General features: G+C 31.3%; 2 protein-coding genes and 1 long non-coding RNA gene across 4 annotated transcripts in view; all 3 read right to left on the bottom strand.

Moving 5' to 3' along the window:
- The window catches only part of LOC127700285 (uncharacterized), an 11,389-nt gene extending 7,248 nt beyond the window's left edge, over positions 1–4,141 (bottom strand). Inside the window, exons 1-2 of the long non-coding RNA XR_007981520.1 lie at positions 4,043–4,141; positions 485–542 (exon numbers count right to left, since the gene is read on the bottom strand). This is a non-coding gene — a long non-coding RNA (uncharacterized LOC127700285). The remainder of the gene's footprint in view (positions 1–484; positions 543–4,042) is intronic.
- Positions 4,142–15,684: 11,543 nt separating this feature from the next.
- On the bottom strand, positions 15,685–43,576 carry LOC127700279 (uncharacterized). Of its 2 annotated transcripts, XM_052203699.1 has the most exons (13): positions 43,450–43,576; positions 39,370–39,543; positions 37,238–37,336; positions 35,665–36,091; positions 34,561–34,638; positions 31,676–31,810; positions 29,430–29,548; positions 27,958–28,114; positions 25,032–25,178; positions 21,763–21,883; positions 18,846–18,958; positions 17,789–17,930; positions 15,685–17,164 (listed from the first exon to the last, which is right to left on the bottom strand). In XM_052203699.1, the coding sequence occupies exons 1-12, from the start codon at positions 43,500–43,502 to the stop codon at positions 17,790–17,792; spliced, it is 1,764 nt and encodes a 587-aa protein (XP_052059659.1). In that variant the 5' UTR covers positions 43,503–43,576; the 3' UTR covers positions 15,685–17,164; position 17,789. The 2 variants fall into 2 exon arrangements, with proteins under 2 accessions (XP_052059659.1, XP_052059661.1); XM_052203701.1 differs by lacking the exon at positions 31,676–31,810.
- Positions 43,577–46,755: 3,179 nt separating this feature from the next.
- Positions 46,756–48,543, bottom strand: LOC127702466 (zinc finger protein ZFP2-like). The gene has a single exon (XM_052206675.1). It carries the CDS (start codon positions 48,522–48,524, stop codon positions 46,797–46,799), a length of 1,728 nt encoding a protein of 575 aa, XP_052062635.1. The 5' UTR covers positions 48,525–48,543; the 3' UTR covers positions 46,756–46,796.
- Between the last annotated feature and the right edge of the window lie 23,546 nt (positions 48,544–72,089).

Genomic DNA, 72,089 nt, shown 5'->3' with positions numbered 1-72,089 from the left:
GATAAAATTGGTAATACAGTTTTCGTTGGTATCTAAACGTTTATAGAACAATTATCGTGTACTTATGGTTTGACATAGATCCTTTTTTGACGGAAAATGATATTACTGCAATGTTTTTTATTTATTTCAAGCGAATGGTGGAATTAAGGTCTGCGTTTTTTTCTTTCTTTATTTGTTTTGTTTTTATAAGGAGTTAAAATAATGAAAATGTTCATAAAAGAATACGTGGGTATATGTCGCAGATACAGTAAGCGAACGATAAAAAATAACCAAAAGATATCTAAATGTCAACATATGCATGATCAACCATTGTGAATGGATTTACGTGTTCTCAATCAACCAACGCTGAGGTAACATTATGTTACAATGACTATAAAATACATGAACGACATGTAAAGTTAAAGCTGGAAAAATTACGATATTTCAACACCCACTGATCTCAAACTAAACATGTTGCTATACAACGGCGTAAGCAGATACGTACCTGGAATCACCATCAATAACACAACCTGCACATGAATGGACATGCCTATAACGATACTCTGCAAAGTTAAAAGGGAAAAATCTTTGAGCATAACTGATCATGATAACAGTAAAACATAAACATATTTACCATCAAGTTTTTGATATTAAATAAAATAATCTTGCTATATTGGCTATTGCACTACTGAAGAAAGATTTTTTTCTTTTTTGTTTTACAGAAAGAATTAAAATAATCCAAGAAAAAATAAACAACAGAAACTAAGAAAAAAAAAATTCGTTAAGGGTTCCGCAGAACTGTGTGTCTCGCCTGCGTTTGCTGCTGTCAGTGTAAAAAAGTAATGTTGACTAAAAATTGAGTCCATTATCAGTCAAATGCATAATTTAAAAGCAAAAATAAAACTTTGTCTTTAGATGACATTTTTTATCTAGAAGATTAGCCTCTGTCCGAGTTTCATCACAATCAATGAAGGCTTACAAATTTATCATGTCAAAACAGTTTACAATGTAATCCTAAATTGTCTGTAATTGTTAAGAGCAAAAATAGTCCATCTGAGTAAAATACTGAAAATGAAAAAAATATACATTTTCTAAATTTTGCTTCAGATATTATCTCTTAAACATACAAAAGCTTCTGTCAAAATTTCATACAATTCTATGAAGGTTAAACAAAGTAATTGATGTGTAACAAACTTTAATACCAGACTGTATAGATTACTTGTTAACTGCAAACAAGTTCATTTCTCATTCAAATACGGAAAATGAAATTAATATTTTCATAATTTGGTTCTGGATGCTACCTTTTGGTCATAAAAAAGCTTCTTTCCAAATTTCATCAAATTCCATAAAGGTTTGACAAAGTAATTGATGTCTAAAAAAACTTTAACAGACTGAACCTATTTGACGACGCCGACGACGGAATCTAAGTTAGCTATGTTTGTGAAACGGTTGATTTTCTTCAACGTTTTGGCTTCATCAAATCAAAATGAATGCCTTTCGAACACGTACTATAGGTCCGCTTCGAAGTACAAAAGTTCTAAATTTTCTTTTAGAATCGAAATAATTCTATCATGCTATGCTATATGCTCATTTGAACATGGGTAGACATTATATTTGTCAACAGTTTACACCTCGCTAACGCTCGATGTAAAGATATTGACAAATATAATGCCTATCCATGGTTTGGTTTGCTTAACGTCCAGTGGCAAATGTATTCCATGCATACTATGGACGAGAACAAATTAACAATTAATCCAATTCGTAGGTTCTTTAAAGTTGGTTTGCGGGATGACGAGCATGAAATTTAGACTGTTACAAAAAGGATATGCTAGATAGGGACAGAAATGCTGCCTAGCTGAATACGTTATAAATGGTGTCTTTATAGCTGTCAATTTTATTTCTCTACGAAATGTGTTTGCCATTTATCGAAATACTGTGAACCTAAACAAATGAATTGTCTGACTTTAGAAATTCTACCGGACATATTGTGATGGGAGATACTCCTTACAAACAGATTAAAGCTGCGAAGTAGTTTATACAAATTGGAATTAGAAATGTCTCTTTTTACAAAATTTTGCTTCAGATATTATCTCTTAAACATAAAACAGCTTCTGCCAAAGTTTCAAACAATTCTATGAAGGTTAGACAAAGAAATTGATGTGTAACAAACTTTAATACCAGACTGTATAGAGTACTTGTTAACTGCAAAAAAATAAGTTCATTTCTCATTCAAATACGGAAAAATGAATATAAATATTTTCATAATTTGGTTCTGGATGCTACCTTTTGGTCATAAAAAAGCTTCTTTCCAAATTTCATAAAATTGCATAAAGGTTTGACAAAGTAATTGATGTCTAAAAAGACTTTAACAGACTGAACCTAAATGTTGACGACGCCGACGACGGAATCTAAGTTAGCTATGTATCGTGAAACGGTTGCTTTTCTTTAACGTTTTGGCTTCATCATATCAAAATGTATGCCTTTCGAACACATACTATAGGTCCGCTTCGAAGTACAAAAGTTCTAAATTTTCCTTTTAGAATCGAAATAATTCTATCATGCCATGCTATATGCTCATTTGAACATGGGTAGACATTATATTTGTCAACAGTTTACACCTCGCTAACGCTCGATGTAAAGATATTGACAAATATAATGCCTATCCATGGTTTGGTTTGCTTAACGTCCAGTGGCAAATGTATTCCATGCATACTATGGACGAGAACAAATTAACAATTAATCCAATTCGTAGGTTCTTTAAAGTTGGTTTGCGGGATGACGAGCATGAAATTTAGACTGTTACAGAAAGGATATACTAGATAGGGACAGAAATGCTGCCTAGCTGAATACGTTATAACTGGTGTCTTTATAGCTGTCAATTTTATTTCTCTACGAAATGTGTTTGCCATTTATCGAAATACTGTGAACCTAAACAAATGAATTAATTGTCTGACTTTAGAAATTCTACCGGACAAATCGTGTGGGGAGATACTCCTTACAAACAGATTTAAGCTGCGAAGTAGTTTATACAAATTGGAATTAGAAATGTCTCTTTTTCAAAATTTTGCTTCATATATTATCTCTTAAACATACAAAAGCTTCTGTCAAAGTTTCGTGCAATTCTATGGAGGTTAAACAAAGTAAATGATGTATAACAAACTTTAATACCAGACTGTATAGAGTACTTGTTAACTGCAAATAAATAATTTCTTTTGTCATTCAAATACGGAAAAATGAAAATAAATATTTTCATAATTTGGTTCTGAATGCTACCTTTTGGTCATAAAATTGCATAAAGGTTTGACAAAGTAATTGATGTCTCAAAAAAACTTTAACAGACTGAACCTAAATGTTGACGACGCCGACGACGGAATCTAAGTTAGCTATGTATCGTGAAACGGTTGATTTTCTTTAACGTTTTGGCTTCATCAAATCAAAATGTATGCCTTTCGAACACGTACTATAGGTCCGCTTGGAAGTACAAAAGTTCGAAATTTTCCTTTTAGAATCGAAATAGTTCTATCATGCCATACTCTATGCTCCTTTGAACATGGGTAGACATTATATTTGTCGCTAACGCTCAGTGTAAAGATATTGACAAATATAATGCCTATCCATGGTCTCGTATTCGGTATAAAGATATTTACAAATATAATGCTTACCCATGTTAAAACGAGCATAGAGCATGGCATAAAAGAATTTTTTTTCTTAATTAAAATCTACATTTCTCCTACATTTTTCTTGTCGAAATAATTCTCAACGCAATATCCAAGCTATTTCGTAAACAACGGTGCTCGATAAATCAAATTATGAATAACAATTTTCAAGTTAGAGAAAGAATTGTTTTTTCTTAATTCCCATAGAAGAAAATACGAACATACAAACAAATACAACAAAAAAAAACAAATTGAAGAAGCGAAAACAAAAACAATTAAGAAAACTCTGAATTCTGAAACTATTAATTTACCTGATGTTGGTATAATCTCGCCGTTTTGGAAACAAAACAGAAATATGAGACCAAATGAAAAAAAATGTTTAAAATGCAATTGGTACATGTACTTACAATAATTCAATTTGAAACTATATTTCAGAAACCAACAGATCCTGCATGCTATCCGCTTCAATTGCCAAACCTAAGAATGCATCCGGTTCTAATCTATCATGGGGTATATTGATTAACGTTTATGGCAACTGTAATAGCAATTTCATGGCTTTCAATGTGCAAAAATGTTTTTGAGATAAAGGTTGATGACTGTAAACATAAATTCTACATGAAGTCACCTTGTGATTAAAATGGTCTTGATGAAGTGGAAAATCAATGGTGATTTCCATGCAGGATGTTGGAAAGTACATCTAGAAAAATTAAACTAATTACATCAAGGTCTGAGAAGCCGATGTCAAAGTAAAAAATTAATGCAATTAAGAGGTGTTTGATAACTTGTATAATGTAAAATTACTGCCATCTCTGGGAAATTGTTTTAGTCAAGGATTTATTAACTCTGCGTGGGATGAAGGGGAGGGGCTTCTATATACTTCTTTATTGGGATGCGCTGAAACGTACCTACATTTACGCTTAAATACACGTGAACTAAAATTGTTGGACAAAAAAAAATTAAAAACTCAATGAATGAAATAACAAGAGTGCTGGCGCTGAAATGTCTCGCCTGCTTTACTTGATTGAATTTATGCCGAATGTCTAAAATATGAATGTTTTACTACAAGTATCGAATAAACTTAACATTGATGATCCATGAAAATGAGGTCAAGGTCAGATGAACCATGACAAACAGACATGCACAACTTACAATCATTCCATACACCAAATATAGAGGTCATATTTCTTAAAGTACCCGATAAACTGACAAAAAACACGAAAACTTAACCTGTTAGCATTGACCAATGAAACATGAAAATGAGGTCAGGGTCATATGAACCCTACCAGAGTACAATCTTTTCATACCCCTATAGAGGCCCTATTGCTCATAGTATCTGAGAAATAGACCTAAACATTGTCAATGAAACATGAAGATGAGGTCAGGGTCATATGAACCCTACCAGTCAGACATGTACATCTTACAATCTTTCCATACACTAAATATGATTGACCTTTTGCTTATAGTATCTGATAATCTGACAAAACATTGACCAACGAACTATGAAAATAAGGTCAAGGTCAGATGAAACCTACCAGACAGACATGTACACCTTACACTCATTCCATACACAAAATATAATGGCACTATTGTTCATAGTATGTTAGAAATAGACAAAACCACAAAAAAACATTGTCCAATGAGAGGTCAAGGTCAGATGAAACCTGCCAGTCGGACATGTGCACCCAACACTCATTCCACACACCATATATGGGCATTTTTCAATAAAAACGTGATTTCTTGTCCCAGCCACTTTTAAAAAAATGTGTTTGATCTTTACAAGTAATTTTTGTGTGCAGTTGATACATTGAATTAGATTTAACATTTGTAAGCAAAGAAACATACTATTTTTAGAGGGACTAATAAGATATTGATTCCTGAATGGTTCAAAATAACCAAAATGACATGTCCCTAGACCTCCTGTTCAACATTCATACTCTAAAATATTGTAAAAAAAGGTAGAAATAAATGTTATTTTTACTTAATATAAGTTCTTTAATTATTCAAAAGTATGTTTAGAGCCAACATATTTTATCAAACAGTTTTTGACAAAGGATTTTTAATTTTAGAAGGTGTGTCCCTTGACATTCCTGACAAAATGTCCACTACGAAACGAAGTCATTTAATTTTGCTAATAAACAGTTTTATAAAATCAATGTTTGCAAGAGATATAAACATTAGGGTCTTACAAAAGAAGTGATGCTTTTATAACGGGAGTTAAATTGTTGGCAAAAAAAAATTGAGCACATCAAATGGACCAGAGTGATACCGTATTTTTGTTAATGTCCACTATACGAAACGGGTCAAATCTCCTTCAGTATCTGGTTTTAAAGTTATGAAAAAAATATCAGTGTACAGCTTAGTACGTGCTTTGATGAATAGAATCATTCTTGTTACTATTGCAGTATAGGGATTGTGGGGAAAAAAAATAAAACATGTGAATATGTCCACTACGAAACGGTCACCTACGAAACAAGTATGGGAGAAAAACGTTTCGTAGTGGACACTACCACTACCATGCAGTCGTTTTTTACTCTTTTTTCAATTATATTCGTGCAAAAACAATTAACAAGGGTTAGTTTAATGTAATTTTCAGTATGTTTTTATCAACATAGAATAGGGTTGATGTCAACTACGAAACTTTTTGTCCACTACGAAACGGTTTTGTCAACTACGAAACTCATCAAAATTTCCACTACGTAACATGAGTTGTACCTTCATATGTGAAGTACTGTCTAATCTTTATCGATAAAAAATGGTTCTCCAATTCAGAAAAAATGAGATCTTTCTAGTATATAAAGTAAAACAAACTGGAATGTCTGTAGGAGACATTAAAATGCAATAAGATGTGCGTTTAGAAGCAGTTTCGTAGTGGACAAATGTCCCCTACGAAACAGTACATAAATTATGAAAATAATATCATTTTAAAGAGTATTTAAGATTGCACTTTTTATTTATAAACAGGACTATAATAGAGGTATTCAAAATAAATCTTGAAATCAAATTTTGGACAAGTTGATTTTCCATTTTTTTAGGTCTGAAATTCACACTTTTATTGAAAAACGCCCATATAATGGCCCTTTTATTTATGGCATCTTAAAAATAGACATAAGACGAAAGATAGACATACACCTTCAACCAATTAACATAGCAAATATTGTTGACCTTTCATGTGTAGTTACTGAAGATCAGACTGGCCTAATCCTAAAAGGTTAACTTATTTGCAATTGATAAGGCCATCATCCCTATACTGTTGAAGATATAAGAACTAAGTCTCACTGACCGAAATTTCGTCACAGGTAAGATTTATTGTCCAATTTAGAAACTGACTATGGGACAAACAGATAAAGGACAGACAGACAGCTGTAGTGCATTATGCTCCAATGATGAAGTGGAAAATCAATGTTGATTTTCATGTAGGATGTTGGAAAGTACATCTAGATAAATCAAACTAATTACATCAAGGTCTGAGAAGCCGTAGTCAAAGTAAAATTTAATGCAATTAAGTAGTTTGATAACTTGTTAGCAAATAGAAAATTCTGGGAAATGTTTTTAGTAAAAAAAAACTCATTAAAGATACCAAGGCTTTTAATTGTTTACGCCAGACACGATTTTCATCTACAAAAGACTCATCAGTGACGCTCAAATAAAAAAAGTTAAAGGCCAAATAAAGTATGAAATTGAAGAGCATTGAAGATGCAAAATTCTGAAAGGTTTTGCGAAATAAAACTAAGGTAATCTATTCCTGGGTAGAAAATCTGTAGTATTTCGGTCAATTCAAAGTTTTGTAAACAGTTAATTCATAAATGTTGCAATAAAAATGATTTATTCACTATATACACTTTCAAGTTATCAGGATGCGTTAAAAATTTGTGACTCCTTTTGAAAAATATGCAAACTCTTAGACTTACTGTCTGCATGGACTTCCCGACATTTATGTTCAAACACATACATGCAAATTATTAAACGAAAATTTTATGAACCAAAATGAAATATAAACCAAATAGTACACATTTTTATTCAATGAACTGTGATTGTTGAAATAACTGATACTAATAACTTTTAATATGTTCTGATCAATAAATGAATATACATGTCATGTTTTTTTATTTGTGTTTGCTTAATGCCCAGTGGCAACTATTTCCTGCATATTCAAACCAAATAAAAAATAATTCGAACAGGTAGGTTTTTTTCATTTTAGCATTCCATACTACAACAGAGATGTAATTTTTTTAGTACGAGTTTTACTGTAGATGGAGAAATTCCAAAAATACCTATTCCTGAAGACTTTACAGGAAACAGATTAAGGATGTTTGCTACTCTATTTCAAAATAACATGCTTTTTAAAAGACTGTTATAAATTGATAGTATATAAATGATGGAACTAAAAAAGCAGAAAAAAATGAAGGGTCCGTGTGCTTGTTTTCGAGATATAAGCCATTGAAAATTTGGCGGGAATTGATTCTCTCTAGAATTTTCATACCTTTAACATTGGCATCTTTTTCTTTCAAAAACAATGAAAAAATAACAAGGATTCTATAAGATTTTCAAATATGGCTTTTTAAACTATATGTAATAAAATTATGAAAAGAAATGGGTTAGTGGGCAAAATTTTAAATGGCACTACATGGATAAAACCAGAGGATTCCAAATATCTGGCAAAAAATCTAAAACAAAAGGAGCGAACATCTTTAAAATCAACCTGATTAAAATTCTGATCCATATTAACTCGCCAGCTCATATATCATGTGCGTATAACGAAGTCAGAGAACTATATTTTAATTAGATTGAGATTAAAATATGTTAACATCTTGTTTCCGGATCCTATTAATTATTCAATTATATCAATATGTTTATGCCAAATTGCTATAATATTTAACTTGTATTTACTAAATAAAATATGACATTAAATGAAGTATGAAATCAGGTAAATGTCATTAGATGTAAATATGACATATACCACTTTAACCAACCAATTAAAATAGCAAATGTTGATGACCCATCATATAGAGCTACCAAAGAGCATACCTTATGTCTACCTCATTTGGTCACTGGTGGAAAGTTGTCTCATTGTCAATTAAACCAAATCATCTTATTTCTTTACTAATCCTTAAAGGTTAATCTATCTGCAATTGATAAGACCATCATCACCACTGTTATAAGAATAATCACCGAGTCTCACTGACTGCAATGTTCAACACAGTTAAGTTTTATGGTCCAATATAGCAACCGACTAAGGGACAAACAGACAATGGACAGACAGACAGCTGTAGTGCATTATGCTCCAAGACTTACCTTAAAACTATAATAATATTAACAACTGAGAAACTGATATCTCTTGTAAACAAACCAATCGTAAAGGGTTCCAGAGAAGCATGTGTCTCCCCTGCAATTGTTAGTGTCAGTGTAAAAGTATAGTGTTGACTGCCAAAAACTAAGCATATTTATCAGTAAAATGTGGCGAAAAAAATCTAACTTTTTTCATCAGATGCCTTTTCTTGATCATGAGGAAGCTTCTAACCAAGTATCACAAGTTTCCATGAAAAAATATGGATGTCTTAGACTATGAACAATAACTGCAAAAAAAATAAAACTATTACATTTATAAAAAAAAACAGAAAATGAAAAGAAAAATAGTCAAAATTTTGCTCTGACAAATCTCTTGATCCTGAAAAAGCTTCTATCCAAGCTTCATAAAAATCCATGAAGTTATTGATATCTTAAAACAACTTGAAACAGAATGAGCCTTTTATTGACACCAGAATGTAAGATTGTTATGCCTTGCTTCAATGACTTTCTTCACAGGCTTGATAAAACAGCATCTCTTCAATTTGTATGCAAGTTTGATTACTTGCAGCAGAAACAATCAAACGCATCTAATGATAAATTTTAACCAAAAAGATAACAAACACACCTAATGATTTACTTTTACCACAAAGATAAAAATATTGATTTAATGGTTGTTAAAGATTCCTAATCAAAGATATATTAACCAATTATACATTGTTATCGAGCAGACAAAAAAGAATACAAAATAACATTTAATTTGATTTTTATTGGTTCTTGCATATTCACAATAATGGTGAAATGTCATGGAGTAAATCTCCATTTATAGCAATCTTACAGTAAAAATATTTGTAAAATAAGCTAAGTGCTGTTCCTTTGCTTTGGGTGTTGTGACATGCATGTATGGATTTTGTGTCATGAATTAATTCACAATTTCCTTTTGTTTCAATTGCTTTTCTGTAATTTTAAGAAAAAGAAAATGAAAACATAGAAGCAATTTGCAGACTGTTTGAAATCATTAAATATATAAGAAAATTTCAAAAGGAAAGAAAAGCATTCTTAATAATTAATTTCATATTTTCTTTCATTTTGAAACTACATCACTACCAAAGTACTTTTAAATAGTTGTTGATAATTTTGTTGTTTAAAATGGGAATAAAATCAATTCTGGGGCTTAAAATATTCATGGTTTTAGTTATTTTCCTTTCAAAATCTAAACAAAATATGTTATTCATTTAGATATAAAAAATTCTCCTAGTAGGTCCTGAAATCCAGGACAATGCTTTCTTCACAAATACATGTATTAGTATTTCATAACAGTATACTGTGGTTTCATTATTATTCGTTGGATACCAATTTTCGTGGATTTCGTGGGTACAGGTGAACTACGAAATTAAATATACAACGAAAAACAAATTTTCTATTGGCTTGTATGTAGACTTCGGTCAAACCACGAAATCAAATATCCACGAACCTGTAAGTTTTCCTTAATCCACGAAAATTGGTACCCAAGAAAATTAAATGAATCCACAGTAGGTCAATAATACATTTATAAACAAAATTGCAGGAAATACAAAGAAATACACATGTAATGTAACTGCTAATCTTTATCCTGAAGGTAACCAGAAGGTTTATAGCAACAGATAACAAGCCCTAGATATTTGTTTCAATGATGAAGTTTCATGAAAATAGGGAAATTTGAACTCACAAACTTAATAAACAAAAGCACATTTTGTTTTAGTTCAATACCCTTATTTGGATACAATTTGAACAATTTTCATGAAAATATAAAATGCACTTCGTCCCAAAATGGTTAGTAAGTTTCTTAATTTGGAAAATAACAAAAATACCTAGAAATGTACAGTTCTCTCTAAATTACAATATGGTCATTACTGTAGATTTTGTGATGTTTTTTTGTAATCTTAATTTAAATCTCAGTATCATGGTAAGAAAGTCTTTCATTTCATTCGGATTAAAACTGCCAAAATATTAATGACAGAATCTGTGTGCACAAAGTAATGTACAATTCCTTTATGAAAAAATTGTCTTCATTTTGGAAGCAATTTTGTGATCTTCACAAAAAATAAAATGCACTTCTCTGCATGTAAATATGCAAGTATGTTGGGTTTCTTTTCATTGTGACAAAAAATGTAGGTGATTTCATGCTGACAAAAAAAAGTAGAATTGAAGTCAGACAAACAATGAAACTATGGTGCTCTTAAAACTTTGATAAGTAGCTTAAATTAAGTCTATACATTACTGTAAGACCAAGTCACCCATAGAAGAATTGTCCATATTGATAGGTGGCTGTTCAAAAGTTTCATGTTTGTTCCAAAATCAAATAAACTACCCATTTTGTATTTGCTTTAACTAGCAATAGGGTATAAGAAGAATAAATTCATATATATGAGTACTTTAATTTAAGAATCAATGTCAGATTTTCAGAATTGTGAAAAATATATTACAGCACAATATAAATCAATAGGAAGCTTGTTTTTCGTTGATGTTTAAATGTCATGGTTTACGCAACTGTTAACATGAAATCTTCAAGAACTAGTATTCTGCAATAATTGTACATTCACAGAAGTATACAAATATACAGCAAAAGTTTTTTCAAGAGCTATGACATGATCATCCCCCTTTGGGTAAAACGAGGCATCAATACCTGTAAAAGAGGCCTAAGTTTTATTATAGCCATTATAATTTTTGGTAATCAGATACACATATGTGAGTGACATCATATGCTCCTAAGTGATGCTTTACAGGCCAAAAAATGAAAACCAGACCAGCATTTATCATTACTACATACATGCGAAAAAGTGAACAAAATTGAAAGATTTTGAAAAATTGTATATAAATTCTTCTACTTTAATGTAGACTTTGTCCTCTTTAATTATTACTCAAATTGAATTCTAGAATTAAGGAATTTTGATACTGATATAAAAAATAACAACATTTCTTAAATCTCATATTTTTCATTTGATAGAGTTATAGGAATATAAAGATAGGTCCTTTTACTTATTTTTGAAATATCAGATGGTAGAAAAAGAGCCTGTGCGGAAAATGTCTCCGGGTATTAAATGGATGGAGAGAATGGATGGAGAGAAATTAAAGAATTATTTTTAAATTTTCCATAACAAAGAAAAGAATATTTTTATATCTTTTTGGTTTAAAAAAGAAAAGTAATAAGATAAATTAAATAAAATTTGCCATATAAGAATTAAAAAAATATTTTTTGCCAACAGTCTATGGGAGATAACTCTTATTTATTTCAAACTAATTTCAGTCAAACTTTTACCTTTGAAAATAACAGATCTTACCAATTAATTTGCAAGTCTATAGGACATAGAACAATGTAAAGTACTATGTTTCTGTACACAATTGTCTTAATGTATTAATTGCTAAGGGAAAAACCTGAAGTGTAACATAATATCAGTAAAATGGGAAAATATTAGCAGTAAACATCCTTCATTTATTTTTGAAGCCACAGTTTTATCAACTGCTGAAGAGATATATTTGTAATATAGTTGCTGTACAAATTTTAGTAGGAATTTCAAATCATAGTTCTTGTAAATGCAACATCAAACTTTGAAAAAAGCAAACATTTCTTATTATGAACTACACAATACACAACGTTAAGCATAAGTATTCATTTAACAAATATATATTCAACTTAATAAATATGAATATGTTTATATCAATCAATTCTTTCTGTACAAGTATTGGTGATTAATGAATTTAACATATATCTTTATCTTTTATATTTTTGATATTTTAAGTTGTCAGCATAAAAACTACCAAATTTATAAATATTTTTGATTTATCGCTAAAGTTTGTTGTACAAACTGGCAACAGGGGCATTGGAATGTATTTCGTTGTTTCTGGGAAGACATTTAAATAAATAAACAAATATAATATAACACAAAGAAATCTTTTTGACTAAAAATATATGGCACTGACTATATATTCTAAAAGCCATATTCGTGCTGTATTACCAAGAAATCATGTACACATGACCTGATGTTTTTCTCTCTAGAGCCACATTCTAAACCTTTCCTTGTTTGTAGCTACTGTGCAATGACTTCAGGTGTTTTTAATAGGTAATCAACATCAAAAATTAAAAAAATAAATTTTATTTTTTGAAGTAACAATCATTACAAAAAATGTTTGTGGAAACATTTGAAAAATCAATCTGGTTAAAATACAAATCCTGTGTCCACGCTTTGCTTACAGGAATCTGACAACACTCTGTTCAATGATATTCCTGCTTACAAATTTTTGAAGATGTGAAAATGATCTCAAAAAGGTTATTTAAACAAAAAGAAAAACTGAGTGTTGTCAGATCCATGATTCAAACTTCCACATTGTATATGATGTGTACAATGAACTTTTGTATATATGAAATGTTTAGTCTAAACTTTTTTATCACAAAAACAAAACAATATCACATTGAAATACATGTATAATGTGGTAGTCTTTGTGATGGTTTCATACAGCAGTAAGTTTCACTTTGTATAAAAAAAAAAAATTCTTTAAAAGATGGTAAACTATACAGTTTTGGCATACAATCACTAAGAATGATAAGAAAAATGCAACTTTACACTGAAATAATGCCAACATTAAAATCTAATATTTGACAAAAAATATTTTTCAATTTTTTCAGTTGAAGAAACCAAAAAAAATGTTGTCTATGTATGATGATCATAATTTGGATATTATCTGATAATAAACCGCTCAAAAGAATACTTAAAACTACAAATTATATGCCAAATTAATAATTGATAATTTTAATGGTTTTGTAATAAGGATATCATATCTGTTATATCAAGCTTTAAGTTTAATTTTGGGTAACCTGCTAAAAAATAGAATATAGTGAGTGGGTTTTGTTTCTAACACATGTCTTAAGGAATGATATTTTTTTTCCATCACTATAAATTTTGACTATCAGCATTGTTCTAAATACCAAGAAGTTACAACCTCTTTATTTTGAATTATTCATCATGTGACATACAAATTTAAAAAAAAACCAACTTTATCATATTTTTGTCTTTACTGTTTTATTAGTTTTCAAAAAGAAAAAAATATGTATATTTTTTTCTGATGGTATGTACCTGTACATTCTTTTTCAATTTTAAAATAAACTTTTTGGACAGGACAGGCTGTTTCATCTATAGCAATGGGATAGATACTATCCAAGATCCTCTCATACTTTCAGTGGTATTTAATAAATTGATTTATTAAACTTCACGTTTAAATACCAGATTTATATTGGTTAAACTGGAGGAGACTTTTACTCTATCCCATGGTTCAGCAGGAGACAATTTTTTTAATATCACCCTCTCCTGTGGACCAATCAAAATCTATGATATAAAAGATAAGGAATTAAATTGATACCAATAATTTTTTTCTACCTTTAGGTCTCAGTCCTTTTCATAGGCTGTCCACATAAAAAAACCTTGCTTCACTTATAGTAAATTTTGAATTTTATATACATAAAATAAAACCTCTATAGTTTTTTAATAAATAAAGATTTTTCTTTAAATGGCTGCAATTTTAAACTACTTACAATTTGACTATGTCAAGTTAACATTTAACATTATACTAAACAAGAGAAGAAAAATGCGTAGAAATTGAAATATATAGTTTTTAAAAATATGCAATATAAATTGTTTGAACATTTTAGTATCTATGTTGCTTTAATATTATTGACATGACAATATACCATACATGTATAAACAGTATACATACAGTGATCGGGAAGGACGTGCGCCTTGCGCCAATTGCGCTTATCGACCAGAAATGGCGCATAGAGTGACAAATGTAAGCGCCCGCGTGGCGCATGATATTTTTCACTTCGTTTTGAAACGTTGAGATATCGTCAAATAGATTTCCGATCGTATATTGTGCCGCCATGTGTGCGTACACAACTGTGTAGTGTTTACTCCAATTATAGGAGCACCTATATATTTTTGGGACGTCTCGGGTGTTTTCCTATGGTAATAATAGCAACATATGGTATGACTGATTACCCAAAAAACGTAATTAACCATCATTCATGATATAATTTTTTTATAAACAACTTTAAATTTGTGGAAATTGGCTAGTACAGGCGAGAATTCTTCTCTAATTATAATCTTTTAAGTAAGCTTGCTATTATTTCAATTGAAAAATTCAAAAGCCTTTTTATGAATAGCATAGTATTTGTCTCCATAAAAGGGGCTTAACTGTCCTTGTCAATTTTTTTGGTCTTTGGCTCGTTTTGACATTTTGTAAACATGCCTTCAGCGAATTGTTGTTGTGTCTTATCAATTAACGTTCCTCTATACTGTTATTCTTGTCATCGTGATGAAGTAATAATAATACAAGTGCAGAGGAAATGCCAGAAACGTCCTCTACTACAGAACGTCTGGAATAAGTATGGTATCGACAAAGACCCAAATTTAATGTAAAAAAAACATGAACATGAACAAGGGAACAGTACCAGTTTTAACATTGTAAATAAAGGTTATCGTAAATATTCCCCGGTTTGGAAGAAGTTATTGTATATTCATTGAAATTGAAACTACAAAATCACAAGAACAATATCCATGATATTAATTAGAATCATACTTGTAAGTACAGTGAAATATACCCTTTTATATTGTAAACGAATGGCCCACTCATTTGACAACATGGCCCATTAATTCTAAAAATGGCCCATTGAATTTATTTTTGCGGGGCCCTGGGCCCATAGAGAAAAAATCCTTCCAGATCACTGTACATACTTAAATAAATAAACTCTGTAATAAATTAAATACTATATATATATATATATCATTTGAAAAATAAAGCTTAAATAAATCTGGACGGTTCAATTTGTCACAATATACTTTCAATAACAAAAAACAATATCATATGTAAAACATATATGAAATAAAAACAAATGCTGTGAATTTAGAACACTGTTGAATTTTATACATTCTCCATATACAAGTATCATATTCCAATATCAATGAGACAATTGTGTCAGTGTTCAAATAATAAACTTTGAATAATAATATACAAACCAAAAGACATAATTATATTACATCTGAACAAAAGGAAAATGGTCATAAGCACTACAATATGCATTACTTAGTAATTAATTCTCATTATATTCTGCAAAAAACTTATGTAATATAATTACACCTCATAGAAGTAAAATTAGATAATAAGTTTTCATATGCAAAGAGCTTGTCATATTCATGTTGTTTTTAAAGGGCACTTCACATAAATAACCTTCAGATTGAGTTTTAAATCTCTTTTGGCTATGTTACCATTTCTTATAAGCTCACATTTTATACAATATCATAATATCTATTTAAGTATTTTAAATTTATTGGTAAAATTCAGTGATTATTCTCAACAGATTTTAAAATTCTACAGTAGTGTATGTTTCACAGATCTTAAAAAATAAATTTTCTGCAATATTTGCATACAGGCTTCAAATTTACCAAGAAAAGTTATATTATTCTTATTACCTAAACTTTTAGCCACTTCTAATATCTGACATTTAAGTCATGACAAGTTATAAAATTGTTTTTACAATATCAAACTTATGTGAATCTTCAAAGAACAATTTACAATACAAAAATTAATTTCTGAGGCAAACAGTCTAGGGGAGATAACTCTTAATAATTTTCTACTAAAATTTCAATTTTATAAGTATAGTCAATTTTTACAAACCAAGAGATCTTAACAATTTACTACATCTTTGTGAGTATATATGTAGCAATAAAAAAAAAATAAGGTACAGTAGAACCTTCCTGAGTGACTAGTCCTTTTGCATGATGAAAAGGTCCTTCAAAATAGTTTTTTTTCTTTTAAAAAGGTTAATTTTACACATATACAAAGGTCTAAAAAAAGAAAGGTGTTTCTTTGAGCAATAGCAAAGATTTCAATTTAGTTCTAAAAAAATCACATACAAATGAGAAAGTTTTTTTGTACATGTAATAACAATAATTGATGTAAAATCTTTTTTCCTGGTTATTTCATAATATATTTTTGATCTGTCTCCCTTCCAATGATGGTCTGCCAAAATCAAACAGGAGTTTACAAATCTGAGATTCACTATGCATAATATCTTGGTGTCATGAACCCATCTACTCTTAAGTCTGAGTACATCTTCTATATGGTTGATTACAATGTGCAACATTAAATGATTTGTGACTTATGTGTACTAAAACGTAGCACCTTGACTTGACTTTATAACTATTTATTATCATCATCTACAAAGAAAAAAACAATTATTAAACAAGAAACTGTATATAAAATAATAAACATTATTTTGTAATTCTATCAAGTCACTTCTGCTATCAGGTGATAAGCACTGTGCAATTGCAATCTCAGTGTAATGTCAACTTTCGTTGGTGACTGAGTAACCTCGAATAGCAAACTCGTAGTTACTTTTTTACAAGAATTTGATGGAGTCAAATATTAAATTTTATTGAATCCTAGTTTTCATTTTTTTATAGTAATTTATTTTATTCTTGTTTGGGTTTTAGATTACTATAAAGTAAACAATGGCGGACACCATGATCCAGATCTTTGGAGACAAAAAGTTTTAGAAAACACATTATAAAAGGCTACAAATATAGATGACTTTCTAAGACTAGATGATGGAGTCTGAATTTTATTTGACAAACGCAAAGAGTCTAAAACTAGGTTCAAAATTTCCAAAGACTCATCGAAGCCTGTTGCACAGTGTAAGACCCCTACTTGAATATGCTGTCTTCTTCTTAATTCTTTTTAAACTTTGATACATTTCACATGACCAACCTATTTTATTTTTGTAAAGTTCTTGTAGTTCTGGGTATAATGGGAGTTTTTATTGTATTTTTTACATGACTTACCTCAATATTTCTGTATAGTCCTGGGTATAATAGGAGTTTTTATTGTATTTTTCACATTGTCTACTCCTCTCTCATACTCATCAACATCAGCTAAGTCTTCATCCAGTGAAGAAGTTAACTGTTGTAGTAACAGATCTACTGCCTGGAAAATATAAATTGTTCATACCTTTAAAGTATATAAATATATCTATATCTAAAATAGTTTATGATTTCTGTAGTTAAATAACAGTGCAATATAAAATTGTAAAATAATTTTCATCAGATTTAAAACAGGTTTTTCCAGATTGATTTTCGTTCCTTTTCTCAGTACCTATCTTTTCTTGCTTGTTGGAAGAAATACAGGGAGTACTTACAAATATTTGTTATCAGTTCTTAACATTTTTTATTCTGTTTAGGAATAAAGTGTTGATCTAAAATCTTGGTAGTCTCCATTGAATTGTTCACAACTTGTCTAGATTTGCAGGGAGTTAGACATGTCTTTCAAGCATTGTTAAGCTATTGTCTCACTGATGATTACCCTGAATCACTTATTATTCAAGATATTTTAAGACAACTTTGCTATAATGTGTCGTCTTACAGGAAAATCAACTCAACTGGAAAATCTAATTACAACTATGACCTAATAGAAGTAAAGAAACAAGAAATATGGGGTGAATGTTCATGAAAAACAAAATCATGAAATACTAAGAAATAACTAGTAGACCTATTATGGCTGTTCTAGTTTTGAATGCTTTTGGTAGATCTTCACTATTTAAACTTAAAGAGCTCTATTTTTACAGCCTGGTCAAGTCTGCCCTAGCATTGACTTTAATAATCTTTGATAATATTCATCCTTGACCTCTATGAAAACCAACTTATTTTCACCTAGCCATTTCTAGTGCAGCAATTTATTTTCGCAATCTCTGTTCACTATCTAAGTATTTTATAGAAAAAGAAGATCCAAGATTGACATATTTGTGACAATTCACATTCATGTATTTTTTAACTTCAAAATTACACATATATGAATGGCTCTCGAAAAATTAGTTGGTTTATAGTGTATATGTATTATACTTACTACATCAGTAGTGACTTTTTCATGTAGTTTCCTGAGTGGGTTGTTAGATGTTGTTTTTTCTCTGTGATCTTGTACAGTGTAAAATTGTTCTATTAACAAGTCTAACAATAAATCTGCAAAATAAATGAAGCAAATATAAGTTCATATACTTCTTTGGCTTTAAGAATTATAAGATTTTCCTCATTTCCGATACAAAATGGTCAATCATAGAGAAGAAAAGAAATCTGAAAAAGTAAATTTATGCTTATGTTCAATCCTTTAAAAAGTGTTTTTCTAATTCACAGTGAATTAATCTGTAAGGGTCAATTTAATATTCTAATATTCATTTTTTTTTAAATATTTATCTACAAGCTTTCTCTTTACTTCAGGTAAATTTAATTTAAACTAGACAAAGTGATGCCCCCGCACTCCACTCTGAAGTAACTGTATTATAACAAAGTCAATTTAGGACTGTCTTTAAGATATTATTGTGTCTGGGAGACATAAATGATGCCCCTACAGATGCAAAGTGCTATTTTAAAATACACAAAGTTGAGCATGGGAGCACATAGGTCTATGGTTCACTGGTAGGAGGAGTTATTCGTAAACGCTATGCACCTCTTATGCAAGTATATACTCCAAAAATGACAAAGTTCAACTATCTCCCAAAAGAGCAAATATTAATAAAAATCAAAACCCTGACCACATGCACACCTTCAATATATGTACAAACAGCCAGCAAAGTGAAAACTTCCTAGCATTCAAACTGTAGGAGGAGTAATCTGGAATAGCTATATGCCCATAATGGGACGGATGGACAGAAGGACAGAAGGACAGATGGAAGGACGGACGGACAGGGGTAAAACAATATGCCCCCAACTTTCAGTTGCAGGGGCATACAAAAAACTCTCTTTGCATAGATGTAACTTAAAGTTCAATAAAAGATGAGCCAACAATTTTCCAAGTGTCAACTCAAATAAGCCTTTAGGTGTACTTTACACACTGTCCAAGCTTAAACTATAATCAATGGATACAATAATCAACTACATCAATTAAACCAACAAAAAAACTCCCTAGTTGTAGTATCTAAGGGTTATGGGTGCAATCAACAGTTTTTTTCTATGACGTCATATTTTAAGGGACCATGTCTAAGTGACCCTTAGTGGTGGAATGGTTAATAAAGATACTTGTATAAAACTAGATATCAATGGAATCAGAATTGTCTCTAGTTTATATTGAAATAAAAATATAGTGTACTTTTAGTATAGTAAAAAAGTTCTATCCAGAGAAAATGGGGAAAAAGTTGCCTAATCTGAACATAAAAAACCTGAAATCAGCTCATGTGCATACCCATGTAAACATGATACAGGCACATCTCCCATAATCAAAACTGTATGAAATTCATAGGTTTTTACCTGGCCTTTAATAAAAATCATGTTTCAGGGTACGGTTTCCTGCTTCCAAAAGAGCTACAGTGGCTGCAAATAAGTTTTCAATTTTCACTGCCAAAACAACAGGATGTTTACAGTGTTGTCTCCCCTCAAAACATGTATATTTAATCTAATTTTTAAAATTATTTTAATCATTTAACCTGTTTAAATTGAAAGCTAATTAACTAATTTATACAATCAAATACAAAATACATGATACTTTTCCACCAATTATATGAATAAAAAGGGATTTCCCTCCATGGTTATTTTTAGTCGGGGAATAACCCCTAGTTTTTTATACAAAACTGTTTATAGCACCCTATAATTAACAAGCTGGATTATATTCAGAATCAATGAATTTTTTTCTCACAATTGAAATTTTTATTGTTAACTGAATAAAAACTTTTAAGAATTTCAAATAAGCATGATTTCTGTTTCACCATACTTGTCCCAACCTAGATACATTAAAGATTATATTACAGAATTTTATTTTATTTTGGCACTTGTTTATTCAACAAAATTATTAAAGCAAACAGAATGTTTAAATATACAAAAGATTATGTTTCTATCAATCATGAACACACATCAAACTACTGTGATAATATGCAGACTATGTATAGATTATCAGGTTTTCTGCACATTTACATCATAAATTCTAAAACAATTATTTTGTATCAATGGTTCTGATTGGATGACAATCAACCTACAATTCTCTATCTACCTGTCTGTAACTAACGGAAGCAGACCTTTTGAATTCTGGAATGTATTGACATGTTATTTCTCCAATAATAAGCAAAAAAAACTTTTTGCACCTAGAAATCTTCTTTTTATATAATTTAATTTGTTCTGAGGCAGACAAGAAGTCAGAAAATACCCAGTGTTTACATTCGACACCGGCAGCATACCTATGACATCACCTAGTTTAGGTGCCAAAGAAGATAACATCATTTCTGGTAATTTATTTCAATGAAAATTTTACAGGGAATAATGACTAAATTGAATGATTTGTTTATTTAGAATATAGATAACTGTATTGAATTTGAAGCTTTATGGACGTCCATCTGAATGTCGCAAATATCCGTTTACATGTCTCCGCTATGTGTCGCCCACAAAATTAAAGCTTCAAATACAATACAGTTATCTCTTAAATATCAGCTGCAAGCCACAATGTGAACCTTTTTTATAAGTAAGCATAGCAAACAGGCAAAAAGCTTCACATTTTGCTGAGTGGGTGATTTTAGAATATCTTTAAGCATTAAACATGATAATCTGTTTATCTATCAGTTTCTGGACTTTTTCCAGCTCCTTCAGACAGTTTCACACTTGACATCAATATTAAGCCTGGTAAATTCTCTGACACATTGTGACATCACTGATAACTTCTCATCACAATTGTGAAGTTGCTGACAAGTTCTGCTCATATTTCAAAACTGTGATAAGAGAACTATAGGGCAACTGAGCAAGGTGATATAGGTACAATGACAGATGATAATGAAGTGATATCTTACCATCTAAATATTTATTAGCATGATCACTTTGTGACCATACACGTCCCTGACTAGCTACCATGGACAATATATAGTCCAATAGAATAGATTCCTGAAGTTTATCTCCTGCCTGCTTAGCTACCTGTAACAATACCATCATAGAAATTCAGTCAATTAGCTTATAGTGTATTACTGCTAACTAGAATATATTTAAACATTCAATTTATACAAGCTACACATAAAATCCATAACTTTTAATACAGAAAGATGTGTTTCAATGATGTTTTCTCTATACCTTATCTGATTTATATGGTTGAACCAATTTCATATATTCCTAAATTATTGCTAGCTACCATAGCTTTTGTCTTCGAAATTGATAATGGGTTTATAAGGACATGCCCTGTATATAGCCATTATATGAGACATCCTGAAGTTTTATTTTAAATCTTGTAATTTTTTTTAACTTTCATCTTTGCCATTAAGTTTTAAATACGTTTAAACATTGCAGGGTAAAATGAATGTAGGTATGTTGTAACAGAGTTCCAAGTAAATTTTGTTTTCCACATGACATAAGAAATACAGAGAAAAATCTTTGAATTTTTTGCAAATTCAAATTTGATATTTAGAGTTAACATGTCAATAATGGGAATATACATAAAACAGTTGAATGCTATAAAAATAAAATGTTATATGTCTGAAACAAATGATAATATATATCAAGCATAAACAATTATTCATGTATAACAAGTGAAATTGCGAGCTACTGCTCACTGATAATACCCCTGCCCAAATATTTGGTAAACAAGAAGTTGTTGAGTGACAAATCTGAAAATGCATCACACGGTATAGCTGACTCATATAAACCCTGAAACCAAATTTCAGAAATCCTTGTAATGTAGTTCCTGAGATAAATGTGACAAAAAATTTCAACTACTTGGATGTCATGTGTAAAATGATGTAAGTGTTCGGTAAACAGGAAGTTGTTGAGTGATGAATCTGAAAACGCATCACACGGTAAAGCTGACTTATATAAACCCTGAAACCAAATTTCAGAAATCCTTATGATATAGTTCCTAAGAAAAATGCGACGAAAAATATTCATGGGACGGACGGACAGACCGACTGATGGATGGACGGACGGACAGACAGACAGAGGTAAAACAGTATACACCACTTTTTTAAAGCGGCGGTATAAAAACTAATTTACATGCCAAACATTTGATATAATACAATGTAAACTAATTACACATCAATATTCATATAGTCTAATGATTATCCAAAGATAACATAAGTCCTATCTGAAGTTTATGTTTTAACACATTTTATTTAATAAGGGTAGAAAATGATTTGAGAACACAACAATCCACCACTCACCCTTGTAAAACAAAAAGAAGCAGTATTTTTTTCACATTTACCGTAAATGAAATGTTCACTGTCAAAGGGAAATAACTCTATTTCATATATTTTTTAAAATGATTAAATTGTGATACATTATTGTTAAGATTTCAAAAACAATAATGTGTAAATCCTTGCAAAAAACGTTATAATTATATTGTAATTCTTGACTTAATATTCTTTTCATCATGGGGAATACCCAGTACATGCAACCTAAAGGTAAAATTAGAACCTCTTTGGGAATAACCAATACATGCAACCTGAAGATGAAAATGGAACATCTTATTTACTGTGAAACAGACTTGGTGAATGTAGGTTTTGAAAAATCAACAAACTTTTTACATGAATTCGAACATTGAAAGGATCATAGGAGCTATCAATAAAATATTATTTAATTGTTGCATTTTAATTCTTCACCATGTCCCCCATTTTTAGGTCTTTCCACTTTTCTGTGGAAAGACCTATTGGTTTTCTTCTGATTATTTTTTTTTTTTTTTTCTTCCGCCAACTTTTGTTCTTGCGATAAATTTTTGTTTTGCAAGATGTCGCTTAGATGTTTCGTATATGATATCGAACAGTTTATGCGCCTTTGAAATTGACCCTGCTTAACCGAATACTTTTCTTTGTAGGAGTTATCTCCCCGAACACTGTTTTCCTTGTCCGTGCATCTCCTCCGTAACCGTAAAAGAAAGCGACAAATTTATTTTACCAAATTGCTCGTTATATCCTCAGGATGTTTTGTCCAATTTTGACCGAAGCGATACGTAAACTCCATATGAAAGTTATTTCCCCTTCTGTATTTGACATAAGGGATATATAAATGTATAGCATGAATGGTAAGTGATAGAGACCTAAGGTATATTGATTTGAGTTCCTTGGTTCATTTAAATGAAATTGAGGCCAAGGTCAAAGGTCAAGGTCATATTCTAAATTTTGACTTTTCCTTGTTATTTGATCTCCTCTGTCACTTTTAAAATTACAAATTAAAGAACTAGTGCAAAATGTTTGCTTAATTGTGATTAAGATATGATACATTTGGTCTGAAACAATCCAATGATATCTTATAGGAGTTATTGTCCCTGAAATGATTCAATTTAAGGTAAATTGATTATTACTCCAACTTGGTACATGATAAAGCCATAGGGTCTTTTGCCAACTGATGGTTGACATTTGACCTTGAAAAAAGTAAACCGAGAGTGACCTTGAGTGAACCGGAAGTAGTATTTTTTGCACTTATTTCATGGAAAAGTACCTAGAAACCATATATTTTTTGAATTGTCATACATTAATCTATCATTTGAGACCGGAAATGATATTTTATAAACCGGAAGTAGCATATTATCTCCCTTATTACAGGCATAAGTATATATAAACCATATATTTTTGGAATCAGTGTAAATAAAGCTATCATATGAGACCGAAAGTGACATTTTCTAAACCGGAAGTAGTCAATTATCTCCCTTTTTACAGGCAAAAGTATATATAAACCATATATTTTTGGAATCAGTGTAAATCAATCTATCATATGAGACCGGAAGTGACATTTTCTAAACCGGAAGTAGCCAATTATCTCCCTTTTTACAGGCAAAAGTATATATAAACCATATATTTTTGGAATCAGTGTAAATAAAGCTATCATATGAGGCCGGAAGTGACATTTTCCAAACCGGAAGTTGACAATTATCTTTTTATTTTCATTTGTTTTACTTTAGGATTATTTTATCTTTGTCATATGAAAGAGTGTAAATGTGTGTGTAATTTACACATGAAGAAATTTTTCACTTATCATTACTTGTATTCTTGTTAAATCAATAAGGTCTTGAAATGACTATTTGGGAAAAATTAGATCTGACCACAAACAAAATAGAAATAAATCAAAATAGAAATATTACTACCTCTCTCAATTCTCTCCTTTCTATTTTAGAGTCATACTGACTAAGGACTTCCTCGGCGATCTCAGGAGCTTCCTCGTCCACCTCTTGTACAATAATATCCTCCTCTATAATCTGTTCTATTACAGCATCTGTTATAACATCATTTATCTGAAATACAAGTTATCAATTCATATCTATATTGTTTTCATTATTGCATCAAATAGTTTCAATTGCTTCAAAACAATTTTTACCTAAATAGCAAACACTTTTTTAAAGCAAGCACCAGCCAATTTTGTAGCTAGTCAGACATTTTTCAGATCTCATTTTCCGGTTATTTTCATTTTCGTAATCTTACTTTAAAATATCCATTCTCTTGCTTAAAGATTGAGAATTTCTCAATATTTAAAAAGCAAATTCTCTTGATATATCAATTTTAGAAAGTACACTGATTTTTAAATCTTCTTTTTTTATAAACATTATTTAATTTTAATTATTTTGACAAGAATGGAAAGCGAAATCTTCTAAGGTGTACTATATTTTTTTTTTTTAATTTTGACTCAATAATTTTTAGAAAAAAGGAATCAAAAATGCATTTTTTCAACAATTACAACAAATAAATAACTAATTTTAAATTAAATTGGTGTTCATTCTTCATGTAGAAAAATTACATTTCCTGTATTAAAATATACATGTTCAAATACCCTATACTGTTAAATAGCAATAAAATGGGGAATAAACCAATACATTTTATTGGGAACATGCTCAGGTAAGGGTATTACAATTTTGTTTAATGTTTCAAGCAAATTACTGATAACTGTAAATTAAATTAACCTTAATTATTGACTTATATCAGATGATTATGACACTGATTTATAAAATCTGCTTGCATTTTTTTATACATTTTTTTTTCGTCTTTTCTTTGAAAAAAAACTTGATCATTCATATTTCACACATATTAACAAAATGATTTTATGTAGTGTGGATCAAAAGTAATAAGGTATACGATCGAGGTCAAGAACTGTGTATTAAGTTAGCTCTCTTCATTTATGTAACACAAGAGATAAACAGTGGTCAAGTAAAATTTCATTAGAGTGTGTGTGATTCCAATAAATCCAAACAAGTGTACTTGTTTGTAAATCAGGACAGTTGTCAATCATACTGTTATTGTGTTAGTGCTCTTACTTGCCTCAGGTAAGAACTGGAATAATAAGCATTTGAAAAGTGTGAGAATCAACTTTGATATGAATTCACTTGTACCAAATTTTATTCAATTACTTTTTCTGTCAATTCAGAAATTGTTGCGAGGTTTTTATTAATGTGAATAACCGAAATAATAAGAACTCGCATTCTGATTTCTGATGTATATATCTGTATGCAGCTTTTCCTGAAATCGCAATAATTAATCTCGCATTTGTGTCCATTCTTAAAAAATCGCAATAATCAATGCATGCAATATTTCTGAATTTACAGTAATTGAAGCATAAGATACTGATAAAATACTTTCATTATTCATTTCAACTGCTTAAATTTGATGTATTACCTATTAACTTTAATTCATAAATATTAATATATTATAAATTTTGATTTTCAAAGGAACTATATGCAAGAGTTCATCTAAAATTTAGTAGCTGGTCAACCTCTCTTTTGTTAATTTAAGGCCAAATAACCAGTCTTCATGATAAACTTTTGAATCTAAAGGCCCTAAGCTGAATTTTACGAAAATTTTAGTTAGATTCTATTGGCCTGTAGATATGATTTTTACAGGCCCGACAGCATTTTTACAAGCCTGGGATGGTGGGCCTGTGGTTGAGCGCGAAGACTGCAAATAACATGTCAAAAGTTGGCAGTAGATGATTAAAATGGTGTATAAACTTTCTGCAAGTCAGAAAACACATCATTAAATTCATGATGTGTTTAAAACTCAGAATTCTGCGATATCTTAAAATCCTTAGTGATCACATATATCCAGCATGGCTGGAACAAAAATCATTCATTGATACACCTTCTGCAATACACATCAGAAACATATAAAATAATTTAATGCATATGCAATATTTTAATTTTTATTCTTGAGATAATTTTACTCATGGGTACTACTTCATTTTCTCTCTTTTGACCATTTGTTTATTGAAATTGCTATATCGTCTAACTTTTGAAGACCTCACTGTGCCTTTAATAACCTTTCCTTTTGTTTTTGTCTGGTGTGTGTAGGGCTTATGTGTATGTTTATCCTCTCTAATTGTAACGTGAAGCATATTTTAAGCCTTCCCTTCTAGTTTATCCTAATTTCTTAATAGTCTCTTTGATACATGGTAGATTAAAAGTTCTCATCTACTTTTGTAAGTAAAGAGGAGTTTTGTCATCATAAAAAATCAACAGGACTGCTATTGTCATTTCACAATTGGCATTTCCTAATGCTTTTTAAAAAGTTACTAAAAATTCATTGTTTGATCTTTTGACAAATAGTTAATTTCAAGCTGTTTTACTGTTTTTGAAATCGGTTGCTTTTAATTGATGTATACTTCTTATCTTCTTTAATTCATAAAAAGCATCAAAATTTCATTTCAATTGAATTTCAACACCCCTTGTTGTGGAATATGTTATGATTACAAAATATGTTTAATCGTCTGAGTAGTTATGAAACCTATACATTAATGTCATACCCTACAGTGTTATGGCTACAACGTTACCTTAGTTCAATGTTAGTACTTCTTGTATTTTCCAACACCCCTCATATACATACATTACCCAAAAGATATGGACACCTTCTCAATATTATTAGAAAATTTGAAGACCTTTGAATATACCAATTGCTTGTCACCAATTGTTCGACAGCTGTTTCATTGACATTCATTTGGCAAATAATGTAAATCTTAATAACCCTGTTCCTATCAGCAAAACTGATTAAAGGTTTAATTAATTTCAATGTTTATAAGGTTTTATATACCAATTCTTGTTGAATTTCTTCGATATGATCCTGGATTAAATCCTCTAATACTGAATTAACTGTGTCCGAGACATCCTCCTGTCCGACTGGGGCAGCACCGGCTACTAATTCATTTATTCTATCTTCAGTTGGTCTCTGCTGGGAAAACCCCATATAGCTGAAAGAGAAAGGAAAAATATTTGAATCTAAAACATTAATAAAATTTTGTTCCACAAATGGCAAAATAACACAGCATGCAAAATTAAATGGTAATATGATTTAAAACAAATAAAACAGTCCAAACCAGACTCGCTTTGTGTTTACATGTATGTCTTTTAAAATATCTAAAATTCTACTTTGGAGCAGAATCAGGACAAATGCATTGTGTTAGATAGGAAAAACCAATTGCACAATATATGATCTATTCAAAACTCAAGCTAGCACTTTTGAAAACATTCAATTTAAATTTAATAAGATGAAAAACATCTGTCTGTTGTTACCTTCAGGTTGTAATATATCAATGGGTCAATTGTTTAAAACTGTGTAGAATATGATCCAGATCTATTCATTTTCAGCTTCAAGTAATTTATAATGGTATGTATCACATGTATATAAAAAAGTACCTGTAGCACAAAGACTCTCAGTTTAAAAATATGACTTGATATATGAGCATCAGTTGTGGGAAGTATGTCCAGATCTAAGCTTGATGATGGAAATAATGGTATTTGAAACAATTACACACAAAAAAGATGAAAACCTTGGAAAAAGATCTATTACAATAGGCTGAATACAGTTTACTCACAACTATTTTAACAGACACACACCAAAACATCTATAACTAGATATCATTGAGATTGGAGCCATCTCTGTGGGCCCCGCTGTGAATAATGTGTGGTAAAAAGTTTGTATCTTTATCATTGGACATGGGGTTGTCAACTGAAACCAAAGTTTTTGACCTTGACCTTTGACCTAGGAAGTTGTACATAAATTATGACACACCCTCTGGTGTTGGTTTATATACATGTCAAGTATAAACTTTTAAATCATAACAGTTCTCAAGATATAGAGCGGACACGATCTTTACCATAGGACATGGGGTTGTCAACTAAAACCAAAGTTTTTGACCTTGACCTTTGACCTAGGAAGTTGTACATACATTATGACACACCCTCTGGTGTTGGTTAATATACATGTCAAGTATAAACTTTGAAATCATAACGGTTCTCTAGATATAGAGCGGACACAATTTGTTACGGACGGACAGACTGATCACTGTCGGGCGTCCGCCATTCGGCAGGGCCCTAATAATTTAATTACGGGCTAGTTGGACAGATCTCTATAATGTAAGAATGATATCAAACTATCTACTTGCTACCTTCATGGTAATTTTTACAGACCCCCTCCCCTCCCTCCACTTTCAAACATATATTAAGCATACTATTTTATTCATTATTAATTTGGAGAGAACCTAACATGTAAGAACAATAACGTACTCTCCAACCAATTCACTCATGGCTAATCTAACAGCTTCATTTGTCACGTCTGGTAAGACCTCTTCTAGTATCTGATTACATATGATCTGTGCTTTGTCGTAATATGGATGATTTCTCGGCTGAAATTATAATTTATTCTGTATTATGCATCTTCTTGAAAATATGTGCAATTTAAAACTGCTCCACAATACTGACTTGCAAAAGTGCCTACCACTAGCTTTTATACCAATACAAAATATTATGTATGTTCTTTATTTGCAACTGATTCAAACACAATGTGCTCAATTCATTATTGGTCAAAATTCAATTATGAAGATAATTTTTTTTTGTTTTTCTCCAATTTTTGCTATTGTGATGTCTTGAAAAGAGTCATTACATGCTTAATGACATCTTACAGAAGGAACACAATCATTTTGAAGACCATTGGAAACAAAATGTTTTAAGTTTGTCTACATGTTGTCTACAAATCGATAGAGTAAAACATTCCACAACCATATCTTGTACAATACAATATATTTCCGCCTTTTGACACTTAAATCTTAAAAAGGAATACGGACACTTTTTTAAATCAATAATCACCCCATAAAGGGCATGTTACATATAATGATAAAAAATACACATATATCATGTATATAGTGAAAATTCTTGTGATAATATGAAGTTACCAATAGCTGTTGTTTTCTTTTTTAAAAACCTTTATAACTAATCAAAGCCACAGTTGCAAATGTTTAATGTCATGTATTTAAATTTTTCACCAATAGTTTTGTGTGCTATTTGCAATAAGTAAAACTTACTTTCAATAGAATTGTCAAAAATTACAAAATAATAATATTTGAAATGTTTTCTTTGGTATGTATAATTGAGCATTAAAATATATCAAAGCAATAACTGTGTATGAAAGTTTTTGTTTGCATGTTGATTGAGCAGTTTTCTGAAAGACTGTTTTATTTACTTTATCTTCTACCTACAGCTAATTTGTTCAAATTTTCAATAATATAATCTACGGTGTCAACCAATAAACCAACTCTGTGGAATGCTACCAACTAATTTTCTAGCAATACAATTTAAAAGTAAAACGGTGAGCACAAAAACAAAAAGTTCAAACTTATATGTGGCAGCTAGCTATATCTAAAAATCTACTTGTGAAAACCAGACTTGGTTAAATAAAATATATGTCATTGAATTTTAAATATGACCTTTTACATGTCTTATGAAATATTGACAAATTATATTTAACTGAACCGCCTCAGTGGTCTCGTGGTAGCGTGTTCGCCTCGAGTTCGGGAGGTTGTGGGTTTCAAACCCAAGCCAGGTCAACCCAAAGACATTTAAAATTGCTATTTGCTGCTTCTCCGCCAAGCAAGCGGCATTAAGGAGTAAGAGCAAAGACTGGTCGGTTCGGAGTCAGAATAATGTGTCCGGGTATGGTGATATGTCTTCCTGCGGACTGTAACCTTGTGAACTAGCAAGTTAAAAATCTGGCTCATGGTGTCGCTCTATTACAAAGCAGGGTTCATATTCATATTACATTAACATGTTCTCGTCCTGAATATGCATATAATTTGCCGCTGGACGTTAAGCAGCCATCCATCATCATCATCTATCTAACTGAGTAATCAAAACAAATATTTATTTGTAAATAAATATACATCCCTCTATATTTTTAAATGTGCTTGTTGAAAGCCAATACCTAGGTGATCAATGCCTGTTTACTTCTAATCTATTTTTGTGGTTTGGTATCACTCTATTGCTATGAATTGCCTATTGCCTTGGTGTAGAATTTTAAACCATTCTTACAGAGTTTTTCTAAAGCTTGACTTATAGCATAAGTATAAACTAACAAATGAAGATATATGCCAACCTTCATTTCTAGTAGATAGTGACATTGTCTTTGTATCTTTTCAATTTAGTTTTTGTTTTACAATTATATTGCATTTTCACTTAATGGTCTTAATTGAAAATAAATCATTTCTGGCAATACATGTAAATTATGCGAATTTGACATGTTTAACACAGATTATTGTGTATAGAATAATTTCACTTAGAATATGTATATAATGTAATTTCAAAACACGCATATATAAATTATAGTCAAACCCTATCAACAGTATCATTAAAAATGTGTATATTATACCAATATTAGTTCTAAAAGAAAATAGAAAGCAGACAGGTGTGTATATGTTAGTGAAGTTATAGTACCATCCACACACAGAGTGGTTAGTAAGAGGGATATGTTAGCTACAAACCAGTTTATTTAGATCATTAAGTGTCTCTATTAGCAGATCTGGAATTATCTCTTCCAAACAGTCGTTAACAAACCAATTAACAAAACCCTCGGCAAAGAGAGGGTGATCATTGTAGTAAAATAAGGAAAGCAATTCCTGTCAAAAACAACAGCAAGACAACAGTTAGCAAATGTAAGGACAGCAGTTAATGTCACAATTACAGATGAGAAGTACAACAATTAGCAAAATAATAGACAGCAATTAATCTCAACAACAATGTTACAAGGTCAAGATAAAAATTAGCATAACTGTCTATCAAAAACAATTCTTAGACTACTGTGGATTCACTTATTTTCGTGGGTACCAATTTTCGTGGATTAAGGAAAACTTACATATTCGTGGATATTTATTTTCGTGGTTTTGCCGAAGTTTGCATACAAGCCTATAGGAAATTTGTCATTCGTTGAACATTTAATTTCGTGGTTCACCTTTACCCACGAAATCCACGAAAATTGGTATCCAACGAATAATAATGAATCCACAGTAATAGTTCATGTTTACATTTTCAAAGTTCTGTGCATGTCATCATGAAATTATTTTTCAACTACTTGCAATCTTGGGCATTATTTTCATAAAGAATTTGCAGAAATTTAATGGACTTATTTTTCCTAAAGCAATAAGAATTAATTTCAAACTGAAAAACACATTTTATATCATTATCATGCAATGACCAGAATCTTCTGTATATCCTCATATACAAATTCATTAAGATCCAAAATAAGGTACAGACGTTTGAATTATTAATTCATGGTCCATCGTTTACTGCAGTGAGTGTTGCCATATCTGAACAACATTGTTTCTAATGGGACAACTGAACTAAGCATCATTTTTGTAGCCTATTTGCTTCTTTTATCACAATTTCTAACAACCAAATTTAAACTGGAGTTAAATCTTAATATAGCAATTAGCTCTAACATTTCTATTAAAATAAGCAAATTTCTAATTCTTTACAACTTTTAGTCATTTAAAAATCCATTTGTTCTAGGTATTTAACCAAACCTACACAATTAAGATGTTAATGCAAATATTTATTAATGACCAAGAATTTAACACTATAAATAACAAAGTATTGCAAATATACTAATAGAATTTCTATTTTAATATCAGAAATACAGCAAACTTATGTTGAAGAAGTTAACCATTACCAAAGAATTATTAATATAAATATTTCAGATTGATGTTTGTAAAATGCTTTCTAAAAAGAAATTATGGTTATATTATTAATAAGGAGAAACCAAGTATCTTTACATAGATTAGAGAAATTAAGAAGTTAAAACAAATGAACATATTTAAGCCATGCAGAATTTTGTATCATGCTTTAGGACATCAGACCTTGATTTCTTGAAGAAAATAGAGGTCAATTCTTTTGGAGTATATTTTTGTCCTTTGGTCAAAATGTATATTTGTCTCATTGGCAATTACACATCTCCTTATTTCTATATTCACAATTAGCAATTACTGTAAACAACTTATTTTTGTGTATACATTAATTCACGTTCATTCTAGATGACTTGGCTGCAATTTATTTTCCAACTTTCTAATTTCCTTGCTGTACTTTAAAAGGAAAGACCCAAGTTTACATATTGCAATGATTCACATACATGTTATTTTGCTACTCTTGAAAGTCGCGAAAATAATTCACATGGGAAAAAAATTTGTTTACAGTATCAATCACTCACTGCTAGCTTTTTAAATTAACATTGTGACTATTTCTAAACATGTGACACACAAAATCAAATTACAATTCCAAAACAACTTAATCTTTTTCTTTTATTTCCCGAGTTAATCTTTTAAATATTTATGATTTAAAAAAATACAAGACTTTATATAATTTAGTAGAAGGGGACATTTTTTTATTAAAATTAATACCACACTTCTCATAATAAGTGTGAAGGAATAAATTTGCAAAAGTTTAAAAGGAAACTAATTTTGTCTTTACAATATGTTTTTTGTTTGAGAGTATGAAATAAAATGAAATAGAAAGTAAAACTATTTGGATGTGTAGAAAATGTTGTGATAGTTGTTTGGTTGTATTAACGAAGTTGTGTGCATTTCATTGACTGATAGGGATGGACATGATCGTGTGACATTGGTGCACTGTTATGTGAGGTCATTGCCTAATATTTTTGAGTATTAGGTCCTGTCAATGATATTGAAAAATATACGGCAGTAAGATAAAGGGAAAATATACAAATTGTCGATAAAACCAAATACATGGAATCTCTACTTAAGCTATTGTTCTTCAAGAAATCAAGAACTGATTTTGAGTGTTCCATTTAAAAGACAAAAAAGAAATTCCATCATTGCCACTGTAATCAAGTCTGATTAGAGAGTACAACGTAGTAAATAAATTTACAAAGACTCGTTCCTATAAATGAAGTCCTGTAAATTCAGAAATTATTGAGGGTTCTTATTTGAAGGGAAAATGTGACAGGACTTACAAGGCATTAATTTGTTTTGTTTGTTATTTACATTGGAAATGTTTTATTTCAACATGATCAGGGATGACAATATTCTCCAGAATAATCACCAGCATCAAATTTTTGTTGTCAGTTCCAAAACATTTGATTTGTGTTTTGTCACCTGTGCATGAATGTAAAGAAGCAAACATTTCAAATACTGATGATTTTGTTTGCCCCCAGACATGAAAATTTGTTGCCAGAATATAAAATTGCAATTGCCAATACTGGCAAAGCCCTGCCTATCAGCCAATGGTTTTTAAATTGCATTAATTAATCATTATATTTTGGATGATTTTCACAGATTCCCAATTATAGTATACACCCATAAATTTCTGACTTTAAAGCATTCAATATAATAACAATTGATTTTGTGATAATACATACTGGTTCATCTTTGTATCGTTTGGCCACCATGTCGTCAATATTCTCTGGTGTGAAGGGTGACGGTTGTGTTTCTATATACTACAAATACAATATTACAAATATAATTTCAATATTATTACATAAATGCAATACTTGTAACAATATAGACCCAATTTAGTAAATATTCTTTAAATTGTATAATCATTACAATAGCATTCTTTATCTTTTGTATGGCAAGACTTTTTTCCTATATAAAGAGAGAAAACTCCTATTAGTCTGAGACAAGAGAGTACAATTGTACATGGACCCAGAGAAACAATGATTTCTTTTTTACTTGAAAATGTAATTACTTATTAGATTCATTTTCAATTAGAGAATGATACATGCAAACAATATACCTAGTTATGTCTGAATTTACAAGTGGCTGATATCAAACTTTCATTGTCTTTAAGAGAATGTATTTGTATTGTAGGTTTCTATAAATTTATTGGTTTTGATATCTCCACAACATACTGTGAATTCTTTTATTTTCATTGAAAGATACAGGTTTGATTTTGTTTGCCATGTTTACCTTATGTGATGGTCAAAATAACATCCTATCATATCATCTAAATTCATTTGTTTCATTGGGCATACTTTACAAGTATTAATGAAGAAAATCTTTTGTATCATATACTGGTTTAATGATAGAATCTGTCTGAATCAATTGAGTACAGACCTGGGGTAATTAAAATGTAATTGTAATTAGCTGTAATTAATTACAATTTTGAAAGTAATTCAATGTAATGTGTAATTGAGCATATTTTCAATTACATGTAATTGAAAGTAATGAATTACATTGCCTTTTTGCCATGTAATTATGATTTACTTTTCAATTACTTTCAATTACATTTAAATAGTTGCATGGATATTTTAAACTTTTTTGGCTTTTCTGATGCAACTGGTAATTTTTATTTTTTCCTACATTTAGTATGCACTTAGTACTTTGTCTACTAAAACCATGATAGATGATATTAATCTTGCTATAACAACTGTCTTTTTATGCACATCAAACTCAGTTGCTTGTTTTAAAATGTTTGGGGTTCTTCAAAACATTTCTTGCATCAAAATTTTTGTTTCCTCTACCTTATATTTCTTCAGAACGTCATTTCTGTCTGAATCAAACACTTCATCTCTCCGTCTGTTTTGATGGTTTTCCTGAGCGTAGCCATTGTAAACAGGGAGTGAGTGATTCACTCTGGGACTTTTCTGAAATTTTGACTGTCTCCCACCATGAGGTTGTGAGTGGTGGACATTTGGCTGTTTTTCCTGGGCCCTCTTTGCCCTCTTGTCACGAGCCTTTTTACTTTTGTACCCATGTTGAGGTGGTGGGGGATAGTATATTTGGAATGGAGCTCCCCACACTACTTGAGGGGGTGCATGATGTCCTTGGGGAGGCTGATATGCTGGGTATCCATAGGCAGGATAAGGGTATTGCTGAGGCATGACATACTGCTGTTCATCGCCAGAGTCATCATCTGTATCCTCTCCCCAACTGTCATAATCTGGTGTTCTGAAATATAAAGCATTAAATTGTAACGGTAGACAAAAATATAATCTACCCATATGTAAAATATATAAGAACAAGAATGTGTCCATAGTACACGGATGCCACACTCGCACTATCATTTTCTATGTTCAGTGGACCGTGAAATGTGGGTCAAAACTCTAATTTGGCATTAAAATTAGAAAGATCATATCATAGGGAACATGTGTACTAAGTTTCAAGTTGATTGGACTTCAACTTCATCAAAAACTACCTTGACCAAAGACTTTAACCTGAAGCGGGACAGACGGATGGACAGACGAATGAACGGACGCACAGACTGAAAAACATAATGCCCCTGAGTGGGGCATAAAAATATTCTTTTACTCTCTTTATACATCATAACTTTATATATATATATATATATACCGTATGTAAAATAATATATTTATTTTTCATTGCATCATGCATCACGTGCGTGTCTGGCTGCAAAGAAGTACTTGTTTTGATAAGCAAAAACAGATGTCATGGTTAATTGATAAGTGCTCAATGTTCAGCAGCAAATATAACATGCATATTTAGATTGATAAAATGTTAATGTCAAATGGCATAAGATCATCTATGCCTGCACGGTTTATGAACTTGTATAAAATTAAATATACCATGAAGTACAGTCACTGATAGGTTAGCATGGTTTCATTTCACCAGATAAAGACCTTTCTTTTTTACAGTATAGATTTTTTAATATTTTGTTTGTACTTCTGTTCTGGTTATCTAGTATCCCAGTATAATAAGTATAGTGCTGTTACTGTTTCCTATTTATTACATGTTCTTCTATGTATCTTTTGTTAGTTCACTGTCAGATTGAGATTAAAAACTGGAGAGCTTAGATCTTTAAAAACTTGTTTAACCCTGCTTAATGTTCATGTGGATGTCAAAAATCAGAAATATTGTCAGCAAACTGGAAAACTTTATGTTTTTTGAGTTGAAACTGTAAATAAATATAAATATCTGACTTAAATTTTGTGGTTTTGTAACTTAATTATTGTATTTAATTCATTATTTGAATATGAGTTGATTCACTACATAAGTCAATTTCCCTTATTTTTAGATAGCAGGTATCCCATCTAACATGATTCCATGTTTAATCAGTTTTATTTCTATAACACTTACTGGTGACTACGTCTGTGAACAGGGGGGACAACTCCATATTTACTTCCTCTTAAGTTGCCCTTGTTTCTTACTTTATCACGCTCATGAGGAGTTTCGATTCTGAAAACATAATAAATATGTATAGTTATGAATCAATATAAATATTTTTCTTACACGAGATAAAAAGGAACACTTGAAAACACTGGAATTAAAAATACATTGGCACAAAAAAACAATTGTTTTTTTTATTAGTTTTTATTGGCTTTGAACTACATGTAGCTGTCAGTAACTGTGAGTACTCTTAGATCTGTACCGTGTGTCGTTTTTGTTGTGAGGGAAGTATAAATTCCCTGCCACGTCCTGTCTGTGTTTTTAGTTGCTTATCTGCTTTGCATGGATTTGATGAGTTAAGTCCTTTTCAATAGATTTTTAAAGTATATTCTTATGTTGTACTGTTACAACACTGCCCCAGGTTAGGGGGGTGGTTTGGTGCCATCAAACATGTTTAATACTGCCACATTCCATATGTGCCTGTCCCAAGTCAGGAGACTATATTAGGCCGTTTGTTTTCCTAATTGAATTGTTTCATATTTTTCATGTCTGGGCCTTTCATTGCCGACTATAAGGTATGGGTTTTTCTTATTGTTGAAGGCCGTACAGTTGCCTATAGTTGCTTAAATCCACTTCATTTGAACTTTGGTAGATAGTTGTCTCATTGGCAATCATACCACATCTCCATATTTTTATATCAAAGCATCTTAGTACAACTTACTATTTACTATAGTTCAGAAAAATATCCTTTTCTTGTTTGTTGGTATATATTCTCAAACTTTAATTTTTAACCTAAACATATTCTAAATGGAAATAAGACAGCTATATATATATATGACAGAAGTTGTCACTTGTTTAGACGTACTTATCAAATAAATATTTCTGTGACTGCATCTAACGATCCTTTACAACAGATAATTTAGCTAATCTGCAATCAATTCCATCTTCATACCTAATATATCATATACTGTGTTACAACTCTAGATTCTACTGACGAGGAAAGGTAACACTAGGCCACAGAAAGCTGAATTTTTAGTTCAGTCTAGGTGGCGGAGTGGTCTAGAGCACTGGACACAGTGCATGCGGTGTTGTCAAGATATCCCTATTGCATGAGTTCAAATCCCGGTGAAGGAAGAACAAAAATTTGCCTTTGCAAATTTGCAGATTTAACATTGTTGTGCTGATATTTAGAGTAATTATGAATATAATATGTATTTTCAGCCGTGTATCACCTTCACTGGTGATCCAATGGATGGATCTGTCGTAGAGTTGTCACTTGTTTAGATGTACTTATCAAATAATTATTTCTGTGACTGCATCTTAAGATCCTTTACGACAGATAATTTAGCTAATCTGCAATCAATTCCATCTTCATACCTAATATATCATGTACTGTGTTACAACTCTAGATTCTACTGACGAGGAAAGGTAACACTAGGCCACAGAAAGCTGAATTTTTAGTTCAGTCTAGGTGGCCAAGTGGTCTAGAGCGCTGGACACAGTGCAGGCGGTGTTGTCACAATATCCCAATTGCATGAGACGAGTTCGAATCCCAGCGAGGGAAGAACAAAAATTTGCTTTCACAAATTTGCAGATTTAACATTGTTGTGCTGATATTTTGAGTAATAATATATATATATATACAACTCGTCTAAACATCAGCCCAACAATGTTAGATCTGTAAATTTTCTATATATATATACAAATTTCAAGCAACTTTCAAGCTTTAAACACATTCATACCTTTTTCTATGGGTATTGTTATCAAGGCTTTGCACCTCAGAAAATAAAATCAACCAATCAAAATACTGGATTTGATGTTTCGAGCACAAATTTTACTCTGAGAACTGAGTAAAGTTTAATGACCTAAAGAGGGCTCTAAGCTATTACCATTAACCTGACTAAGCTTGTACTTTGTTGACACTGGGTAACTTAATAAAATATAGTACTTTTATCATTCAAAATCTTCTTTTATTTTTATAAACATTTGTATGTCAATATATGTATACAACAAACTAACCAAACAATATAACATGTTCAGTCTGGCTGATTCTTATCAATTAAAGTTAACTTCAAACTATAACTGTGAATATTTCTCAATACCTGTTTAGATAGGCAGGTGAGGTAGGTTTTCTATATTTGCCATACGGTGAATGTGATCTCCTTCCTCCTTCCTGTGGAGATCTGTTGTACCTTGCTGGAGGTGTTCCTCTTTGTGGTGAGTATCTGTTTGGAGGTGTATGTCCTTCACTTACACGTGACTGGATTCTCCTTAAACTAAAAATACATATACATAGATAATGATAAATAATAATTTATTTAATGAAGGTAACCCATTTAACAATGACATGTTAATCTTCCCTGAGGCTTTCAAAAACTATTAATACAAATAGAAAAAAAAGTACAAACAAAATAAAATACATAATACAGTTATATAAAGCAGCTAAGATATTGAATAAGCACATATGCATTCAACAAGAAGAAAAAAAAATACATTAGATTCAGGTATCTTCGTTCTGTACAGTTAAAAAATAATTTGAACATTTGATCTTAAATGTATCTAAATTATTTATTTTTTTAATATTATTTGTCAAATTATTCCAGGTAATAAGACCAGAATATTTAAATGTTTTTAAAAACAAGAGTGCACACGCTGAAATGTCTCGCCTTCTTTATTAATCATTGATATTATGTTGATAGTCCTAAATATAAAGCTTTATTACAACTGTCACATAAACTTAACATTAACCAAAAAACTAAACATTGACCAATGAACCATGAAAATGAGGTCAAGGTCAGATGAACCATGCCAGGCAGACATGTACAGCTAACAATTCTTCCATACAACAAATATAGTTGACCTATTGCTTATAGTTTAAGAAAAACAGACCACAACACAAAAACTTAACACTGAGCAATGAACCGTGAAAATGAGGTCAAGGTCAAATAAAACCTGTGCGACCGACATATAGATCATAAAATATTTCCATATACCAAATATAGTTGACCTGTTGCATATAGTATTAGAAAAAAAGACCAAAACTCAAAAACTTAACTTTGACCACTGAACCATGAAAATGAGGTCAAGGTCAGATGAAACCTGCCAGCTAGACATGTACACCTTACTATCATTCCATACACCAAATATAGTAGACCTATTGCATACAGTATAAGAAAAACAGACCAAAACACAAAAACTTAACTATAACCACTGAACCATGAAAATGGGGTCAAGGTCAGATGACACCTGCCAGTTGGACATGTACACCTTATAGTCCTTCCATACACCGAATATACAAGACCTATTGCTTATAGTATCTGAGATATGGACTTGACCACCAAAACTTAACCTTGTTCACTGATCCATGAAATGAGGTCGAGGTCAAGTGAAAACTGTCTGAAGGGGATGAGGACCTTGTAAGGTACGCACATACCAAATATAGTTATCCTATTACTTATAATAAGAGAGAATTAAACGTAACAAAAAATCTGAACTTTTTTTTCAAGTAGTCACTGAACCATGAAAATGAGGTCAAGGACATTGGACATGTGACTGACGGAAACTTCGTAACATGAGGCATCTATATACAAAGTATGAAGCATCCAGGTCTTCTAGCTTCTAAAATATAAAGCTTTTAAAAAGTTAGCTAACGCCGCCGCTGCCGCCGTAGCCGCCGCATCACTATCCCTATGTCGAGCTTTCTGCGACAAAAGTCGCAGGCTTGACAAAAAATCAGAATTAGGTCTTGGTACATGCATGACATGAATAAGTCCTGATGTTGTTGACCTGAGCGAATAATTATAAAGATCAGTACAAGCAGTAACTTTATTAGATAGATAATCAGGTGCTAGACCATTCATACATTTAAACATTAAAACAGCTTGAAAATATTGTATCCTCATAAATATAGTCATCCATTCAAGCTCTTTAAACATTTAAGTTGATGGAAATTTAAAAGAAACAGATAAAACTATCTTGCAGCACGTTTTTGGAGCTTATGAATCCTTTCCAGATTACAGTTTGTGGTAAGACCCCATACTGTACAACAGAAGTCAATAATGGGTAATATATAGCTATTGTGAAAAAGAATAAGACCCTATAATGGTAAATAATGTTTCAGTCTTTTTAACAGGTACATGTATACTCTGGTTGAAATAATTTCACATATTTTATCAATTTGATTTGACCATGACAGATTTTTATCAATATGGATTGCAAGAAGTTTTTCGACTTCAACATTATCTAAACATTGCTAAAGCGATATTATCTTGTGATAAAACACATAAACATTCATTGCAGCTTTCCAGTTTTCTGTCTGGTCCAACAAGCATAAATTTTGATTTCTTGTTATTTATCATCATATCATTTTCTGTACACCATTTAATAACATTTTCTAAGTCTGAATCTTTATTCAAACATATATTTAAATTTACCGGTACAATAGATTTAGATGACAATGCAAATTGTATCATCAGCATATAGATCAGATTCTGTATATTCTAAAGTTAATGGTAAGTCATTGATATAAACAAGGAACAATAAAGGTCTAAGTATAGAACCTTGAGGAACTCCAAAAGTTACAGTTTTATATTCCAATGCAGTGGTTCCTAACTTAACTTTTTGCATTCTATGAGAGAGGTACAAAATGTATGATGAATACCATTTTACAGACTGGTCCTCACATTTCTATAATTTTAGTTTTGGCAAAAGGATATTGTGATTTACAACTTATCAAATGCCTTCTTAAAATCTAAAAAAAGAGTAGCAGTAAAATTTCCATTGTCCAATTCTTCTAACCATTTATCAATTATTTTAATGAGTGCTGTATGACAAAAATGTTCTTCTCTAAATCCAGACTGCTGTTGATAATTTGTGTGTGGTTAAAAATAAATATAGTTGTTTAAAACCTCATCATTTTAGATCTTGTAAAACCTCATCATTTGTGACAGTATATAATGAAAATTTAACATCATATATTTTTGATTTGACATAGTTATTTTTTTTTATCAGATTCAAAACATGTGTGAGGATTTGGTATAAGCTTCTCACTTACTGTGCTAAAAAGAATATTTAAGCAGTTATCAATATCATTTTTGTTTAAAAGGACTTTTCCTTCGTGTGTTTAAAAATTGCAAATTTCCGGTTCTGTTATGATGGTCATATGCGCATTGCTCATATATATTTCTTCAAATTCATTCTTGAAATGACAAATTTATATAACATTGTATAAAGAAGATATGATTTTCCTTCAATTTGCATTTGTAAGATTTATTTTTCTTTAAACATCAGTTTTTGAGGTGTCATTCAGCGGTACCACGATTGCCCGAGGATTGCAAGAACAAATGAATATCCCAACGACAAACTGATTTGTCCCGAAAACATGATTTTACATGGTGTTATACTACTTTAAACAATATTAAAGAATGTAATTTTAAGATATTATTCGTTTTTACTCAATAAAAGTGCAATTTCACTTCAAGAAATCGATTAGTAGGTCTTGTATGCAAATTCCTTGTTGAAAACAATATAGCGGACATAATTATTCAAAAGGTAGACAACTTAAAAAAAATAAAAGTATTAAAAGTAGTGAAAGAATAGATTCTTTAAAAAACCTGAAATGATGAAAAGTAAATACAGTTATCATAACTTCTTTCGGGTATTTAATATAAAAAAGAAGATGTGGTATGATTGCCAATGAGACAACTCTCCACAAGAGACCAAATGACACAGAAATTTGACACAGAAATTAACTATAAGCTTATCAAGTTACAGTACTTTGCTTTCAAGTCGAGTTATCTACCATATGAATAATTACGTCCGCCATATTATTTTCAACAAGGAATTTGCATACAAGAAATACAAAGCGATTTTCTGAAGATAACTTGTACTTTTATGGAGTATAAACGACTAAAACGTCTTAAACCTTATAATTGCATGCTGTTACACTAATTTAAGCAGTATAACACCATGTAAAATCATGTTTTCGGGACAAATCAATTTTCTATGTGAATATCTTAATTTTTAACTAATCCGTTAAGTGAACACAGCTAACTGTGTACTCCAACGTTGTATGGAATTACGTGAAGTAGAACTAAAAGGACAAAATTATTCGGATCGTCCCTACATATAATTTCAATAACAGCTTCGTGGAGATAAAAGATCAACAGAAAAGATTTATCAACCTGTCTTTGTGCTCCTCCCAAACAACTTTTCTATTCTGGGCCGACAAAGACATATTTTGGGTGCATTTTCTTGGGGTTTTATCACAAATTCTTCATGTTGTTTACACCTGTTGATTAGTTGCAAACCGGATATTAAAACTGATTCCCGTCCCATACGATATCAGTTGATATTTAGAGGTAAAGTGTAGATTTTAAATCACTGCTACAACTTTTCGTTATACCTTTAGTCATTTGTTGTAATTGTTGCTTACTGTATCTAAAAAATACCCACGAGTGACACATTTAAACTCGATTAAATACTTCTCATGTTTCTTATGTTTCTTTTGGTGGAGAGGGACGTTTTTTCACATGGAAATATGCCAAAATTCAGTACTGTAGTATAGGTTTTTTTTTCAGGGGGAGGGGCCGCGGTATACATGTATATAAGAGAGGGTCTGAATTTGATTAAGTATGATATGAAAAGACTGTACATGGAAATATTCTGTCATCTAGAATAGCAAATGACTCCAACTGATTGATCCAGGCTCTTTCATAGAGAACTTTCCTTACAAATGCAGAAAATGTTATATTGATAAAAAAAAAAATAAGAAAAAAAATGTTATCTCAGATGAAATAGCTGACAGAGTGAGATAATGTAGTTGCATACAAAGGATATATATATTTATTGTAAATTTATATTTTAGAAGCCCAAAAAAAATGAATATGGTAACCTTTTCCTTTTTTGTTTCTTGGCTCACTTGGTCTAAAAGGCTATGTTATTTAAGCTAGTGCCATCATTTAGCGTTCGTCGTCGTCGTTAACTTAAAGAAAAATTTCTTGTTTGACTACTTTTCAAATGTTACCAACTTAACCTGAATGTTCCTTAGGCAATCTGGTTTTAAGTGTATCCAGGGCTTTGATCCATCAATAAACATGGCCACTGTAGGTATAATAAAACATAGGAGTAAATGCAGTATTTCGGCTTATATTTAAAAACTAAAGCAGTAAGAGTAAAACTGAGTGGATTAAAATTATCAAGAAGTCAAGGTCTTTCTACTATCTAATTTTCAGAAAAACCGCACAACCAATTTTGTAGTTTTTGCCCCTTAAATGCCAATAATTAGCAAATTTCGCAGTTTTTGGCTAGTATCTTAATATTCTAAGCAACAAAAATAAACTTATATGGATAAAAATGATGAGCAGATCAAGGTCTATCTCTCACGGAATTTTCAGAAAAAAATAAATACTCATTTTGGAGTTATTGCACCTGAAATGATAATTTTAAGCAAATTTCACAATTTTTTTATTGTCTATTACTAAAACTATTATTGCTAGAGAGAAACTTTAAATATTAAGAATGACATGAACAAAAAGATCTACAATTAAGTAATCATGGCCGGCGAAATTGACCCCTTATAGGAGTTATATTGCCTTTGAATGATGATTTTTACCCTTTTTTCATTTGTTTGCGGAAACTACAGTAGATAAACAGAATATTCAAATGTAGAAATGCTGCATAGCAAAACAAGATCCACAGATAAGTCAACATGGCCGAATTTGTTAATTGACCCTTAAAGGAGTTATTGCCCTGAAAAGGGCTTCTTACCTTTCTTGCAGAAACTTTAATATGAGAGAAATTGTAAATTCTGAATTTGCAGAAAAAATAAGCCAAAATGACTGAAATTGTCAATCGACTCTTTATAGGAGTTATTGCCCTTGAAAGACACTTTTTACCAATTTCATGCATGTTTGAAGAAAATATAATACAATAGAGAAATCGTAAATAGTGTAGTTGTATAGCAAATAAAGATATACAAATAAGTTAAACATGGCCAAAACTGTCAAGTGACCCCTTATAAGAGTTAAATTCCATTTGCCTGTTATCTCATCTCGAAAACTATAGTAGACAGTTAGAAACTGTGAACATCAAACATAATCGTCAATATAAGATCTACAGAAATACAAAAATGGAGGAAATAGAGGTAATCGTTTTATTTTTTACTTATTTCCAGTTTTTGCCGATTATCTCGAAAAATTAATAGATAGGTAGAAACTATAAACAACAACATTTTGACAGGTGAGCGATTCAGGCTCTTAGAGGCCTTTTGTTTTTTTCATTTTTTCTGAAAGCATTTCATATAAAAGCTATCTTTTAAAAAAATCCTTTTTGTTCTCTTTATACTTAAATAAAAATGCTTTTAAACATTGTGAGATGCCATTTCAATTCTACGGTAGCCGGACGCAGTAGTTGGAAATAACGTTATATAATCACAGAGGACTTTTCCAGCCTTATTCAAATGTTTCATTTTGATTTTGCCATTTGATAAAGGACTTTACGTTTTGGAAATCCTTGGAGTTCGGTATTTTGTTATTTTACTTTTTTTTGAAACATTTACGAGAAGTGTATCATAATTGATGTAACAGTACCGAGTTGTTACCATCATTTTTTAATTTGACGGTGGCTACTCTTCAAAGTGTGGTACTGTCATTCCTTAATTTGACTTACAAATATAGCATACAGATTTATTGTGCAATATAAATAAACTAGAGACGTCCATTTTGGCTGAACTAGTATACATTATCGTTTAGAGACCAGCTGAAGCACGCCTCCGGGTGCGGTGTTTTCTAGCTGTGTTGGAGACCCATTGGTGGCCTTGGGCTGTTTTCTGCTCTTTAGTCGGGTTGTTGTCTCTTTGACACATTCCCCGTTTCCTTTCTCAATTCTATTGAAATTACTGGAGATCAATTCAGAATTTATGCAGAAACCAAAAAGTCCTAGGACAAGCATATGTAAAACAATTCAAAAGAGAAAAATCATGGCCTGATTTAATTAAGCTTACAGCATTAAACGAAAAACAATTATGACAAACAGCAACCAACGGCAACTATGCAGTGGACTACAAGCTTCTGCCTTGGACAGGCACACCAATAATGTGTAGGTGGTGAGCACGAGACGGTTACTAACAAAATCACAAATGAAACTAAGTTTCGATGGTAATTCTCACCTTCGGACTGTGACTTCTACTTTGATATATCAAAGAAAAAGGTCGACGCCATTCAAAAAATTCTCTGGTGACATTTCTTTGTGGTTTCATCGTGTTCACACTGTTATAGTTCATTCAATCAAGGATAAATAATGTTTTCATTTAATTACTTTCAAATATTTTAAAGCTAAAACTAAATAATATCAACAAAGTCAAAATAAAATAAAATAATATTAACAAAGTCAAAAGAGAAAATTGTCAAATTTATTAAACAAACAAATACGAACATCATCAAGATTTAACACAAAGTGAACATATTTAACAGTTTTTTTATATAGAATTTGCAAGTACAAACATATCAATGTATTTGAGTTAAGTATACAGTCAAGCAGTTCTTTTATTGCGCCGCTTCACTGAAATGTTCTTGTTACTAGCGTCTTGTTTTTTATTCGCAGATTTTTTCTTTTCATTCTGTCCGATAACAGACTGAGTTACAGGTCGCTTTTTTGCAGAATCACAAGCTAGCTCGACTGACTCGATCAGCCCATTATCATTAGCTTCCTGTACTTCTGAATTGTTGGTACAACTTCCCGTAATTGATTGATTGGTTGAACCATTTATATCATCAGATGGTGACGTAATAATTGAACCAGGTCGTTTCCTCTTGTTTCTATGGTTGTGTTTTAAGTGTTGTTGCAAGGAACTAGCTACAATAAACTCCTTTGGACAAAATTTACATCTGAACGGCATATCTCCCGTATGTATTCTCTTATGAACGCTTAGGTAGCCGTGATATTTGAATTCCTTCCCACACACGTCACATTTATATGGCGTATCACCAGTGTGTATGCGCTCATGTTGTATAACTGCTCTCTCCGCCGTGAAAGATTTCTCACAGATAGAACATTTATATGTCTTTCCAGAATGAGTTTCTAAATGATACCCCAGATGATGCTTACGTGAAAATGTTTTCTCACACATATCACATTTGTAGGGCTTCACACCTGAGTGAAGTCGTTCATGAGTACGCATATGTGTATTTTGAGTGAAAGTTTGTCCACATGTGCCACACGTGTACGGTCGCTCATGTGTATGAGAACGCAAATGTACCAATAAAGACTGTTTGTGTCTAAAAGGCTTAGAACAAAGTTCACAGACATATGGTCTATATTCAGAGTGAACTTTTTTATGGGTTGTAAGGTTACTAGACTGAGTAAACCGCTTATGACAGACGTCGCACTCGAATGGTTTGTCCAACGTATGCAGTCTCTCGTGCGCTGCCAGACTGGATGTACTGCATAGTGACTTATCACAATATCGACATTTATAAAACGTTTTCTCGTCAGTATGTATACGCATGTGTCGTTTTAAATAGCTTGGTAGTCCATACCGTTTGTTACATACACTGCAAGAATACTCTCCCTCGTGATTACACTTGTGTTTTCGCAGTGTGTAGGTATGTTTGAACCAGTTGCCACATACATCACACTGAAATTTCTTACTGCTATTTTTGCCATCCGTTGTAGTATGTTTACACTGAATACTTTTGTAACACATTGTACATTTGCTGTCGTTTACTGCCTGTCCAGTCATCTCCGTGTCATGTGCCGAAAGTTTTGTTATACCATTGGTCCTACTGTCTTTGGTTTCTTTATTAAGCGCTTGTGCATGAGACGTCATCTTTTTGTTTCCTAAAACCTGAGACTGTTTTACCAGATTACTGGAGGAAGGTTTTTGAACGTTTGGTTTTATGTCGCTTATATCATCTATCAAAGTAGCATTTTTGGCAGTATTGATGCAAGGTGAATAACAATTAAATTCCTTCGTTTCCATGGCAAAATTACTGTCCTTGTTCTTAATGTCTTCTTCCTCATTTGCAATGGATGGCAGATTTTCTTTTGTATCAGTAATACTATTTTCCCGTTCGTCTTCTGCGACGACATCTCCACCGATGTTAGATGACTCTCTTTGAAATTCTGGTACGTTTAACACAGAACCATTATGATTCCTTTCAACCTTAATAGAGACAAGGTCACGTTGTAAATCGTTTTGATCAAGTTCATCACAAACAATATTCGTTTCTGATTTGATCTCCATTTTGTTTTCTGGCATTATATGTTGTCAGATTAGACCATCCCTGAAAGTAAAAGAGAACGTGGTGTAATTAAATAACATAGATTATGTCCTTTAATCAAATCTAAGAAAATATCTTTTGCAATAGAATATTTATTTTATCTTACCTAAAGTAACGATTTTCTATGAACAAAAGAACAATATGACAATGCATAGTATAATTCTTACTTAATAATTCTAGACTGCTACTTATTGATTGGCGTTCAGACGTCTGTATTAAAATCACCACTTATCATAATGTGTGCTCATTAAGATCCCCGATGATTACCAATGGTGTATTAGATAACACAATTGATTCCTGGAGATGCTTGTAACAATGCTGCACACACTTCAATCAATATTGTTATGTGTGTAGAACTGCTAATCTGTAGAACATTGATCGTGTAAATATTCCTTATGAACGATACACATACAGTAGCAATATCGCAATTATATACGAATAACTACAACTGCACTAAAGCAAATAAAAATAAAACCCAGATCTAACCTTGAAAATGTTTCAGAATGGATAATAAATTATGTTCATTATAGGTTAAAATGTAATTGGAAATGAAAATCAAAAAAATGGAAAGCGAAGAGTATTACGTTTTACGTGCAACACATACGGTATGATAAACAATTCAAAATTCTACCTTCATGTACTGGTCAGAATTTTCCTCAACAGACACTGCAAATATCCCAGTGAACCACAACACCATTACGCTATGGAAACCATTTTTATTCTTACTGATAAATACTGAATATTGATTCCAGTATCTTCTCTCCAAGGTTTATACTATTATACGGCTGCTATTTATAGAAAAAAGCTTCTCTCACAGAACTGATGTATCAGACTGACAGAAGATTTCATGCAACTAAATTCATACTGAATACTATTTAGAGAAATGAATATCCAGATTGATATATGGATTGCTCTTAATAAATTTTACGGGTATTTATATTCAGGTCTCCGGTAACAATTCTAAAAAAAAAGATATTTAAGCAAATAATATTATTATAGTTAAAGATTCAGAAACGATGATATTCGGATAAAAATTGAACTCTTTAATGATATATTATTGGCCTGCGTCCCACAAAAAATCTTACGACTAAAATTGATTGTCATTGTACTAAAATGCTCAATACTTATACGATCAATTTTAGTCTCAACTTTTTATGTGAAAAACAGGCCTATAGTTTGTAATAATTTTTCTAACTATATAAATACAACATAACCAAAAAGACAGGAGTGGATTTTATTAGAAAGGGTGCGCGCCTCCCATAAAATAAGGGGAAAAAATATGATTGATATTTTACTAAAATCGTCAAAATATTCAGTCTTGCAACACCCGATGATAGTTTTAAATCAGTGAGCATCTTTCAGATCAGTTCCTTAAAAGCTTATTATACGCAAAAGATAAAAAAAACCAAATGATAAAGACAAGAAATTTTGTTTTCATATCAACATTATTATTATTACACAAAACTAAAAACTACTATTGTCTGCGTTTTTAAAGTTAAGAAAACTATACTATAACACTATTTACCATACACTGATTCAAAAGAAATCAGTGTAGAGGGTCACTCTCCCAAACATGATCATTTTGATTCAAATATTTTGCTTCGTAGGTTGAGATGTAGAATTGGATAATTAGATAAAGAATTGCCAGCAGTGACCATATTTTTTCATTCGATCAACACAAAATGGGGATTTTTACTTCTTTGTGGGGTACAGACTTCTACCATACTTAAATCATTCATGCCGAGTTCGATTTAATTTAGCCCAGTTGTCTCAGTGCAAAAAATGAAAATGTAAAAAATCAACGGGCGACTACAGACTTACTTTGGATGCCAAGTAATAACAACATCATAATGAAATTTCTATTCTGTTTCATGTTAAAAAAATAAATACACCAGATATAGACGGTTTTACTACGCCTTGTATGTCCCATTTTGTTTTGTAGCTGCCCTACGGACCACATGTTATTCAAAGTCCAATAGCAAATATGTCGTGTATATGAGAGATGATACTTTGATCTTCACTTGAATATTATATTTCAATTATTTGTAAAAGAAATCTTATTTTGTATGATAAACGCGACAATATCTTAATGTCTGCGAAGACTTCCATCATTTGTGTACGAAACTTTAAAAAAGTACATATTACCAAGAACCTCTTGATGAATGGTTGTCAAGTGTCATATCTTTATTTTTATTCATATTTCGTTAAATGGCAGATCTATGGTACATTTTTTTTATTAACGAATTCTTTAGTCTCTTGCCACTTTTTAGAACTTGATATTTTATATATAGACAACTGTGTATTTTTAACGACCGCACCTACACGAAAACTGCATGTATGTTCATCTCAAGGCGTGTTTTGTCCCAAGTCAGGAACCTCGCCACTGGTTGTCGTCTGCTACAGCTTCTTGTTTTTTTGTCATTTGGTGAATCTTTTGTTGATTCCAAGTCAGTTATAGTCTATGTTAACTTTATTTGGGACTTTGTTTTAGACTATTAGGGATTCAAAGCTTGATATGTTGTAATGATACCTTTTCAAGACCGTATCTTGACCTCTACATGTTATTTGTTTTTTTTTTTTGTGTCGTTGGATTGCTGTCTTATGGCGTTTATCTCCACATCTGCTGTTATTCATACTAACAGAGAAATACATGCAAACAATATGTAGTCATTCGATTTTCAATTGCAGTGCAGATAGGCGTTCAAGCTTGAGCAAAAGACATTTTAAAGATTTGATTTGTCGCACATTAATCGGTAGATATGACAAAATGTATACATTTGGGAAACAAATTATCTCAAATATATCAAAAATGTTTAAGTGTTTGACATTGTTGAGAAAATGGTTAGGATGATTGTAATTATTTTTTAATGACTTCATAACCAGGTGTTAACTGAAACGGTAACTTGTTAAATCTTTCAATACGTGCTCGCAAATTGACTTCTAAAGAAGATGCATTCTTCATTATATATACAAAGGAGCGCGAGTTGCTGTTCTTATTACATTAATTTCATCTATATTTTTATATTATACTGACATGTATTTTTTGGCTCCGTGTTGAAAGCCTCACTGTACGTACGTGACTTTGAGATGAAGAACATCGATACAAGCGCTGTTCCTTTGCTTTTTGTGTGTTTTTGCTGCGCATGTACTGATTTTGTGTCATGGATGGATATTCCATATCCTTTGTTTTTCTATTATGTATGCATATTCTCAGTTTTGTTCAACTTTTAATTTAATACAGGTGTATTATTGTCTGAATTTTGTTCCCAATGTTTTTTCTAGCGTAATGTTAATTAATAATGCGTTCAAGTGTACTTTCGGTATATTCGGTACATTCTAAAATTGTCGCTAAACAAACCAGCCTGCTTACTAAGAAATAATTTTTGAAAGTTGAAATAACAAGGTTTATTTCAAATAAGTAATGAAAATTTAATATAGTTTCTATGTATTACCATTGTGTTAAACATGTAAGTTGTAAAAAAAATCTTTGTTAATTGTGAATCTGTATATATGTATGTTGAGGAGACCGACACGTAGCCTCTGGCTGTTGGCAAACCTCTTTAAATAAATAAAGAATTAAACCAAAAATTAAATCATATATTATCAGTTTACTGCTGATTTCGATCATCCTCTGTACTAGTCTTTCTTTGGCAAAATTACCGTGAGTATCAAATTTAAGCAACTATCGATCTTCGCACTAGGGTTTATATTTGTGCTATTGAAAAAAGGTTTTCTAAATTACAATGGCACGCAATGCCATATTTGCTAGTTTGTTTTTTGTTTATTGTATTGTTGTAATGTACATCATGTTGTGGATTTTCTCTTTTGAATTGTTTCACATTTTGTCTTTCCTTGGCTTTTAACAGATTACTATATCGCTTGGTTTTTTGTTCGCTGTTGAAGGACACGCGGTTATATTTATTTTTTTAAATCTTTCCTTATATGTGTATATACGGTCAACAGTTCTAACGGCAGAATAAAATGTCATACTAATACCGTTCTTACGTATCATACGTAATAACAGTACGACACTATCATACCTATCCCATGTTTGTAAAAAAAGATGCGGAAGACAAACAAGCCCACAATACACTACGCCATTGCAAAACAAAAAAAGCGAAAAAAAAAGACGATAAGACAAACAAGCCCACAATACACTACACCATTGCAAAACAAAAAAAGCGAAAAAGAAAGACGATAAGACAAACAAGCCCACAATACACTACGCCATTGCAAAACAAAAAAAGCAAAAAAAAAGACGATAAGACAAACAAGCCCACAATACACTACACCATTGCAAAACAAAAAAAAGCAAAAAAAAAGACGATAAGACAAACAAGCCCACAATACACTACACCATTGCAAAAAAAAAAAAAAAAAAAAAAACGAAAAAAAAAGACGATAAGAAAAAACAAGCCCACAATACACTACGCCATTGCAAAACAAAAAAAGCAAAAACAAGACGATAAGACAAACAAGCCCACAATACACTACACCATTGCAAAACAAAAAAAGCAAAAAAAAAGACGATAAGACAAACAAGCCCACAATACACTACACCATTGCAAAAAAAAAAAAAAACAAAACGAAAAAAAAAGACGATAAGACAAACAAGCCCACAATACACTACGCCATTGCAAAACAAAAAAAGCAAAAAAAAAAGACGATAAGACAAACAAGCCCACAATACACTACACCATTGCAAAAAAAAAAAAAAAAAACGAAAAAAAAGACGATAAGACAAACAAGCCCACAAAACACTACGCCATTGCAAAAAAAAAACCGAAAAAAAGACAAGACAAACAAACCTACAAAACACTACGCCATTGCAAAAAAAAAGGAAAAAAAAGAAAAAGACTATAAGGCATAGAAGCCCCCATATCACTACGCCAAAGCCCATTGCAAACAAAAAAAAAACGAAAAAAGACAAAACAAACAAGCCAACCAAACACTTCGCCATTGCAAAAAAAAAAAGAAAAACACGATAAGACAAACAAGCCCACAAAACACTACGCCATTGCAAAAAAGAAAAAAAGACGATAAGACCACAAAACACGCCATTGCAAAAAAAAAAAAAAAACACGAAAAAAGACGACAAGACAAACAAGCCCACAAAACACTACACCATTGCAAAAAAAAAAACACACGAAAAAAGACGACAAGACAAACAAGCCCACAAAAAACTACGCCATTGCAAAAAAGAAAACGTAAAAAAAAAGCGAAAAAGACGACAAGACAAACAAGTCCACAAAACACTACGCCATTGCAAAAAAAAAACCGAAAAAAAGACGACAACACAAACAAACCTACAAAACACTACGACATTGCAAAAAAGAAAAAAAGACGATAAGACCACAAAACACGCCATTGCAAAAAAGAAAACGTAAAAAAAAGCGAAAAAGACGACAAGACAAACAAGCCAACCAAACACTTCGCCATTGCAAAAAAAAAAAGAAAAACACGATAAGACAAACAAGCCCACAAAACACTACGCCATTGCAAAAAAGAAAAAAAGACGATAAGACCACAAAACACGCCATTGCAAAAAAAAAAAAAAAAACACGAAAAAAGACGACAAGACAAACAAGCCCACAAAACACTACACCATTGCAAAACAAAAAAAGCGAAAAAGAAAGACGATAAGACAAACAAGCCCACAATACACTACGCCATTGCAAAACAAAAAAAGCAAAAAAAAAGACGATAAGACAAACAAGCCCACAATACACTACACCATTGCAAAACAAAAAAAAGCAAAAAAAAAGACGATAAGACAAACAAGCCCACAATACACTACACCATTGCAAAAAAAAAAAAAAAAAAAAAACGAAAAAAAAAGACGATAAGAAAAAACAAGCCCACAATACACTACGCCATTGCAAAACAAAAAAAGCAAAAACAAGACGATAAGACAAACAAGCCCACAATACACTACACCATTGCAAAACAAAAAAAGCAAAAAAAAAGACGATAAGACAAACAAGCCCACAATACACTACACCATTGCAAAAAAAAAAAAAAAAAAAACGAAAAAAAAAGACGATAAGACAAACAAGCCCACAATACACTACGCCATTGCAAAACAAAAAAAGCAAAAAAAAAAGACGATAAGACAAACAAGCCCACAATACACTACACCATTGCAAAAAAAAAAAAAAAAAACGAAAAAAAAGACGATAAGACAAACAAGCCCACAAAACACTACGCCATTGCAAAAAAAAACCCGAAAAAAAGACAAGACAAACAAACCTACAAAACACTACGCCATTGCAAAAAAAAAGGAAAAAAAAGAAAAAGACTATAAGGCATAGAAGCCCCCATATCACTACGCCAAAGCCCATTGCAAACAAAAAAAAAACGAAAAAAGACAAAACAAACAAGCCAACCAAACACTTCGCCATTGCAAAAAAAAAAAGAAAAACACGATAAGACAAACAAGCCCACAAAACACTACGCCATTGCAAAAAAGAAAAAAAGACGATAAGACCACAAAACACGCCATTGCAAAAAAAAAAAAAAAACACGAAAAAAGACGACAAGACAAACAAGCCCACAAAACACTACACCATTGCAAAAAAAAAAACACACGAAAAAAGACGACAAGACAAACAAGCCCACAAAAAACTACGCCATTGCAAAAAAGAAAACGTAAAAAAAAAGCGAAAAAGACGACAAGACAAACAAGTCCACAAAACACTACGCCATTGCAAAAAAAAAACCGAAAAAAAGACGACAACACAAACAAACCTACAAAACACTACGACATTGCAAAAAAGAAAAAAAGACGATAAGACCACAAAACACGCCATTGCAAAAAAGAAAACGTAAAAAAAAGCGAAAAAGACGACAAGACAAACAAGCCAACCAAACACTTCGCCATTGCAAAAAAAAAAAGAAAAACACGATAAGACAAACAAGCCCACAAAACACTACGCCATTGCAAAAAAGAAAAAAAGACGATAAGACCACAAAACACGCCATTGCAAAAAAAAAAAAAAAAACACGAAAAAAGACGACAAGACAAACAAGCCCACAAAACACTACACCATTGCAAAAAAAAAAACACACGAAAAAAGACGACAAGACAAACAAGCCCACAAAAAACTACGCCATTGCAAATAAGAAAACGTAAAAAAAAAGCGAAAAAGACGACAAGACAAACAAGTCCACAAAACACTACGCCATTGCAAAAAAAAAAACGAAAAAAAGACGACAACACAAACAAACCTACAAAACACTACGACATTGCAACAAAAAAATCACGAAAAAAGACGACAAGACAAACAAACCCTCAATACACTACGCCATTGCAAAAAAATAAGAAAAAAAGAAGAAAAAGACGATAGGACAAACAAGCTCACAAAACACTACGCCATTGCAAAAAAAAAAAAGAATAAATGAAAAAAGACGATAGGACAAACAAGCTCACAAAACACTACGCCATTGCAAAAAAAAAAAGAATAAATGAAAAAAGACGATAAGACAAACAAGTCCACAAAACACTACATAGAAAACTAAAAACTGAGCAACACGTACTCCACCGAACACTAGGGTAATTCTAGGTGCTCCGGAATAGTAAGCAGATCCTGCTTCACATGTTGCACCCGTCATGTTGCTCAGATAGACATACATAGAATGCATTTGTACAGACGATGGAACATGATTTTATCTCCCGTTTACCAGAAAAATCTAAATTGAGAAATAACTCCTATGTTCTATCGCCCATTACAAATGCATAAATGTCCGATACGCAAGAAATGCATGATGTCGAAAGTACGGACGTCCCATATATTGAGAATTTGATGTTGTTTCCATTTATTTCTGTTTCAAAAACAATAAACTTTTTTCAACACGCTGTACAAATGAAAGCATCATTATTATACATTTATGCTCATCCATACTGGTTGCTTCAAGATAATGGAAAAATGGACAAGGTAAAAATTGTAAAATTGCAGATATACCTGTCTATTGTTCAAGATCATTATGCTGACCGCAAGTTTTTGTTTAAACTATCTTGCGTCGTTGGGCTGCTGTCTCTTTAATGCATATCATACATGTTCTTTTATTTATTTAGCAACGGAAACAATTAAGTTGAAGGATTGATGTCACATAGACATTTACCTAACACTTATAGTTAGCCACAAGAATAAAAATGACCTATAAAGGATAAAACGAAGTGGGTCAAAGTAATTCCAAACAAATATTTCCATGTTAGTCATAAAATTGTTCCAGATTTTCGACATGCAATCGATAGTAAGGCTTAAGATTTTCATTCAGAGCTGAATTTGCAGTTTTTCTTGTTCTGACATTTAAGCATGCATAGGATTAAATGATTATGCTTATAAATAATTCAAATTTTATCCAAGCAATTATATAGAATTGTCAGTGTTCACTTGGTTAACCAGTTTTCTATGAAACAGTTGTTTAGGGCAATTAAGTCATATATCAAGAACAACAGACACCACCTTGGCCAGAACAGAGAAGATAAATTAGAAAAGGCAAGAAAAAAATGTCAGTTAAGATCATTTTTTCCCCAGAATCTTTTTGTAAGAAAGGAAATTAAATATACATATATATGTATATTTATATTCCCTTTTTTATATAAATACTACGTTGGTTCTTAAAGTGATTATAAAACATTAACAAGATATTGATATTAATTCTGTCCAATTCAACATGAAATTCACTCTTCTCCTCTGAAATCTAAAGTTTGAATACCAGACAGAGTATATACATTTCCTGCTAGTTTTGGAGATTTGAAATGGATTCAGTAGTCCTAATATTCATAATTTTAACTTTATAGGAAAAAGTGGAAAATAACACACTGCTATGCAGACCTCCCCGTTGTGCACAAACTTATCTAATAACTATGTTACTATGCACAATATATGATAAAGCTTATAAGTACAAAATCGTTGGATATATTTGTTTTGAAATCTTTCATTCAAAAATTAAAAAGTGGTTTGCAACGTTTTGTTGACTGTATTCAAATTACAGTTAAGATATAGCTAATATATATAGATGATAGGTTTATTATTGTAATTATTCTATAGTTTTAAACAAGAATTACTTGATTAAATTTAATTTGCTTGGGGTGGTCTAAATTTAAAACTACAATATTGTTAAAAAGGACTCCAAATTGAGTTGTGTATGATATTGCAGTGAATGAGTTAACAGCTATTCTCATATTGTGTAAACATCGTTCTCGGCAAGCAACTGCAATGGTTCTGCTTTTATCAAATATTATATAGCAAACATGAAAATTCTTCCTAAGAAATGCAATGTCATGTGTTCTGTAAGAATCTGTGTCGTTTCGCCAAGAATACCATTCTCTACGATCTCGTTTCACCGCGATTCACCACGATTCACGTTTCCCTCGACCGTAAACATACACAATTGTACTTGCAGGATGTCCAATTAGAACACACCGTCTTATGTATATCAAGTAAGAATTTAGTACGTTTCCTGATAAAAAATTGCCGTAATGGCTTTGAATGGGATCCCGTCTGTGGGGATGGTGTTGAAGCTGGGGTAACTAGCTTTTGTATCTTTAGTCGGCTGTTAGTGTACTACAAGACACGAACTTGTAACATCATGATAGATGTTTCGGTACCAATATATGAGATATTGGGTTTTAGTTAATGGATGGAAATCAAGATCATAGTTCATTCACCTACAAGTCGACAGTCCAATGCAATAAGCATAAATGAATTGGTAAGTCCAAATATAAAAATGAAACAGTTTCACAAATCAGTAATTTTAAACCCAAAGAAAACACATCTGCTTGCGTTGGAAAATCCGAACGCAGTTCATGTGCTCTCGTTGGCATATCCAAAGGGACCCCCGTATAATAATTTAACTTTCTTTAAATACTAAATAACGTTGCTTGCTAACAACACAGTTTGTAATACAAAAAAATAGATAACGGATTGATTCCGTGTATCAAAGAGAACTATATACACGCGTATTTATTAAACATACAGATAATTGATCAAATAGAAATATATAACCGTAAGATTTAAGTTCAATCTTTACCATAAGTATTGACAAATATAAATTTATAATCTAACATGTTTCAGGTGTAAGCAAATATTTCGGACATTTCAAATACATTGTGAATTTCGAGATCATTACTATAAAATAAATTAAATATGCCTTGTGCACACAAAATGTACACGTTGATAGACTGTTATATACGAAAGCCTATTTAGGTCACAAAAAAAAAAATTATCTCGTAATTAAGAGATAAATATCTCGTAATTACGAGAAAACTATCGCGTAATTACGAGATAATCATTTTTTATCTCGTAATTACGAGATAACTATCGCGTAATTACGAGAAAATTATCTTGTAATTACGAGATAAAATTACATACATATATATAGATATACAGATCATGATTACCCTTCCGGGGCACCTAATAAAACGCCCGTTTTTATTAGTTCAACTGACCCAAAGGGTCAAGTGATCTTTTCCCACACATGGCGTCCGTCGTCCGTCGTCATCCGTTAACTTTTACAAAAATCTTCTCCTCTGAAACCACTTGGCCAAATTGAACCAAACTTGGCCTTAATCATCCTTAGGGTTTCTAGTTTAAAAAAATGTATCCAAAGACCCCGCCCACCAACCAAGATAGCCACCATGGTTAAAAATCGAACATGGGGGGGGGGGGGGGGGGGGTAAAATGTAGTTTGTGGTTTATATCTCTGAAACTAAAGCATTTAGAGCAAATATGACAGGGTAAAAATTTTCAGACGAATCAGACTTCCCGTTGTTGGGATGCTGCCCCTGAATTGGTAATTTTAATGATTATTTTCAGTTTTTGGTTATTATCTTGAATATTATAATAGAAAGATATAAACTGTAGGAGCAAAAATGTTTAGCCAAGTAAGATCTACAAATAAGTCAAATGACCAAAATTGTCAATTGTCCCCTTAAGGAGTTATTGCCCTTTAAAGTCATTTCTGCAATTAAGTAAATTTTTTCAATCCATTACAAAAATCTTTCTCCTCTTAATCTACTTGGCCAAATAAATTTTTATCTCGTAATTACGAGAGAGTTTTCTCGTAATTACGCGATAGTTATCTCGTAATTACGCGATAATTATCTCGTAATTACGCGATAGTTATCTCGTAATTACGAGATAATTATCTCGTAATTACGAGATAAAAAAATTCTTATCTCGTAAATTCGCGATAGTTTTCTCGATATTACCTCGTAATTACGAGATAAAACTATGATTATCTCGTAATTACGAGATAAAACTATGATTATCTCGTAATTACGAGATAAAAATCTTATCTCGTAATTACGCGATAATTATCGCGTAATTACGAGATAATTATCGCATAATTACGAGATAGTTTTCTCGTAATTACGAGATAAAAATATTTTTTTTGTGACCCTAATAGGCTTTCGTAGTTATAGAAATCAACACAATTAAATAGTTTTGAATATAAAATTTAGCACAAAAATAATGTGTCACAACTATATATAACAAGGATTATCAAATTTAATGGGGATCTCGATCTCAAACTTTGGTTCATGATATATTTTTAGAGAGCCAACGCTTATCCGTTCCATCCCCTTCAAGTATTATCTATTTCTACAAATGTCTAGTAAGTGAATGGTTGGTCCATTTCCTCTAAACAAGGTAATTTCAGGTTCTTGCAATAAAAAAAAATCATTTTTCGAATCAAGATCAAGACTTTCACCACAACTAATTATTTTTGTCTGTTTCTATTAAACATGCGCTTGATTGCTCTAGTATGATTTAAACATAACATCTGCCAATTACGTGGCTGTTAAGTCACACTCTGATCACATAAAAATATGTTATACAGACAAGATATTTAAAGTACAGTCAATATGGTTAACATGGAACAAAGTTTAGTCCTTATTCCTCTCTTAAGCAATTATATTTATGTCTTTCTCAAATAATTCGCCTACCCCTTAGATGAAATAGCACAACTAATTGTTGTTTCCTTTAAAGAAGTTTGATGAAAATAATATCTCTACCAAAAACAAACAATTGCGATGCTCAGATGACAGTAAGTGTCATTTAAGCAAATCTTTTGAAGCCATAATGTTGATGATATCAGGGTTATGTCTATACTTAAGACTACTTAATCGGATGGTATAAATTATTTAGTCACCAACCATTTAGACGTTTAAAGCAAGTAGAAGTCTACCATATATAGCATGGTTAACCAGCTTATTAATGAAGAATAAATAGCAGCTGGGATCCTGAAAATAAAATATCAAAAACAAATACTACTACGAGGGTGTTTAAAGATGGTCTGGATGATGGTCCTTCAATTTTGTATTCTTTAACTTTTTATACCTATTTTCTCTATTCTTTAACTTTTTATGTCTATTTTCTCTATTCTTTAACTTTTTATGTCTATTTTCTCTATTCTTTAACTTCTTATGTCTATTTTCTCTATTCTTTAACTTTTTATGTCTATTTTCTCTATTCTTTAACTTTTTATGTCTATTTTCTCTATTCTTTAACTTCTTATGTCTATTTTCTCTATTCTTTAACTTTTTATGTCTATTTTCTCTATTCTTTAACTTCTTATGTCTATTTTCTCTATTCTTTAACTTTTTATGTCTATTTTCTCTATTCTTTAACTTTTTATGTCTATTTTCTCTATTCTTTAACTTCTTATGTCTATTTTCTCTATTCTTTAACTTTTTATGCCTATTTTCTCTATTCTTTATAAGTGTTCCCTATTATTCTCTATTCTTTATATTTTAGTACACTATAATTCTCTATTCTTTATCTTTTTTACCTATTTTTCCGCTATATTCTTTATTGTTTTGGCCCATTTTACTTTAGTATTGGCCCATCATTCTCTATTCTATAAACCCATCCAGACCCTCTTTAAAGACATCGTCTACCAATGAGAATCTCACAAGTTAGGTTAAAAAAATACTCCAAAACATATGAATGATTATTATTATGGATCATAACAAAGAACAATGAAAGGGTTTCAGCTGACATTACTCTTTAAACTCAACTACGCCATTTAATATGCTTCTGTGTCATTCTGAAAAGGCATAAAAAGGGTTGGATTTTTCTATTGTTGCATTATGAATTTACAGCATTATGCAAATGAGGCTGTCACTAAAAATAGATATTTTAGGACATCTATAGCCGGGTAAAATGGCGTCCCGACTATATGGAAATCAAGAAGGAATATTTCGCTCCATAAACTTTTATTTCAGCAGTCCGGCTAGACCGAACAACAAACTCCAAACTAAATGTAAAGTAACATACACACAATAACAATATATATATAAGCACAATCAATGAAAGGATTAAGAAGATTGTCCGGTCATACATCTGTCGGAAATCATTGCTCATTTTCAATATATGCTGCTAAATGTCATTTTAGCGATTATGGTACATCGTTTTCTATTTTGTTAGAATATGAAATATATTGTTCAAAGGTTATTATATTACATATAACTTTCCCAGGAGTAAACCTATATCTATTATTCTAATTGAACTTATCCAATTTGGGTAAAGAAAGTAGTATTAAGATTTACTGCTTAATTTTTAATTATATTTGCGGTGTATTTATTAAAGAGGTAAAGGAGTCTGAGTAAAAATCTATGTTGTAAGTATATTAGAAACATCTAGAAGCATTTGCGTACTAATCAAAGGGGTATTATTAGCTGCCAGTTCGAATTCATTACCTCCGAATTTACTCAAACTCATTAATTCAATTTATTACATACTAAAATATCTACCAGAATTACAAAAGCGCCATTAAAACAATACGCAATGCATACAATCGTAATAAAGTATCAGCATTTCTTACGTATTTGTTTAGGACTAGACGTCATCTGATTGATCATCTAGAAGACGTCAGAAGACGATGGTCATATGTCTCGATATAAATACATATATTGTTTTTATCCTGCAAATAATACCCGGCAATTTAAGCTTAAGTTGTTTAAATCCTAATCATTGTCTCTGATGTTTCAAAGAAACTGAACATGTTACGCAAAATTGACTGTTACGCAAAAAATAAAATTTCCATATTACCGCTTCCTCAACATGGAAGCGAGTTACAAGTACAAATAAAGCAAACATTTATTTATGTACCTTTTATTTGTACAATAGTTCGCTGATTGCAGGATAAAAATATAAATACGACTTAATATAAATGTAAATGTAAATGTAAATGTACATATAAATGTAAATGTAAATGTAAAATGTAAATGTAAATGTAAATGTAAAATGTAAATGTAAATGTAAATGTAAATAGAAAAAGAAATAGACAAGCAAACACATGCAACAGTATAACGACGAATTTATATAGGTCTGTTTGATTTCATGTCACAATAGATAAAAACAAATAAGTAATCATCGTTTTACCTGTAAATGAACGATGTTTTATTGGCGGTGCCGCCCTTGTTCCACTTTTCAATGATGACATTCTTTTCTGTTTTTTTTTTCTGTTCTAAAATAACTGAACATGTTGAGCAACACGCAACTGTTTTATTATTATTTGAATAATCCGCTATTTTTAATGTTTGAAAAAACTAAAAATCATACTTTCATTTTGTCAAATTCGTAGCTAATGCACCTTTTGATTGAATATATCCCTTCAATACACAAGAAATGGAGCACTTGTACGTGTTGTTTAACGCCGTCACCGTTGCAAGCGTAGCAACCGGCGCAGCTGTCCAATAAGCCTGATATATCTCACCTTCCCGACACTCGCAGGAAGCGAGAAAAAATACCTAAAGTCTAAAGGATAATGCGAAGTGATTAAAAAAATGAATTGATTTCCCTTTTAGACAAAAACAGTTACTCCTGTTTTTTCTTCTTCCAATCTTTCGACATGCAATAGATAGCAACATTCAAGATTTTCATTCAGAGCTAAATTTGAAGTTTTTATTATCTGACATTTAAGCATACGTTGGATGAAATTTTTAAGTTATGGATAATTCCCATTTGATCATGGTAGGTAAGTAGAATCATCAAATTGTCAGTTAACCAGTTCGGCGTTTTACGTTTCCGGAAATTGGCATTACTTTTCCGGGGAAAAAAGATGACGTTTCCGGGAAAAAAGTCTACGTTTCCGGGAATAAATACCTTACTTTTCCGGCATAATAGTAACGATTCCGGAAAAAAATAAATTATTACTTTTCCGGGAAAATGATTAAGGAATACCAGTTGAACGAAAGCAAAGTCATAATAAAAATGAATTAAATATTTATTAAGTTAATATAGGTCATCATAACATGCAAGTAAAATTCATCATCAAAATGAATTAAAACATATGTTTAAAAGTCAGCACTAATCAGATATATCTTGACATGAGTTCAAAAATCAGTCCTGGCAGAATATTTGTAGCCAACACATCGTACAAAGTCTACAGTCGTACATTCACCGTTTACAAGTTTTGTGTTTTGTTCAACAAGGAAGTCCATCTTCTCCTTTTCATATTTTCGAACGGGTGCTGTAATAGATAAAGTTCTCATCTTTATGTATGATGTTGTTTGCAGTTTTAATAGCACATCGACAAAGACAAAAGTGTTAGGATGGCTAGCGTAAAACTGCTCGTTCAAGTGGGCACGAAAAGACGCGGCACCATTCGTTGTTCTCTTTTCCACGGGGTCAGGAGGTGATGGCCAAATGGTTGGTGGAAATCTCGAATTGCCATCTATATAAAATTCCAATATGTAATCTGCAAACTTCATGCATTTATCGTCAGATGGAGCATCTGCTATTAATTCTACAAAGCATTCTTCAATCTTATTGTTTGGCAAGTAAGCCAAACCAAAGAAATGTGTCAGCCATTTTCCAAAATCCGAATCTTTGTCCTTGTAATCGGCCCTAAGACCTATTGAATGAATTTTACGCCACCAACTTTGTCCTAAATGAAACCTGCAACAACTGATTGTAGCAGCATTTACGTGTGATCAAATATAGAGTTTGATTTCTTATCTATGTTTACGGATTAGGTGAACACATTTAAAACAAATAATTTTCTTTGGGTTTCTCAATGAAGTTTAACTAATCCTTACCAGAGTCAACTTGTTATATTTAGTATATTGTAGATATAAGATCTGAACCTTTTTTGTATAAAGGTATAAAATAAATAATTTATTTAACATGTATTCAAATATTTATAATTTACTTCCAGGTAAATTTCCGGAAAAGTAATAAATACAAATTCTGGAAACGTATACTTTAATTTTTCGGAAACGTAGTATTGGAACTTTGAAAAATGAGCGGAAAAGCAATACGCCCAACCAGTTGATGTAGTACAATGAATTAAGAAAATACCAAGGGGGAAATCAAAAGTTATACGTCAAAGAAGAATAGTAAATTTTCCTGTCTAAATCAGAAAAAGACGAAAAGACAAGACAAAACGATATGAGTAAACCCATACTGTGGTCTCATTTATTTTAGTGGGTATCAATTTTCGCAGATTGAGGAAAATTTGCATTTTCGTGGATATTTGATTTTGTGGTTTTGTCAATCTCTGCATACAAAGCCTATAGAAAATTTGTAATTCGTTGAACATTTGAATTCGTGGTTCACCTGTACCCTGTTTGTTTTGTTCACACATCGTTGTCAATAAAATGGAATTTGATGCGACTGTCATACAAGTGAGAGGTTTAACGCTTTAAAACCAGGTTTAATCCACCATTTTCTACATAAGAAAATGCCTGTACCAAGTCAGGAATATGACAGTTGATGTCCATTCGTTTGATGTGTTTGTGATTTTGATTTTGACATTTGATTAGGGACTTTCCGTTATGAATTTTTCTCGGAGTTCAGTATTTTTGTGATTTAACTTTCCACTAACATTGGTATCCAACGAATTATGATGAATCCACAGAATAATGTTTGCAAGATCCTACTGTAGGAAAGAAATTCTAAAAAACAATTTTCAACAACAACACAAAACCGTTTTGACAGGAATTGGTCCAAAAAACTTTTCTCTTTCCCTCTGTTCGATCTTCTTCCTTTTATTGTCTGTTGTCTTTCTTTTTGAAATGTACATTTACATTAAGTAGACAACTCCATTGTGCAGTATAAAACACTCAAAGAAACCAGGCTTATATTTTAATAAAGCCAGACGCGCATTTCGGTCAAAATATAAAACTCATCAAAGGCGCTAGAATAAAAAGGTTAAAAGGCAAACTAAAGTACGAAGTTGAAGAGCATTGAGGACCCAAAATTCCGTTACCAAATGATGTATAATTGGTCAGTTCTTTTTTCTTTTTTTATTTCATATGATTTTTCTATATTTCTTTACACTATCTATCACTGATGCATGTGCATTATAATGTTTATTTATTTACTGAAGAGGACATTGTTTGTAAATTGGAATAACTCCTGGCAGATTACTGTGTTTATTAAACAATATAATATGTTTAATAATAAAATTGAATACTGAGAGGTACAAAATGTCTGTCTAACTAACACAAAAATAAAATATGGTCATTTTGCTTTTGAAGCCCCTTAAAAAGCACCCGTGTCAAGATGTCTTTATTATTTAGAACTTATATAACATCCGCTCGATTACACTTTTTTAACCGTGATTGTGGTTTAGAATAGCTATATATATATACATTCCGCATATCCAAACGTACATTTTGTTTACAGATGAGTTGACAGTCCTTTATTCACCTGCGGCGAATTTCTTTCAATGAATCCATAAGGAAATGGTGGTGAAACAGTACAAGAAATCAAAAGCTTATATCTCATTTGATTAAAATAACAAGAGTGATGGCATGCAAAGTATTAGTTTGCAATATTGAACGATCTTAAATGCATATTACTTTTGAGGTACTATAAAGATGTCAGGTAACTTTGCAACTTCACAACACTCAAAGTCTTGTCGCTTGTGTACTTTTAATTTGTCAGTTTGTGCAATATAACACATTGTAACATGAATGGTAATTTTTCCTTTGATCATCGAGTGAGTTAACTTCTGCTTTATTTAGAAGAGTGCGTTAACTGAAAGATTTTTTATTTATTGCACTCCCCAGTCCCGTCGTGTGTCGCTTGCCATAGGAAAAACAAAGAATGGGAGGAGCTTAGTGCTCTAACTTCCAGCTCAGAAGTTTTTATCTCAATATCTTGCTCCGCCTCCTTGGCCTAATAAATTATGCAATCAATGACCATAAAATGTCCTAATAAATTTAAACAAAATACATACACCAAAAAAAAAAAAATTGGGAAAAAAGGGGGGCTTACCCTCACACTAGCCAAACTTGCAAACCTAACACCAAATTAAAGATGGTTCCCTACACTTGAAACAATCTATTAATCGATAATTTTCATGGTGTTGGGAAAGGCAGACTACCTTCACAATAACACAATAATCTTAAAATACCTTTCCTTCTTTTACCTCTTCTAAAACTACACGTCCTATTGGTTTTGAAAGCAGGCAGCATGGTATACATCTAACAAGATTTTGCATCTATCCCCTCAAGAATTTTCGCCAGAGTGAAGGGGGAGGGGCACTCCAATAACACATAAATCGCTCTCTAGTCTTTAAATCTTGATGAAAGTATCACGGCAAGAATTCATTTACATGTGAATCTATCATTAAATCAAATCCTACTAGAAAAAATCCGACCCATGAGTTCATTTTCTGAAAATAAGAGACGTTTTGTCATAGAAAGTGCCACTATTTGAATGACATATTTAATTCATGAGAAGTACAGTTAAGTTTAACCTTTGACATGTGGCATCGCCCATTAATGTTACAAATCATATATAGCCACGCCTTACTCATTTACATATTTGATCCACTCAAAGCTACGCTTTTCGTGAATTTAATACGTTAATTCGTAGCAAAATTTTCGAAACGATCCTTGTTTGTAGAAATTTGAAGATTGAAATCAAACTTGACTTGTATTTTTATTGTAAAGAAGTGGGTTGATTTTCTCTTTTACAAGGACACACAATTTTATTATAATTAAGGAATGACTGTAATATTTTTTTCAGTCTATGAAGAAATAACATTAAAAATGTGGTGCACACTGATAGTTAAAAGTGTGCACCACATTTTCTATGTTATTTCGAATAGACAGAAAAAATATTATAGTCATTCCTTATAATTTAATTCTAAATTCCATTTTTAATGAGTAAATCGTGAAAAAAAGTTGATGACGTCACGGTCACTTGACAAAATTATGTCTATGAGCTGATAGACAAAAACTTTCAGCCAATCAGAAGACGTATTAAATCCAAAATTAAATTATTGAGATTTATCGTTTAAAAAGTTAGGGCCAATTTCTCCTCAATTTATTTCACACGAGGTCGTTTTCAAAACGTCATTCATCACCAATTAAATTCATAGTATTACAGTCCTATGTGTGTACTCTAAGGTTCTAACAGTATTATGGTTTATTTCTACATAGATAACCAAATTAAAAACCCATGAGAATAGCACAAAAAACGCATTTTTGACACATTTTGATTCATCTGGAAATAACGCTATGTATAATTGTCTTTCGGATACAAATTATTTCGTTTTGGTTGACAACGTCCTTCGTAACAAAATCTGAAAAAAACATTTAAAATTTTCAATTTTCAGAATGCGTTCAACAGCAACATATAGCGCTGAATAGTAATTTGATTTTAAGGAAATATTTAAATTAGACTTTGATCATGTGTGTTAAACTAATACAGGGGAATAGGCCCTTCTTCTTTCGGTTGATATACATGATTCATTGATGATAAAAGAATGAAGTTTAATGTGGCGCCAACATAATGTCCTTTGGGAACATAGAAATTGCTATATTAAATTGTGGGGTTGTATGATCCATTAGTCTGTCTGAATTTTAATTTTATAATGTAGTGTAGTGTGTTAAAAATTGTGTACCTTTAAGAATCATGAGGAGTATTATTAATAATTTATCAATCTATTAGACTTATCCGGAAGCTATGTTGACCTTGGCATTGGAATTTCGAATAAATCTTAAATCATGAAAACAATTGACAAAGCCTTAAATAAATCAACCTATATAGGCAATATTGCGTGTTTATATCAAAGAAGATATTGTCGTTTCCGCTGAAATTAGAGTGTTTGTAATCACATTGTATTAAGAAAAACAGTTAATGAGAAGTTGCATTATCAAACTGTCGGAGACATTCCCGTATACGCCACTGATGAGTCTGGCATACCAAATTTCGTACAATTCTGGTATCAGTGATGATTTTTTACAACCACTTGGTCGATGCCACTGCTGGTGGACGTTTCATCCCCGAGAATATCACCAGCGCAGAACGCAGCACTTTTGTGTTGACATGAACAATCATTGATATGTTCATTTCTTGTAAATGTTATGTTGAATTGTTCGAAACACTAAGGTTTTTCTAACCCCAGGCATATCTTGCCTAATCCATGCATATTTGGTTAGACTTTTTGGAATGTTTTGTTTTTAATACTCTTCAACCTAGTTTTTGATTTTGGCGTTTCCACCTTTTTTGATTCTATCACTACTGATTGGTTTTATGTACACGAAACGGGAATTTGTCGTACCAAATTATAACCATAGTATCTTTGATAAGATTTTACATCGGTTTTATTGTGATGACAACATTTAAAGTGGCATCAGGCAAGTGGTGGTTAGAAAGGTGTACCCTACTGACTCATTCACGATTACATCACTTTTACTGGGACACATATGCAAATTTATACTTGTATCAGATCAATCGTCCATTTCATCGTAAAATTTATTTCAATAGAATTTTGAGGATGCATCTTCAGGATTCAAAATTATGTGACCAGTTGGTCTATGACTATTTGTCTGTAATTGACAAGATCAATTTTATTTTTTTAGCCTGTACTATACTTTGTGTCCGAAAGAATAAAATAAATCTACAAATTACTTTAGTGATCAAACACATGTAAACAATTAAGATATATGAAGCTTAATTTGTAAGGTTTAATTTCAAGAGTTATCCACCTGTTTATAATCAGTGGTGTTTATGTACTTTTTAAAACTCTGTAAATTACAATGCATCTTATAATTATAATCCTGACCGCAACATATAACATAAATAAGTTACTTTTCTATTGTTATTGTTTCATCAGTTTTCAAGCTGTTTATGAAAACCATGAATGCCTTTCACTACAAAGGTGAATTTTAATTATCATAAGATCTTTAAAAGTTCAAAATCTCATCTATGATTTTCTTTGAAATATAAAAATTCAGTGAGAACGAGGAGGGTCTACTGACGATTTCGGCTATGTTGACGTATTTGTAGATCGTATTGTGTTGATAATTCTTTTTGTTTACAGTTTCTCTCTTTCTTCGTAACTTTCACCAAAAACGAAAAAATAACACTTGAATACAAAATCTGAAATGTCCACCTTGTAGTATTTTAGGTAACAAATATCATGTTCCGAGGTTGTTATGAACTTTTTGTATTTGAGCGTCACTGATGAGTTCTTTGTAGACGAAATGCGCGTCTGGCGTATAAAAATCCTGGTATCTATGATGAGTTTATGTTACTAATAACTTTTAGATACTTACAAAAGTAAAATTAAAATTCTAATTTCCATTGAACTTCACAAGTTGGAAAAGAAAATAAATTTGACTGCTTAATTTTTAATCATTATATTTGCGGGTGTATTTATTAAAGAACTACCAAGAGTCTTAATAAACATCTATGTTAAGTATATTGGAAACATTGTATGCATTTTTGTACTAATTAAAAGGGCATTAGCTGCGAATTCAAATTCCTTACCTCCGATTTGACTTTGATGTTTATTACATACTAAAATATTTACTAGAATTACAAAAGCTTCATAAAACAATTAACAATGCATAAAATCGTAATCAAGAATCCTCATTTCTTACGTATTGTAGGTCTAGACGTCATCTGAATAACCATCGAGATGACATCAACAGACTGACGATGGTAATGTGACCCGATATAAACATAAATATAAATATAAGAGACAAACAAAGTTCGTGTATAAGTACTGGGACATAATATAATATTATAATAGTCCCAGATTAGTATAAGGACGAATTTTCTAAGTCTGTTTAATTTCATGTCATAGATTAAGAAATTTGTAAATCATCCTTTAAACTGTAAATAGAATGTTTTTGTGTAAGCCGAGTCGGTCAACGAAATGGTTCTTGCTGGTGGCACCCTTGTTTCACTTTTCAATTTTGTCATTCTTTTTCTGTTTGTTAACTGAATATGCTGAACACATGCACAACCCATCTAACAAAGTATTGACAAAAAGGTTCCATGAGGTCAAATTATTGTCTTGCAAGACAATAATATATGAGCGATATCTTTAGCTTATTTTTACAAAATTGAACCAAACTGGCTGCTAATAGTGAATTATTATTTTAATAATTCGCTTTCATAAATGTTTGAAACAAATATCATACTTTAATTTTGTCAAAGTCGTACTAGTTAGTGCTCTTTGCAACATATACAACTGCAGTACACAAGAAACGAAGTACATATAGTATAAGCCGTTACTGTCGCAAGCGTAGCCATCGCCGCCTCTGTCTAATAAGCATGAATATTGCAATAATTCATAATATTGTAAGAACACAAAGTACAGAATATATTTTAGTATGTAGTCACATGTTGCATTAGTGTTATTAATATATATTACTCCAGACATTCGAAGCAAGCGAGACAAAAATGCTTACTTTTAAGGATAATGCGAAGTGATAAAAACAAATTGTGATGTCCGTTTTAAACATAAAAGTTGCTCTATTTTTAATTTTTTTTTATTCATAATCTTTTGACATGCAATAGATAGTAACAGTCAAGATTTTCATTCAAAGCTTTTGCAGCTTTTATTATCTGACATTTAAGCATACGTAGGATAAAATGTTTAAAATTATGAATATATGTCACATTCGATCAAAGTAAGTAGACTAATTTAATTGTCAGTTTACCAGTATTTAGAGAATTGTAAGGTGCAATCAAAAGCCATACGTGATTAAAGAACATACAATGCCCTGTCTAAAGAAGAAAAAGACGGAAAGACAAAAAAAAAGAATATCAACAAACACATACAATTTTCCATGGTTCCTGTTGTAGGAAGGACATTCTATAAAATAAAATTCAAATCGGTTTAATTGTACATCATACAAACAAAACGTTTTGACAGGAGTTGGTCCAAAAACTTCTCTACGCTATCTTCTCTCTGTTTAACACACTTCCTTTTGTTGCATGTGTTCTTTCTTTCTAAAATATACAAGATTTAGTAGACAGATACATTGTGCTCCACTGTATAGTATAATTGATCATTTCCTTTTTATATTTGATTTTATGATTTTATAATGATTATACGACATTTCTTTACACATGTTTTACTGATGCATTTGTATAATACTGTTTTTTTATTCAGTGTACAAGTTGAAACAATTTCTATCCAATTCTTGTGTGTATCAAGCATTTGATATGTTTTAACAACATGTTATGCCATTTCCCATTTTCGATATATTGTAGGTTGGTACTTCAAAGCATTAAACTTATAAAGATCTTATTCGATTAATGAACGTTTATAATAATTTT

This window comes from Mytilus californianus, unplaced genomic scaffold (assembly GCF_021869535.1).
Source record: "Mytilus californianus isolate M0D057914Y unplaced genomic scaffold, xbMytCali1.0.p SCAF_5, whole genome shotgun sequence".
Taxonomy (NCBI): domain Eukaryota; kingdom Metazoa; phylum Mollusca; class Bivalvia; order Mytilida; family Mytilidae; genus Mytilus; species Mytilus californianus.
This window is presented reverse-complemented; position numbering and strand designations above follow the sequence as displayed.

What these genes read in the sequence shown, in the direction of transcription:
- LOC127700279 (XM_052203699.1), bottom strand. Translation starts at nt 43,502, where the DNA reads ATGTCTTTGTCGGCCCAGAATAGAAAAGTTGTTTGGGAGGAGCACAAA. An exon ending in TCACCTGCCTATCTAAACAG is followed by an intron (nt 37,337 to 39,369) that starts GTATTGAGAAAT and finishes TTATGTTTTCAG; the next exon opens with AATCGAAACTCCTCATGAGC. An exon ending in TTAATGATCTAAATAAACTG is followed by an intron (nt 29,549 to 31,675) that starts GTTTGTAGCTAA and finishes TTATAATTTCAG; the next exon opens with CCGAGAAATCATCCATATTA.
- LOC127702466 (XM_052206675.1), bottom strand. Translation starts at nt 48,524, where the DNA reads ATGCCAGAAAACAAAATGGAGATCAAATCAGAAACGAATATTGTTTGT.